Source organism: Panicum virgatum, chromosome 8K (genome assembly GCF_016808335.1).
Source record: "Panicum virgatum strain AP13 chromosome 8K, P.virgatum_v5, whole genome shotgun sequence".
Classification (NCBI taxonomy): Eukaryota; Viridiplantae; Streptophyta; class Magnoliopsida; order Poales; family Poaceae; genus Panicum; species Panicum virgatum.
Genome location: NC_053143.1, coordinates 23,440,197 through 23,512,285, shown reverse-complemented (window position 1 = coordinate 23,512,285; position 72,089 = coordinate 23,440,197). Strand labels below are relative to the sequence as shown.

The following is a 72,089-nucleotide window of genomic DNA, read 5'->3' as shown; positions in this document are numbered from 1 at the left end:
TGATCTTGGATGTGAATCAAGGGGCTATTGTGTGTATGGGATACTAGAGTATGACAATACATCTGTTCTTGTGTCATGACTTGATACTGTTACATCTTTTATACCTAATGCTGGTTTATTATACAACAACAACAACAACAACAACCAAGTATTTTAGTTCCAAGAAAGTTGGGGTGGCCAGAGATAAATCTGAAAGTGAGCCAGCATAAAAAAAGGGAAAGCCTATGCAAAATTTATTAAAGCATTACCAGTAGTGATATTTCTAGGTGTCTAAGGATTAACTCATTATGTTTCTAATTGTTCCTGCTGGTTTTCGTAAAGATTGAGTATTTGACTGGCTGACCATTACCACAAATTTCATGATGAAGTCGATCTTATTCCATTATATCTGTTGTTCATGTGGGGACTTATGCATTTTTACATGTGGTGTTGACTGTTGAGTTGAGTGAATATATTTCTTAATTGCATCCTCGTGAGCACTTGAACTTATTGCTCAGTGTTGCGTGATGTTCCTCAATCTTCTTACATGATAGATTCTCGGAAGCAAGATATTTAGGCTAAGCATCAGGATGCATTTTAGCTACCCAAACGAACATTTAAGGATATTGGACAAGCAGTAGTCACTTGACAACCTCTCATTCATGTTCTAAGGAGCATGCAAGTCATTAGGGTGGCAACGATATGCAATCTCCATGCTATATTTGTTGTCTGTTGTGAATGTTTGGTTTTTTGCACCCCTAATGTTTGTTCCACATCGTAGTAATTCTAAAGGAACAAGCCAGGGGAGAAATCATATGGTGTAGTTCTTAGTTCTAGACTTTGTTACTTATGAACCTGCAATTTTTTACTTATGTTGGCCCACAAAAAGGCGACATGTCCAGCAACTGAGTGTAGCAGAGATGCGGATGTTGCGGTGGTTTTGCGGGCACACAAGAAGGGATAGAGTCCGGAACGAAGTTATTCGAGAAAGGGTAGGGGTGGCACCAATTGAGGAGAAACTTACCCAACATCGGTTGAGATGGTTTGGACATATCAAATGAAGGCCTCCTGAGGCGCCGATGCGTAGTGGGGTTCTAAAGCGTGTCGATAAGGTAAAGAGGGGTAAAGGTAGACCTAAACTGACTTGGGACGAGTCGGTTAAGAGAGACCTTAAGGATTGGAATATCTCTGAAGAGGTAGCTTTGGATAGGAGTGCTTGGAGACTAGCTGGCGCGTGCCTGAACCGTGACCTTTGTGTCTTTTGGGTTTCATCTCTAGCCTACCCCAACTCGCTTGGGACAAAAGGCTATGTTGTTGTGTTTATCTGTGGTGTTATTTCTTCTTATATCTAGAATTTTAAATTCCAAACATCTGTTGGTGTCATTACATCAAACTTAAATCTCCTTTGTAGGTTGCGTATAAAGTGTGGTTGGAGTCTTTTGGCATGTACCCTTTACCTCTGGTAAAGAGAGTGAAAGAATTCTGGAGTTCAATGAAAATATGGTTGTCTGAAAACTTCCCTGACGCAGCCAAAACATTGTGCAAAGGTGTTACCGAAGCTCAACTAAAATCAGCAGAGGATGACCTTGGTTTCAAGCTTCCTATGCCCACAAAGCTGTTGTATCGCTTTTGCAATGCTCAGCTGCCTTTTAGTGAAAACCATGAAGTAAATAAACGCATTGCCACTCATGGAATAATTGGGGGCTATGCGTTTTATGATCATTGGGTAAATGTGCATTTATCACCACTTGAGCAAATAGTTGAAGAGACAACAGAGTTTTATCGTGAGTTCCCGGATGTCTTCAGTGGGCGCAAGCTCATTATAGTGGCGACTTCATGGTTTGATCCAAAAACATTTCTTCTGAATTGCTCAAATGGTGAACTTTATGTTGGCACAAACAACTTACCATTAGGAGAAATGCTGCCTTGTGTGCCTAAAGCATTGATAAAGCTAACTGATAATGATCTGCCCCAAGATGGATTACTTCTGTGGTTAGAAGAGCATCTCAGACGTTTACAGAATGGCATGATCAAAACCCGTATGCTGATGAAGTCAAGGTATATCAGCTTATATCCAGAAGCACCTCCATCATGCACTTCAGCTGTGACAAATGGTGTTAAGGTTGTATTCTTGTCTCCCTGCACAGTTACATAATCATTTAGTTGAACTTGAAGGTGTCATAACTTCCTCTACTTCATGCTTATACTTCAATGGCAACACATTTGGTTCATCTACCAAAATTATCTTTTGCACGTGTAGTGTGTGGACTAATTTTTTCTTCATATGCGCTAATTTTGTAACTGCAGCAGTATTGTATCATGTATACCATTCTCATGGTTTATCTCTTTTCAGCTTTGTTCTGACATATGTGTGATATCGATAGGTACGCGGATCTGCTGTCTTTGTACCAGAACATCCTGGGGACCCTCAGCGAAGTTGTATGTACACTTACTCAATTCGCCTGTCAGTTCCAGAGGCTTGCATGCTAGGTGGCGTGTACTATTCTTCATGCCAGCTTAATTCACGCCACTGGACCATTCGATCAAGGGACAGGGTTGTTTCTGATGTGAGGGGAGAAGGTGTTATTGGACAGGTATGGAGGAATCAGGAAAAACAAATCTACATTATTTATTGTTGAATGCTCAGGTACATTCGAAAGATAAAAATAGCTTATCCATCTAATGGGCTAGTCCTCTGCAGTATCCTGTGCTGTCACCAGGTCAGGATGAGTTTGTCTACGAGAGCTGCACGCCACTGGCCAAAGGGCCTGGATCTGTGGAGGGCTCTTTTTCGTTTGTGCCTGGCAAGTATGTTATGATTCTGCAGTAAGGTTATGTGGTTATATGACCTTACCTTTTTTGACCGGTTGGAGATCTATAATGATTCGTAGGCCTCACAGTGTTCATCATTTGTCCCTCTGTTTTCTTTTGCAAGGTTGAGCTGGCCTGAAGGGAAGCCGTTTGAGGTCATGGTGGCTCCGTTCCCTCTGGAGGTGCCTGAGTACATCTTCTAAAGACCGTCGCGAGAAATAATGTAATCTATGTGGTAGATGGTTCTCCCAGGTACTTAGCTTGGTGGACCAATGTTTGTCTCCTTGTTGGAGTAATGTAAAATATGGAACCGTGTGCTCGTTACTTGATATAGCAGTAGATACTAAACAACTATATGGCACTTTGTTCGGCCGCAATCAGTCACGTTGCCGTTGGGGAGAGAGCATCGAATGACACCTTCCCTTGGCTTGGCTCCACGCTGGAAAAAGGCAATACGGTAGGCGGCTCAGCTTCCAGCTTGTTGCCACGAGCTTCCCAATCGACTTCCAATTTGTTGCTCGCTTGCGTTCCTCATCAGATCATGGCCGCGGACATCGCGCCTCAACATTGGGAGACGAGGCTGAGCGCGGCAGAGGGAGGGGAGGCGGCCGCGGGCATCGTGGTGCAGGTCGGGAAGGAGGCGCGGCGGAGGGAAGACAACCGTGGGCGTCGTGGTGCAGGTCGGGAAGGAGGCGCGGCGGAGGGGAGACGGCCGTGGGCGACGTGGGGCTTGGCGGCCGGGTGGGGAGGCGACCGCAGCGCCGCGGGGCTGGGCCGGGCGGGCGACGGGCGCGCCTGTCCGCTTGCGCAGCAGTGGCCGCGTCTGGCCGTCGGCGGGTGTGGACGCCGATTGTAAATCCTCTGTTCCGTGTTCTTTGCATGAGGGTTGACTTGCACAATCTCATACCTCCTTCCGATCCTCTATTTGGTTAGATATTGAGGCCTAATTTTTTCATAAGTGTTATCATCCAGGGCCCTAATCCAGTGTTTGACACATCCTATTTCATATGTTGTGCAGGGCTGATCACTCCATGATGGTTGAAGCAGGCCAACGATTGCATCAGTGTTGCAGTGGGAAGTCAGACTGAAAAGGAGGCTGCAAAATTAATCTTTTGATGCTGAAATAACTGACAATGTTCAAGCTGAGATGAAAGCATAGTTCCTCTGAGTAAAGACTACTTTGTCAAGCAGATACAGTGACAATGTAGTTCCCTCTTGCTTAGAGCATCTCCAAGAGATCTTATATTTATGAATAGCTAAAATCCTAATTTAGCTATTATGTAAAACAAAATAGCTAGCGAAAAAGTGATGAAATCCAACAGTTTCTCCAAAATCCAAAAAGGGATGGCTAGCGCTCAGCGCTAGGCAAAGATGCCTAGCGGCTCCCTCTGGATAGAAAACGAGGATAGAAGACAAAGTAGATAGAGTTTCTATTGGATAGGGTTTTTTTGTCTTCTTTTTCTTTTTTAGAAAACTCACCCAAGATACAAAGAGCTCTTGGTGATGCTTTTATCACGGTGGCTTTCAGTTGACAGCATTGCAGTATCTTATTGTTTCTGTATGTTTTTTTAAAGTGAACCAAAGCTGTTAGTGTTGTTATTGTAAGATCAAGTTCTCAAATTGTACAATGTATGTATATGTTACAAAAGATAGATTATTCTGAGATTATAGCAAGTTTTGACAAATATGATTGCCTTGAGACATCAGCTCTCATGTTTATTGCTTAAAGATTTAGATAATAGGTTTCCTATACTGCTGTTGTTGGTTCATTGATTCAGATGTTAAATGACTGATGCCTATTGCTGCTGCTGATTTAGACAATAGGTTAAATATGTAGCTTCTCCATTGCAGTTTGAATGCCTATATGTCAGACTTGTTGCAATCCTTTAGATAAATTTGCAGCATTTAACCTGCAGCATGCATTCACACTCTAGCAGTCTTCAAAATGACTTGTCCAACTTTCAGTAGTTCAAAAAGTCTGAACTCAAATTGGTTTATATCCCTTAAGCAATGGATGAACTCAGCCCAATTGATTTAGTCAAGCAATGGATTAAACTCATCCCAAATGAGTTTAGTTAAGCAGAACCAAGTCAAGATGATATGGGTCACCCCTACGGATGATTAAACTAACCATCTTGGAAGTGGATCGGGTGATGAGAATAAACCAATCTAATTGAGTGATGGTTTCAGAAATATTCCAGTAATTAGACCAAAACATGCTTTGATTCCGGGGCCACGATCTGATGGGGAAGCCAATCGTGGCAACGAGCTGGAAGCTGAGCCGCCTACTGAACGAATCGGAGCCGTATTGCCTTTTTTTTCAGCGCGGAGCCAAGCCAAAGGGAAGGTGCCGTTTCATGCTCTCGCTCGTCCACGCAGCAAAGGCCCTGTTTGTTTGTAGTAGTACTAGTAGCACAAAAATTTTGACCAATAATTAGGGGTACTAAATAAAGGTAATTTACAAAACTAACTCCACAGACCTGTCCTACTTCGCGAGACGAACCTATACTGTAGCATCACTGTAGCCAATCATCGATTAATTACTATCATTAGATTCGTCGTGAAAAATTACACCCATCCGTGAAAAGATTTTACAAATAAACTTTGTTTAGTACTCCATGCATACAAGATTCTTTTCTCGAGAATTGTGTGCTATGCTACGCTGGGCAAAACCAAACACGGCCAAAGATCCAGACGGGGCCGCCCCGTGCGGGGTTTGCCCGCCTCCACAGAATTCTTTTTCCGGATAATTGGCCAATGGGTATGAATAATCTAATAGGTAAGCAATAAACCTACAAGTTGGGTGAGTTGAAATGAATCTCACATCAAGAGTCGGACTCTAGAAATAAAATATTACGTTTACACTATAAAATTTTATCAAAATTCACTGAAATTTGTTGAAAATGACTCAGTATTACTGACAGCTACTCTATGGAAAGCAGTATGGCCAGACCTATACATGAGCTCCACATAGAGTCGAACTCTGAAAATAAAACCTCGTGTTCACACTAAAATTTTATCGAAATTGACTGAAATTTAATGGAGATGGCTCAGTATGATTGGCAGCTACTCTGCGTAAAATAGTGTGGCTAGAACTATACGTGGGCCCCATATTTAGAGCCAAACCTGAAAATAAAACTACGTTCACACTATAAAAATTTATCAAAGTTGACTAAAAATTATTGGAGATGACTCAGTATAACCGGCAGCTACTATGTGCAAAACGGTGTAGGTACACAGATACGTGGGCCTCACATCAAGAGCGGAGCTATGGAGCATAGGAGAATATAAAAGAACTAACAAGTACGTGGGTAAAACAGGCATTATCCATATATATCTATCCATATCCAAGTTGAGATGAGTAATCCATACTCTACTCAAGGATGGTTGTATCAGGCGGTGCCCAATAAGAAGACCTTGAGTGTCATGCGGGAAGGCAAGACAGTTATGATTGATGAGAAATCAAGTACACACCAATACAAGATGATGAGAATCGTTGTGGCAGAGTCATGGATGATATTGCAACGGTGGTGGTGTTCTGTTTGAAGGTCGGTGAGGCGGCGGGATTGGCATCGTCGGACTGTTCTAAGTGAGCAGCAAAAGGAGACAACTCTAGTCCGGTAGACGGAGGTTCGAGCATGGATGACTTCAAGGTGGCGTGCATATTCGCCAAGGTGGAGTTTGTTGGATTTTGTGTCGAATATGTGTACAATTTGATTACAATTGGGCTTGAGTTGTAATTTGGTAGATTGGGATATAGTTTGGGGTCATACTTTGTATCCCTAGGGCCCATAAATATGAGGGCATTACTGTGTAACCGTGAGACGACTTGGCGGCTGGTGTGGGCGGCGGCGTGGCCACGGCGGTGCTTAGATGCCAATGTAGCTGCTGATTTTGGGAAGGAGTGTCCGTAGTCATGCCCTGAGGATGTAGACACATCATCGAACCTCGTTAAAAATATTATATGCCTCGGTGTCGATCTCGTTTTGTGTGACCTTGTGATTTGGTTTTGCATTCTTCGATTATCGCTTTTGCGCTATTATTCTAGCAGGAGCCCAATCAAACAGAGCCTAAATTGTTTAAACAATTTTTTTCGAATGTTGTTGTGCTAAGTCATAAGGTGTTTCTAGTGTTTTCTTTTTGGACGTTGCAACAGTTCACTGCAATTGTTGCAGCCGTGATATACAATTGTTTCGTATTTTCTTCTTCGCTATTCATTTTGTGATGATGTGACTAGGTTTGCGATGGTGCATGAAACAAGAGGAGATGTTGCGGTCGGATTTTTTTTCAATTTTTGATTCATACGTGTTTATTTTTATTTGCTATTCATATTTTCAATTTGAATCAAATTTGAATTTGAATCAAATTCAAATTCAAATTCAAATTAAACTAAAAAAAATATTTAAATGACTACCTGAATAGAGGGTTACATCTGGCAGTGCGAGAAAGCTCCCTTAGAATCAAATTCGTAGGGAAATTACTTTTCCATGTAGGATGTTGGCTGCCATGTCAATACTTTTCCCTACGAGTCAAAATCTTAGGGAAAGAGGAATACCCTACGGCTTCACAGTGGGATCTTAGGGCACATCCGCCTTTCCTGTCAAACTCATCCCTAGGAATCGTTCCCTACGGAATACCCCTCGGTAAACTGTTTTCCTACTGTTTTCTTGCCTTTCCCTAGGAATTCAAGCTCTAGGGAAACCGGAGAATTCTAGTAGTGACCCGATGGGAACATGTTCTCTTAGACCTCCGGATGCTAGCAAGCCTGTTTAAAATATCATGTGTTTCAGATGCTTTGTTTATTATTATGAAACTATATATTTTTTATCACCGGTAGCAAAACAGGGGCGCGGATCAATCTGTCTATACTATAATCTATGTATTCTATATCTATATACTATAAAAGTTAAAATAATTGGAGCTATTTTTTTACCAAGATTAGGCCCAACATATAGCCATCGTAGAGGTCACATTTGTCAGGGCTAGAGGTTTGACGAAAGGGAGTGTGGTCCTATTTTTCGATAGAATAAAAATATTTTCATCAAAATTCTAATATTTTTTATACCAGCAATTTTATATACCCAACTCTTGTACCCGTGTATTACTTTTATTTGGCACACACTTTACTTTCCATTGCACATGCATTCGCTTATAATTTGCATTATTATTTTGGAAGGATAATAATTAACATTATTGTTTATGGAAGGAAAAGAAATAAATGATATTGTTGGTTAATGAAAGAAAATTAAATACGTGCCGCACAGTCACGTAGCACTCCATTAGTTAAGTTAAATAATTAAAAAATTCTTGACTCATGTGGCAACGTACTCCGCCCGGGTCACCTACAAAACGTTGACACGTCAGTTTTCAGTTTTTAACTGCGAGCGCTGCCAAAAACCCTACATCGCCAAATAGGAAAACGCAAATCCCACCCGGCAGGTGCAGGTGCATCGATGCCGTCGCCAGCGAAAACGGCGGCCAACGCTGCGCCACGCCCACGCGACGCCGTCGGCGCTGGAGAACCTGCCGCCGGTCGCCTTGGCGACAGTCATTGCGAGGGCCGGTCCTCGCGGCGCCGCTTCGCTAGCCCTGCGCCAGCAAGACTCTCCACGCTGCCGCATCCTCCGAGAAGCGGTGGCGACGGTTCTGTACTGACGACATTGGCATCGATGCTCCAGTGGACCCTGAAGGCCGCGTGCTCCCCTCCTTCAAGGTACTCTCTGATGGCTGCGGCTTCCTCCATCATGCCTAGTTGTGTCATCATCAACCAAAGATATTGAGCCCTTTCAGGTGTTCCCAAAATCAGATTTAAGATTCGATCCAGAAATGAGAATACTAGTTAGTTTTTGCAGTTTCCGTATTTAGATAGAATATATTAGTTAGGTTTTTAGTGTCGGTATTTAGGGACATAGAAAATCAATTGTAGAATAGAAATTTGGTCTGCAAACTTTGTATTGGCTGTAGCCTCTTGCTGAGGTTAAAGCCGGGAACTCTTTTTCCCATTGTCTAAAAAAGAATAGAAATTTGGGACTGAGAATTTTGACACCTATATATTAGCTATACTACGTTAGATACTTAGATCACAAGGACCAATCAATGATTTGGCTTGCTGTATCAGCTTCATGAAGAGTTTAAAGTAATTATAAAAGTAAATAAAAATTCTTGCTACAAAACATAAATGATGGGACAAAGAACTTTCATTATCCACAACATACTAAAAATGTGTGCCTGGTTTTTCTTTTACAATTACGTTCCATGAAAAACTGAACTTACATGATTGCTTCAATTTGGCACCGGAGATAAATATGTCCTAGTGTGCTTGGTGTACATATATTAATTTTGAAGAGTTATGCGCACCACGAATAGGATTCTCATACCAAATGAATGGGATCATGTTTCATAGGATTAAATTTCTGCAGAAGAGAGAATGATTAGGATCAACTTTAACGCCTGAAAATAATCCTTTATTAGTTCTTGGGTACATTGAATTGCAAATTGTCTACTTGCCTAGCATGAAGGCTACTGATCCAGTTCAATACGCTGTGCTATTCAGTTTTTATGAAACAAGCGCTGAATTGAGAAAACCAGCCATGTTTTCAGTATTGTCTTTACCTTTTTTTTCAGTATTGTCTTCGGTTTCCCTTTTTTAATACATGTGCCAAATGTTTGTAAAATTTTTGTCAGGCAACATACGTATCTTGGTTGCGATCATTTCGCATGTATCCCTTGCCACTAGTAAAAAGGGTAAAAATGTTCTGGACACTGTTAAAAAGCTGGCTTTCTGAATTCTTTCCGGACGCACTTGAAACGCTAGCTGAAGGTCTTTCTGATACTGAGATAAGAATATCAGAGTACGATCTTGGTTTTCAGCTCCCTATACCCACAAAGTTATTGTACCGCTTCTGTAATGGTCAGCTTTGGAGAAATGACCTGGAATCGTGTGGCATCATCGGAGGCTATGAGTTCTACCATGATATGGTTAATGTGCACTTGTTACATCTCAAGCAAGCTGTTGAGGGTGCCAAGTTGCTCTGCTCAGACAATGGTGCCATTAGGAGATCTAACTACATCGTAGTTGCTGATTCTTCTTTTGAAGCAAAAACATTTCTCCTTGATTGTCTGAGTGGCCAACTCTACGTTGTCACCAACAATTTTAAATTGAATGGCGAAGTGATGCCATGTGTACCTAACTCACTAATAAGGCTGCACACAGATAATAACGATATGCCACAAGATGGACTCCTTTTGTGGCTGGAGGAGCACCTTAGGAAACTACAGAGTGGCCTGGTCAAGGTGCAGATTTCTAACTTCAGAAGGGACGCAAGACACATCAGTTTGTATCCAGAAACACCACCTACCTGTTCAACCGCAGTTACACATGGTATAAAGGTAATGTTGTTGTGTTCCTCTGTTTCAATGCTCCCGCTTGATTTGACTGATTGAATTATAATTGCCTTTGCCTTTGTGCCAAATCACAACTGAAGCAATTTGTTTTTTTCTATGAATTAACTAGAATAATATGCAGTTGCAGCATATTGTTTCCCTCCCATTCTTAGGAATCAACTAAATTTGACACCACATGGCACATGGTATCCTAATTGATGTATATTAAGAATGATTTGAAGAGATATCAGGAAAAAAAAATTGTCATGTACATCTGTCAGTTTGGTACATTGTAAAGAATATTGATGCGCTTCTCAGCTATAATGCACACCTGTAGAATGTAGATTTGAAAGAAGAGACAAAAGCATAAGTATCCCCTGAAGCGGATACGCAACTTCAACAAGACTAATGCATAAACATTGTTGGAATCTTGGAATGGAAATATTATGGGCAAAGCTGTGTCTCATTGTACCAGTGGACATAATGCTGAAATGCGATGCCTGAAACAAACTAAAAACTGAAATAAAATCTTGCTCACTTGAGTTGAAGGTGGCTGTATTAAGTTTTCACATAAAGCTAGATCATTTCCTTTTAATTAAAAAATGATATAGGTACCTGAAAATGTGTTATAACAGTGCACGTGCTCAGGTGTACAGTATCCACATGAGACTACATCAGGGACCTTCAGATTAGTTTTTTAGTGAGGATGATACATAATTTTTCCAAACAGCAATGGCTGCTACTGATATCTGTGAAAAAATTACAGGTCCGTGCACAGGGTTCACCTTACCGACGGTAAAGCGATTTTCGCCAACTAGCGGTATCGGTAAACCGGCGGTAAATCGCCGGAAACCGCTAGAAACCGCTCGAAATGACAATTCAAATTCAAAAAACCGGTAACCGTTGTTTACCGGTCGGTAATCGATGTTTACCGACCGGTAACCGTCGTTTTTAATCGGTAAACACCGTATGACTTTGGAAAATTAAAAATTTTGGCAACATTTCACCGTAATTTTGTAAATATCATTACTGATGGTATATATCAAACAATTATATAACATTTACACATACATAGACTAGAAGTTCATATCCATAAAAATAGAAATTCACATCCATAGTCCATATAAATCATCACAACAATAGTCCATGCAAATCATCACAACCATAGTCCTCACAAACCATCATCATCAATATATATAATACATAGTAGTGGTTTCCGGTCCAAATGAACAAATGAACAAATGAAAATATATGTACATATTTGAAATATGAACACACATATATACATATAGCTAAAATGAACAAATTAACATCCAACTACCATGAACAAATGGATCCATATAGCTAATATGAACACATGTTTTTGAATATAGCTACACAACAAACATCTAAAAATCAATGTAAAATCAAGAAATACTCACAATGCAGTGGTTTCCGGTCCAAACGCGTCGATTTCCGCTCGGAAAACGCCGAATACCGCTCGGGATTAGAGGATACCGCTTGGGATTACCGGTCCGAAAGTTTTTTTATTTTTTTGAGTGCCCAAACAGTCAAATATTTGAACATGTTCTATATTAGAATGATGTATGTCATCTCTACTTTCTTACCATATTTTTTCCTTTTTTATTTCAAATATTTTTGAAAATTTTAAATTCGGGCGAAATTTTTCGAAATTTACCGCCGGTATGGGTTGCCGCCTAGTAGCGGTATCGGTAAAAATCGGCGGTAACCGGCGGTTACCGATCGGTAAGGAAAACACTGTCCGTGCATCTGCTGTTTTTGTTCCAGAAGATTCTTCTGTCCACGGTGATCCATGCAAATATGTTTACTATTACTTTATTCGCGTATCACTTCCTGATGCATGCATTGTCGATGGCAAGTGCTACTCTTCCTCCCAGTTTCAATTATGTAGCCTAATTATTCGTACAGGAAATGATGTCTTTCATGATGATACAGAGGTAAGCTGAAAGCGACGATACTCAAATATGAAGTCATGCAAGTGCATACAACAGTTCTATTAAATTGTGTATATTACATTTACATCTCTGTTGGCTGTCTTCAGTACAGTGGTCTATTGGTAAAGGATGCTCCAGATGAGTTTAAGTATGGGAATTACATATTAGTGTCAAAGTTACCGGCGACCATGGAGGGATCTCTCATATTCATTCCACTGAGGTAATTTCCGTTGGTGAAGCTTCCATAAGGAAATTTTAAAATAAATAACAATACAAGATTTGAGTTTCAGTCTCTGTTGATTGATGACATATAGAAGCTTGACTATTGTTGTAATCTTTGTATATTGATGTCAATAGATAATAGAATATGCCAAACATAAGCATTTGTTTCTTTCACACCTTTATTGTGACATTTTTCTTTCTGTCTCAAGGCACCACCAACCTGATGATAATCAATTTTCTGTCAAGATTGCTCCATTCCCTCTGCAGCTGCCAGAGTACGTCTTCTGATGATTCAGGCTCCCAAAACTGATTTCTTCTGCCTAGTCCATGTTCTATGTAGAATTCTGTCCAAAGTTGTTGGATAGCATATGTCGTGACTGTGTTTGAAATTCTGGCACATGACATGGACATGTGTACTGTTTTTTGTTCTGATGTTTCTCTCGATGATTTGTGTTCGATGTTTGATGAGTGGAAAAATGCATGTTCCATGAGTGCCCGCAAACTTCGTGATGTTACTAGACTTGCCAAGCACATTTCTATCACACTACTACAAAAATAATTTGTAGTAATATTCTGACTTCTTTCAGTGGCATGTCAAAATGTAACTCGTTGTTAAACATGGAGTGGGGTTACTGTAGCAACCGACCAGCCTCTAGAAAATTATTTTCAGGAGCGGGTCACCACTTCACACTCCCTTGAAAATGATGCCTATTTTTAAGGGTGGGTGAGAGGATGACCCGTCCCTGAAAATGTCATTTGTAGGGGCGCTTCAAGTGACATTTTTAGGAGCGGGTGAGGGGGTGAGACATATATCGAGAAAAAAAAGCTTGTAAGCCCATTCAGATTAGTCATTGTTGACGCTTGCTACCGACTATTTTTAATCATTAATTTGAACAGAAAATCTAGAGAGTTTGCATTTATTACACGCAATTATATCTAAAATAATGCTAAAACCCAATATGCTCTGAAAAATATGCAATGTTGGAAATTAAGCAGAGATACAGGTTACAAGCACCTTATGATCCAAGTTATGTCGACCAATCAGATCACAGAATTTATGCTTACACAAATCAAAGCGACCACCTGCAGGTGCAACCGACCTAGGACAAGATCGGTGCACCCACAAATGACAAGCGCACTCCAATGGCTCCCTACTATAAATATGAAAGGGGGTTCATTTGAAGACACAGCACAAGTTGCACAAGTGCTTATTCCTTTCTTGCTTAGTCCTTTAGGCTAGTGGAGTTTGGCTAAAGTACCTAGTCTTCGATTCCGCGAGGTTGCTCAGGAGTTTCGGTATGAGTTTAGCTTCTACTTTCCTTTGTAATTCTCAGATAATTATAACAGACTTATCTTATAGTTATTTATATTGACATGACTTATATCCTGCGGTGTCAGACATATACTTCATGATTAGTTCGTATTCTTACTTTTATGATTTGCATGACTGATAATTAGCTTTAGTACACCGGTACCCGTTCCATTATTCGAATGTTTGCTCTAGTATGATGTCTCTCCATCCGGATGGTGGGGACTCCGTGCGGGATACTAGAGTATCGCTTATTAATGTAGACAATGTGTCTAGGTTAATCAGGTGTTGCTGGATGTCACCCTTTCGCACGGTTTGTAGAGGTAGCCAGCAAGTGGTGATAGCCTGTTTTGGACAGTGAAATCCTCCAAGTTCGGTTGGGGGGGGGGGGTAGGAAGTCCTTAAAGTACCGTGATGAGCTAGATAGTCTCTTATCTGTCAGTAATGAGCGATCTCATGGTATTTTCTGGTTGTCTAGAGTTAGAATAATCATTTGAATGGTGTATTATGTAATATGAGCTATATAATTAACTAAAAGTACATAAAATTCATACAGCTAACTTCTTCCTTTCTCCCCCCTGCCTTAGGCTTATCTTAACTTTGAGCATGAAACTTGTGTGTCACACTACTTCTTATCCATCATTTATCTTTTTTTTTAGCGAAAAGACTGGGGGGGGGTGTTCCCCACAGTAGGTTTTATAACAAAGAAAGAAAAGTTATACACAGTTCATACTTACAGGGGAGGGTAGGGGGTAGAATGTACAAACAAGAGAGGGTACAAAATTAGGTGATTGACTCTAGGCATCAAATAATATTAGACCGTTTATCCTCCCTAACTCTCACGAGCTGAAGGTAGACTTGCTCTCGAAATTTCTTCATCCATAGTCGAAATGTTGGGACTCCATTGTCAAAGATCTTGGAGTTGCGTAGGTTCCAAATTTCCCAAGCAGCAAAGACAAAAATTTCCATGCAGAAAGGTAACCCAAACCTGCCGAGCTCAAGTAGGACACGAGCACAGAGAGGCTGCGTCATGGCATGGTGAGGTGACCCTGCTGATAAGCATCATTAATTACATATTGAAGTAATTCAGCTGCAAGCACGAAGAGGAGGGGGGAGAGAGGATCTCCTTGTCTCACTCCTCTTTTGCATTTGAACTGTTTCCCAGGAACACCATTAAGTAGGATTGAGGAGAGACCAGAATTGAAGATTAGTTTGATCCAAGCTAACCATTTATCCGGGAAATCCATGTGCTTCATGACTTCTAGAACTGCATTATGTTCCACAGTATCAAAAGTTTTAGCAAAGTCAAGTTTCAACACTAAAATGGCCCTTTTACTTTGCTGACATTGATGTATGTATTCAAAACACCAAGCTATACAATCTTGAATTGTTTTAGACCTGCTAAAACCATATTAGTTTGCTTGCAAAATCTGCAGAATAACCTTTTGCAATCTTTCAGCTAGGATCTTTGTCAAGAGCTTGATACTGCAATTTATCTTACCCCCCCCTATTTATTCAATTAAATATCCAAGCAAGAATTATTCACCAACTTACCTTTATTAACCGTCACCTTCCCTGCAGAAATAAAAATGACAACCTTGGTGTAGTTCTGGGTAAAATACTACAATGGTATTCTATGCTCCTGTGGATTTACTCGTAATCTATAAAATACCCCCACATTGGTATACAAGCGCTGTTGCCTAGGAACACCCACTTGGTGGTGACGCTGGTAAACGCCAACAAGAATTTTTGGTGCCATTGCCGGAAAAGGCATAAGTTAATTAAATAGATAAAGTTATGAATAAACTCTTGACTGGTGTTCATTGTTTAGACGGGCTAACTTGGGTTTGTTTTCTCTTTAATGTGAAAATAGGATAGTGTACGACTGATTTCGATCTGCCGCAAAATTTCACTCAGAATCTGGAGTCATTGTTCAGAAGAGTTCGACCCCGTGTCGTACCCCCTCATATTTCACTCTCGGGGGTCGATCCAGTCACTATTGCGCCATGAACGTCCAACACCATGGCCCATAAGATGCTTCGTTATTTTTCTGCTCCGTCTACTGCCAACGTCTCCATTGGGCCTGATGTCAGCACTGGAGGGGAGAATTTCGAGATCAAGAAAGGTCTTATAACGATGGTGCATGCCAGCTCTTTTTGTGCCAAGGCCAATGAGAATTTCAGTGCTCATCTTCACCAATCCCTGTAGCTTCGCAGTTTCTTTGTTATCAAGGGAGTTTCACAGGACGTGATCTGGCTACGAACATTGTCGTGTTAATATAATCTTGCAAGATCTGAGTATCCATTGATTGAGATCTAGCAAGTGGGCCGAGTTGGAAGATGATATGAGTCACTTTGTCGTGGAGCTAGATTAAGAAATACAGACAAGTAGGTCACTACAACTGCACCAACGCGAAGGAGGAACGATATCAACAAAGTAAATTTGTTTGCGAATAAATCGATGGACCGAAGCTAACTGCTGTCTTGTGCTTCAATTCCAGTTTATTAAACTGATGAGACACGGCGCGTTCAAATCTTCTTGGGTATCCAGCAGCCGTGGAAGCCGTAGGGAAGGCCATAGGGGAACCATGCGCGCGCAATCTCTTCGAAGCTCGCCGCATCGAGTAGCAATGCATAGCCTTCACCTTCTGTGGTGCTTACAATAGATATCACAACGCCTACACAGTACAGACCGTTCCCATGGCAACATTCAGGTACGTATGTCTAATGCATCTCATAGCAGTTTTCTACTGGCTCAAATAGATGACAAAACATCAAAGAAATACATTTCAGTCAGTTCAAACTTACCGTCATCTTCGTCAGTTCCTCCTGGCCTCGCCACAAAGAAGGGTTCCGATGGCACGGACCCTGGCTCGTATCAGTTCTTGGCCTCTTTTTTGACAATGTCGATCTTAGTGAGCGAGTTGAAGAAATTGCAAGGCCGTTGCGCGCCACAGGCGTAAACATAACGGTATTCCTTGCCTTGGTAGGCCGGGTTGATGGAACACAACTCCACTCCCCGGCCATGCACCCAGGGTCCAGCACCGTCTCCAGCTCGCCCAAGGGGGTTCCGTCCAGCGGTATACTGAATCGGGCCACCCTTCACATGCATGCATATGGTCCACAAAAAGACTTCTAAAAAAGAATCGCTTGTACATATAGTGGCATCGATAATCAGAAACTGCAAGCATACGTGTACCTAGCATACGTGTACATATAGTGGCATCGATAATCACATTTTTTTAATTTTTTTTTGCTATATGTAAACAATTAAATGAATTTTCAGATAAAATAGAAAAATATTTTTAGGGGCGGGTGATGGTGTCACCCGTCCCTACAAATCAATTTCCGAGTTAATATAAAAGAATAGCATACCTCATAGAGTCACAAGTGCTTGTGTAGTGTAGTGTGTATATTTCGTCAAAAAATCGTAGCTTGACACAACTGGACTAGTGGTGGTGGCTGGTTGGTTAGGATAATTTTTTTTATTTTGTTGTTTTCAATTTTTTTTATAACCTATTTGATTTTCCGGACAAGAATTTGTAGGGGCTGGCCATGGCATGACCCGCCCCTAGAAATCGATTTTTAGAACGGGTGACGCCATGACTCACCCCTAAAAATGATTTTTAGGGGCAGGTGCATTACTCATCCCTGAAAAATGGCATTTTTAGCTGTGAAAACTAGAGGCGGGTACCGCATCCGCCCCTAAAAATTATTTCTGCAGTAGTGGATCCTTTGGGTGAAAAACATGCTCCGGCTCATCGGAGTGGCGATGCCGACGTCCATGGACACCGAATTTCTTGCTAGAGATATCATCTTGGAGGATCTCTTGTCAACGTCGTTTGGCTGTCCTATGGTTGACGTGCTTGCTTGTTCATTGGGAAGTCGGAGCTTACATCGCTAGAGTGCGATGTAGCTTGGCAACGAGATCCTTTCTCAATTCTTGGGGATCTTTCAGTTTAGTTTTGTTACTTTAGCAGCATCAAATGATTTGAGCATCATGTTTCTAAGAAGATGAGATGTGATGGTTTGGTATTGCATTAAGACTTTGCAAGGATGAATGGAGCGATGAAGAAAACTGAAGCTTAGTCTTTTAATTTTCTTTGTTGTATTTTAAAACCCTCATTTGAGGTTTAGAGTCAAAAAACTCTTGTAACTTTTGGTTGTATACATCCACCAGTGGATATAGAGGTCGGTTATTTGAAAACCCTCATTTGAGGTTTAGAGACTAAGATCTCTTATAACTTTTGATTATTTCTTATCTAAGAAAAGCAAGTATCTAAGACAAGCAAGTATCAATGAAGGATAATCGTTTGGGTGACAGCCACAGCCTGCCACACTGCTGTGGCAGCGCCTAAACTGCGGCGCTGAAAATCGGCGTCACAGTTGTAGCCGGATTTTGTGCTATGAAGGTCTATGGTTGTCGCGGCTTTTGGCTGAACCAAGCAGTAGCTTTTTGTTTTGTGGCTCGTGGCATGTTAGGTAGGGCAAAGTAAGGAAGAGAACCAAACACTCTAATAATATCCTAGTCAGTACTCCCAAGCATCCCGGTGGTGATAAAAAGGCACTTTGCTCTTCTAGTGTTTACAAGGATTGTTGTGGCATTTTACATCCTCGAAGATGACTGGCAATATTGAGGCCGGAGCCATTAATTATTGAGATTGCAAAATATCTCTAGTTGGCGAAAGCCTTGGAGGTGCATCTAGAGATAAGACCGCAAGACACTACTAGCTAGGCGTTGCATTGCTGTCATCCTTGTCATCAAGATAGTAATAACACGCATGTCTCCAGAAAAAAACACGTCACATTGCTTACATCCTCGTCATCAAAATGTTGCAACAAAGTAGCCGAGTCTGGGCAGGTGACGCGCCCTTCAAGGAAGAAGCCACCCACCATTGGTTTTCGGTGGGCCGTGACCCTGACCCCTGCAGCCCGCAGAGTGAAGGACCGGGAGTGCGGCCAGGGGGGAGTGAATGACAGTTCTTAAAAAGAATTTTCTCAATGAAAATAAGGTCCATGTCCTGAATTCAATCCGACACGTCGATCTCTTCTAACCGCTAAGGTGACACAAGCTAACTCGTGACGACCTCACCCTAGAACGGTAAGGAAAAACTTGATGCAAAGCAAAAGCAGCCGAAAAGCAATCTACTCGAACAAGGCACAGCACGAAGCGCGCGGAAGCAATCAATTTACCAAAGTGCCGAAAAACTTTCACTTGACCAAGCATGCAAAGATTCAACAATGATTAGTGCAGCTTAATATCACGGAAGCAAAGCTTATCCATAAAACTAATTTTGAGACACCAAAAAAATTAGAACTGAACGCCAAAAACATCCTCTTAATAAAGCATGCAAAGACTAGCAATTAAAATTACTTAACACAAGTCAATTAGGTATGCAAAGATCTAGAAGCAAAAAGCAAGATCAAGTACTAAATAACTCAAGCTAAGCATGCAGCAAAATATACTATTTGAATCACCACGGTCACAAAGATCCAGATTAGCAATGAAAGAATACACTAGCAGAGGTGATTAGCAGTAGCAATGATTAGAGACTGTAGCAAGAAAACAATGTTTTACTAGTGAGTAAGTGGAGCTCCTACAGTGCTCACCTCAGCTGTGCTCACCTGCCTGCGTGTAGCTTCCGGCCTGCAACACCGACCGGCTTGCTTGCTGCTTGGGCTGCTGCGTTGCTCCGCCTTGGGCCGCAAGTGTGCATGCGCTGCTGGCGTGTTAGCTGAGTTGCCGCGGTTTTTCTTTTTTATATTTAAAAAAAATTAAAATTTCAAAAATATATGTCCGTTTTGGAAAATTTCAAAAATATACCCCGGTCGCCCTATGAGGGGGCGACAGGGCTCAAATGTAATTTTTTTTCTTCAAATTTGCAACGAAGTCCCTGGAGAAAAAAAAAGGGGCCTGTCGCCCACCCCAGGGGCGACCAACCAGTGGGCCTAGCCTACAGGCGCCAGGGGGCCGGTCGCCCCTCTTGAGGGCGACAGGGGGGGCCTGTCGCCCCCCCACGGGCGACCGGGTCAGGCCTAAGGCCTCCCCCTCATTCCCTCCTCTCATTTGACCTCAAAAAATCGAAAAAAATCCAGAAAAAAGAGAGGGGTGAGAAGAAGGGAAGCGGCGAAGCTCTGCCGAATTCCGCACTTGTGATCTACTGGTAACTTCCGTATAAATTCGTTGATATTGTATAACAATTTAATTTAATTAACAGATTAGCTGAATTAGATTTGGTGTTTTAGAACACTGTTTTAGTATTACAATTTGAGTACTATTACAGATTTTTTCAAATAAAATAATTATACATTAGAATAGAATTATGATAGTAACTTATTGATATTGCAGTATAAGACAATAGAATTATAACAGTACCTATATTTTCATGCATCGATTTGGTATACGATATGTGCATTGCTTAAATCATTATTTGTTATTTGGCGCACCACACTATAGCGCCAATGTCTTCGTCAGGATCAACCTACATTCTGTGGAGCAAGTGTAAAGCCACCGTACCCAAAGGAATTAATGTGCCAATGTGCTTCTGCGGTTCGTTATGCAAATTCATGCAATCTGAGGTTTTAGGAGATGACTACAGCATGAGGTTCTTTATGTGTGAGAACTACGAATATGATCCACCTAAGCGATATGGCAAAGACCGGGCCAAGGTAGTAGGACAACATACGCTATTTTTCTCTATGACCTAACATTGAGTTATGATTCTAACTTGTGTTGGACAAAGTCTCCTCCGCCTCTTTGTGATTTTATGCAGTGGTTCGACACCGTGCAGTCGCAGCAGGCAAAGGACATTGTGGAACAAAAAGCAAGATGGGCTGCAGAACGTTGGCGCTATAGTAAGCGAGGAACAGCAAGAGGAGAAGCACAACAAAGAGCAAGAAGAGATCCGCAAGAGGATGGAGGAGGTGGATCGTAAGGCGGCGGCCGAACGTGAAGCTGACAGGGAGAGAAAGCGAGAGAGGGCACGCCGTGCGAAGGAAGCCGGGCCCGAAGCAATTAGGAAGGGCAAATATCCTAGGTGCACTCAGTAGAGTAGTACCATGTAATCCCGGTATTTTACATTCCATAAGGCATGGTAGGTTTAGATGCAACAAGAAATTATCTTATCGCGTGCACATGTCACTGCAATTAGTTGTTTATGTTTTAAGTTGAGAGCTTAACTCTGTGTGTTGTAGCCTTTACCATTAATTTGCAGTTGTAGCCGGGAGTCTATGAAATCTTTGAACTTTTCCTTAATATTTTCGGAGCTTTTCATGTCACTAGAATACTAAAAAGCACACATTTTATTAATATAACGATAAGAATTAAGAACTAAGAAATACATCAGGGTCTGCTGCTAAAAAGCTCGAATAGCTCAAAATAGGAACCATAGTGTATCTAGCTGCGAGTACAAGATCACAGGTTGCCACTGCTCAGCACGGCGATCACGGGTTTCCCAAATGTCGCATTCTTTGCCCAGACATACGTGACAAAAGAGGACAACCCAATAGCAGTGCTCTTCCAACATTTCAAAAAGATGTGACAACACGGCAACCACACCAGCTCACCTTCAAAGCAGTCTCTCTGGTGAGGACGACGGACCTGTCATTCTACAGCGAAGATCTGTGGCGTGTAGTGGGGAAGGCGGCATCTAGGCGCGATCGACCGAGCGGCAGTAATGTAGTGCTGTGAGTCTGCATGCACAGAGATGCATCGAGTAGTCATTTCGAGAATTGAATCTAGCCTTTTCAGTGTTAGGTCAGCTAGCCTCTTCACTGTGTTGTCATGTAGATTTTTTAGGTGTATTTACACTCCACAGTCCGGGTATCAGACCTTTGTGCGCCTATAAATACTCCCAAGTTTGTGAACTCCCAGCACAACTCAAACATCAAACCTCATTGTATACCCAATGTCTGGAGGTGGGTCTAGCGGGAAGAATTACTATGGTTTTGGGAAAGGAAAAGGGGGAAGAAAGGGAGACCCCATAATATGGGAGGGGCCTCTTGGACCTGATTCCTTTCCGGAACTAGTGTTCGAGTTTCCGCCACATCACAAGAGTGAATTTACCAATGAAACTCCTCTTCGACAATACGATAACCGTAGAGAACCGTGGCCAAAATGCAGACATGGTGAGGACTGCTTAGTGCAGATGTGCACCGACAGGATGGATGGCGGTCGGCGTTTCTTTAAATGTCCACACGCATGGGTAATACTCGGTTGTTTCATTTCTTTATCTTTAATGAGACACCTTACATGAAATTTGTTTTGCAGTCTTCCGATGCTCCAGAAAACTGTGGTTTTACTAGGTGGGTAGATCCTGCACCAATTGATTCTGTTCAGGAGTTCATCGAGTATCTCCAGATAAAGATCTATGATCTGGAATGCAAGGTGAACCATTATGAGGAAGTGAGCGAGGGTAACAAAGACGACGAAGTGGATGATACCAGCAATGCAGCCGGTTCACAGGATGAACCATGCACTATTCCTTACTGCAACTGCCCTTGTCACAAGAAGAAGGGCCATGCGCCTCCGGCACCACCGCCTGCACCACCTGCAATGGGTGGATACTGCGGAGAAGGCTCAACGCAGTTTGCTACGTGGGGGTACGGCTACTAGGACTAGCCTAGTGCTAGTGACATGCTGCATCATTGTGTTTGTTCTGTTTTTTTTTAAATTACCTAAGGCATGTTAGGTTAGTCCAGAATCTGTTTTACCGTAGTTTGCAACGGGTTCTGACATGCCACTGCATGTGTGATGTGTGTTTCATTATCGTTGTATTATGATGTAAAATTTGGTGGTTCACATTACGTAATGCATTTCTTAGTTCTTATGTTTATTTCGTGCCATGTCCGTGCCCAGCAGAGGGCTAAGAGGGTCCGATGCCATAGGGGTGGTTACATATCTCTGATGTTTATTTGTAATGAGATAGCTATGGACCGCTTATTTATACACTTCAACGTTCGCCTCTGATCACTCTCATATTTTCCATTACAATCAATAGATGATATGTTTATACTTCGATGCTCCATTACGACTAAGTACGATTCAAACTCGACATTATGTACATGTCCAGTGAATGCAAGTTTGGTACGAGACATACATACAAGCATAATACAACATTAACAATACTAAATGCGAATACATCTTAAACCGATGAACATCATATGTTATAGATCATGGTATGAAATCATCTAGGTCGTCATCCCAGTTGACAGATGGTGGTGCTGCAGATGGTGTAGTATGGCTCGACGAACCTCTTGGCTTTCCCTTTCTCTCTTTTCTGATTCTAGGTTCATGTACAGGGGGATGAACATCATGTGTTGGAGGCCATGGTTTGGGGGGCATGAAGTCATCCATGACATCATCCCAGTTAACACAAGTTTGTGCTACAGGTGGTGCAACATGACTTGACGAACCTCTTGCCTTTCCCTTTGTCTCCTTTCTGATTCTAGGTTCATGTACAGGGGGAGTAACATCATGTGTTGGAGGCCAGGGTTTGGGGGGCATGAAGTCATCCATGTCATCATCCCAGTTAACACAAGTTTGTGCTGCAGGTGGTGCAACATGACTTGACGAACTTCCGGGCATCTGTTCTTGCGCAGGCCAAGTACTATCACTCGAAGATCTTATCCGCCTCCTTCGTCTAGTTTGCGGCATAAGTCCACCACCGAAGATACATACCAATTTACGGAAATTTGGTATCGTTTTGTTAATCAACTCCGTGTCCTCGGGGTAATCCTAGCATATAATTAAAAAACAATGTTACTGTTTCATAAATATGGATTCGAAATGACGGACGGGATTACAACTGAATGAGAGTTACCTTAATGTGCATCTCATACACCTCTGGCCGCATCCATATCTTAGAAGAACTTTGTAAGAATCCAATGATATTAGGATGATTCGCTAGTTCACATACTCTCATGTATATCTTCCGACGTTCTATCAGGTGTCCCTTTACATCTTGCGTCGTAATACCTCGAAATAATGTGAAATCTTTAAACTCTACTACATTGGACAACACCATCTCTATCGTACCATCCGCTAACGGATCCAACTTCTTACTGATAACAAGATGGGTCATGATATCAAGTATTATACTAGATTTTTCTTCGGTCCATGAAAATCCTCCACAATTTGAGGCAGCCATTGCCTTATGCTGCAATATCAATAAGGCACTTTCATAATTCTATTCTAATTCATAATTAATTTTTTAAAAAAGTTGTAATAGTACTGAAATTGTAATACTAAACGAGTGTTCTAAAACACCAAATCTAATACAGCTAATCCACTAATTAAATTAAATTGTTATACAATATCAATGGATTCATACGGAAGTTACCTGTAGATCAGGAGTACGCAATTCGGCAGAGCTTCGCTGCTTTTCTTCTCCTCACCCCTCTCTTTTATCCTGAATTTTTAGGCTCAAATGACAAAGAGAATGGCGGCGAATGGTGGCCAGGGTTTAAAATAGGGGGAAGGGACCCTATCGCCCCCCCAACGGGCGACAGGACCCTGTCGCCCGTTGGGGGGGCGACAGGCCCCCTTTTTTTTTCTCCAGGGACTTCGTTGCAAATTTGAAGAAAAAAAAATTACATTTGAGCCCTGTCGCCCCCCATAGGGCGACCGGGGTATATTTTTGAAATTTTCCAAAACGGACATATATTTTTGAAATTTTAATTTTTTTTAATTATAAAAAAGAAAAAACCGCTGAGTTGCCTGTGCGTGGCCTGCAAGGCCTTGGGCCGCGTGTTGGGCTAGCCACCAGCTCATGGGCCGCACGCCCAGCAGCAAGCTGCTCGCCCCCACGTGGCCGCGTGCGTGTAATACAAAAAAAAACAAAGAGAAAAAGAGCCCAATCCAATTTGGGCCCGATCCTAACAAACCAGCCCACACACTTGGCTTAAGTCGAAACTCTTTTCCCATAACCTATGGGGGACCAAGGGGTGCTGCTGGGGGTCACACAGGTGACCCCCAGCAGACCTGTCACCCACTATAAATTTTATGTTGCTGGGTCTAAATTGACCCAACAAACTGGCCCATAGTCAAATTCGTTCTAGAATAAATTTATTTTGTTTCGAAATAATTTTTAATTATTCTAGCAATACAAAAAATTTGTTCGGGAACAAATTTTTTTTTGTTCCGGAACAAAAAAAAAAAGTTGTTGGGCCTTGTGCGATGGTTTGACTGCCAGTAGCACAAGCGACTCCTAACATTTGCCGAGCCCCTTCTCAGCGCTGTCCCCTCCCCCTTCTATTCGTTCTTCCTCGAGGAACGCCTGTCACCCTCTCCTCAGCATCTCCCTCCTCTCTAGAACCTCCACCACAGCAGCAATAAGTAAGAGAAAAGGAGAAAAATGAATTGAGGAGGAGGGAAGGATCAAGATGTGGTGCATCTTTGGAATAGACTTGCTCTTCCCCACCCCAATCCCGCAGCCCTAGGTTTGAGGAACGACCAAGGTGAGGCGAATCTAGTTTTATCCCTGCTAATTGATGTTTTTAGATGGTTCTTGGTCATGGGGATTAGTGGATTAGTGGGGGAAAACACAATTTGAAGGCCGATCTGAGGTCTGCTGTTCTGTAGCTCGGGCAGTGCTGCTGTCCTTATAGTTTTGGCAACCTAAACGATTTTTCCTCCAAATGTGGGTTATACAAAATTTGTAGAGGTTTATGGGATCTAGCTGCTGTCAAAATTTCACATTATTTGGTGGAGTATATAATCAGTTATTGACTTTTGTTTGGGCGCTGTCCCTGATTGTCCAGATTTGGACAGTAGATGTTCAGAGGTGTGTTAGCCGACCTTAACCATGGAATTAGAGGAAACCCATAATAACAAAGTTGTAGTTCTTCCAAAGATGTACATGTTGTCAAAATTTGAGAATATTCGGACAACAGGTTTGGGAGATATGGATTTTTATATGCTGCTGCCCAGAATTTCAGACAGATTCTCTACTTCACATTCAATGCTGTTTTATCCCTCTTGGTGTCATGTTAAAAATAAAGGACCTTTGCATGGTTGTAGATCCTTCCTTAGGCTTTCTAAAGTGTGCTCGTTTTCAGTCATACCATGTGTAGATTATAAGATACAAAAAAATGAAACAGCAGTGCTGCAATTGCCTTGTGGACTTTTTGATGTTTGGGTTGGATGATGGTTTTGGAGGGGGCGTAGGAGCTCTTTACTTACCGAAAATCTCTTTGGCATGTGTTGTTATCTAATCTTGAATTGTCTAAAACAGGTGGTAGTGCCTCAGATCGTGTCTAAAGTGGTCATCCCTTCTATCATTTGAGGCAATTAAATGTGGCGATGGTGGCTACACGCTTTAAATTGTTATTTATTCTACCTCCACATTAAAAATTCAGAACCACAATTTATATAATACCATCTATTTGAACTTATTTGATTAGTATGTTATATCATCTCTATGGATTCGATGGAAAATCTATAATTCTTTATCTATGGCTTGATGATGCTTTTGGTGGTGGAATAAAATAATGTTTACTCTCTGCCATGGGGGTTGCTTAAGGATATATATATATATATATATATATATATATATATATATATATGGCTTACCTTTTTCTTTATATGGCATTTGCATTGCATCTCATTCATTGCATTGGCATATGGAGTTATGTCGCGAACCTATGGTTCCGACCGTACCGGTACAACATCGTTTATTGGGCATAACGATGCAGCTTCATACCTTGTTGGGTACAAAGGCAGGAGACATGGCATTGCATTGCATGGCATTGCATTTGCATTGTGAATTTGGGATGTGAGTTGTATGTCATGGAGTATGGCTTTGGGAGATATTGGTAAGAAGTGATCCTTAACTAAGGATTGGTGACGGTTAATCTCATCCTTTACGTGGAAATTTAAATCAATATATTTTATTGCTCCTCTTTGGTTCACTTGTACTGGAAATTTAAATCGATGCATAATGAACTTGTAGATTAAATAGCTTGTTAAAGCAGTTTACTTGCTGAGATCTTGCATCTCACACCCCTTTTTATCTTTCTAGGTACTCGAGTGGCTTTTGCGTGAAGGGGTGGGAAATAGTAGCTCATGTCACTCTTTCACACCTTTGTCGAGTTTAACTTATGTTGTAATATAAGAAGTGCTAGAATTTGATTAGACTAAAACTCTAGACTTGTGGATCATGTTAGATGTTCCTAGACCCTGGTGGTGTTATCTACTCTCTAGAATGTTTTATCCCGCTAGTGTGCTTATTTAATCATATATCATGTTATGGTGTTGCTTCCGCTTGAACTCAAACAAGGGAGATGCTGCCAAAAATTCTTCTTGGCTTGATATACGTTGTTTTTGGTGGCATCCTTGTTAGGGCATGTTTAGGGGTGTTACAGTGCGCTTGAGGGCTGGCACAGCAGAGCAGTCCGTCGAGCGCGGCCACCGCTGCCGCCGGCCAGGTCGTCCTCCGCGCGATGCCCCAAGCTAGCAAACGCCTGCTGTCGCATGCGCACCACCTCCACATTCGTGTCCCATTCGATGCCTGGACAAGAACAGAAAAGGAACAGACAAGAACAGTGAAGGAACGCCCAAACTTAAAACTCAAAATACTCCTTCAAAACTTCACGAATTCGAACGAAAATCGAACCGTAGAAGCATAACCACAGGGACTAACATATCTGGTCATGCTGCTCTTGATGTTTTAGCTTTCAATTCCCCAGGTTCAATAGGCAGTCAAGTCGTCCCACGATCAATGGCATCTTCCCCACTGGTATGCAGTCCCTAGCCCTTCTCAATTGGATGTGATCAGTTCAAGGCCCTGGCCGGGTTAGTGTTCCAAATTATAGATGATCAGATTATGGTCTTCTTGTTGCCTAGGTGGCCGGGTCAGTGTTGTTCCAAAAAGTATAGATGATCTTTTGGTCTTCTAGTTGCCTAGGCTGATAAGCAAGTGTGTGTCATATTATATTATACAAGCAAGGAAGAAACTATATATACCCATGCTAAATTATTTTCCATCAATGGGAACTTAGAATTCATATTATGAAGGAATTTGGAGATCAAATATCTTTGCACAACATCTGTTTATCAAGAATTTTTTTCTTGTCGTGCATAAGTGTTGTAGATAAAGGATGCAAATCTGAACTAAGTATCTCATTTTTTTGATAGTTAATCTTCAGTTTACACCCAAATCTGAAAAAAAGAATTATCAATTTTAGTTATTCAGATTTCACTAACCATATTATCTGATCTTCGGGTTCAATTTTAATTAGATTGTGCTACCATGGCTTCAGATGTTTGGACTCTCCATCTTGAATGTGAGGGTGCAACTCCAGGACAGGAACATGTGTGCAAAGGGAAATGGACAAGGATATGATATGTTTCTTCAACTTGGAATTTGTCCAGGAATATGGGTACACATCAAACGATTATTTGTATTACAAGAGGAGATAGTTTGGTTGCTATAGAATGGGATTCCGATGTCATGGAAATGCTTAAAGACAATGAAACCACAAAGGATGTTAACTTGTTTGTGACAAAGCAGATAATGGCCATTATGGCATCTAAGTCGAAGAAACCACCAACCAAGTCTGCACCAACTAAAACTAAAAGGAGTATGGTACAACTCACATTTACTCATTTCGATTTGTATGACCATCCAAGTATAACTTACCAAGTGATGTTATGTTTTTTTAACGCTTGATAATTGTTTGGCCCCACATTTATTCACAGAAAAAAGTGGTGCAAAGAGCAAGGAGTGTCTGCTGGTTATTCAAACTAAATCAAAATATGCCAATGATATTGACCAACAGCATGATGATGACATCCAAGAACCATCAGGTATAGATGTAGTTGCATTACATTCTAATATAAATAATGTGGACTGCATTGCTATTGTATGTTTATTTTTTTGTAGCTGATGGTGATGAATTACATATGCGAAAGGGGACTATTTTGACATATGTTTGGAATTGTATGAGGGAAAACAAATAGTAGTAAAATGCAATAATCTTGGTCAACCGATTGGAAAAGAAGGTGGTCTGCTAGGACAATTTTTAGGCACTGTAGCATGAAATGGTGGTTATTGCCCTGTAGATATCAAAGATTGGAGAAAGGTCAAAAAGGATAATGCTAGTCATTCAAGTTTGCAAGATTGTTTTTTTTAAAAGAAACAGCAAGGGAAACCCACACTGTAGGTTTGCAAGATTTCACAAGATATTCTTATATGAATATAAGTACTTAATGATGCAGATAGTTATATTAAGTCATTTTCGTAATCTCATTGTAGACAAAGTTCTTGTATCCTCTACATGTGAGAATTGGATTTTGAAATCGATCGGAAGAGATTGGAGAAAATATAAGGCAACATTAAAAAAGAAACTATTTAACCCAAAGAAGAAAAAAATCTTATTTGTACAAGCTCTGTCCACATGATGTTGATCAAGACCAATGGGATAATCTAATAAGATATTGGAAGTCTGCAGAAGGAAAGGAAGGAATATTGCATGAATGTTTATTCTAATATCTTTTTAATAGACAATTCTCATATATAACTAATTTACTGGTGCTACAGGCCCTTAGTGAGAAGAACAAAATAAGCTGTGAAATGAAAAACATACCACATACAGCGGGTACAAAGAGTTATGCTCGTTGGTCTGAAGACTTGGTGAGTCCTTTTAGTAGATCAATAGATTTCAGTAGTATATCTTTCTTATCATTGTTGTATTATCATTATTGTTTAGAGACAGGCAGATCCCGCAAAAAAAAAACTACATAGAGCTCAGGTTTACTTAGCAACTCACAGGAAAAGGGTCCTGGGGACAAATGAGGATACTGCTGCGGTATGCGATTTATACACAATGATATGAGCATCATGTTTGCAATTTTCAGATTGTTTCAATTTATATAAGAACAATTTTATCTGTTCTCATTTGTTATATGTAGGTTCAGTTAGAAATCATAGATAAACAACCAGAGTTGGCTCAAAATATTGAAGGGAGAGTTGCATAGGAAGGCGATGCATTGCATCAGGTGTTGGGAGAAGAGAAACCTGGGCAAGTGCATGTCATGGGATTGCTTCCAGTTCCTAAACAAGTCTATGGCCGAAAAACATGACATTTTAGGGACATTAATGTAATTATAGTAGATGGATCATCATCATATGTAGAGAATCATATGCTAGAAGAAATAAAGCAAACAATGATGATGATGACTTATTCCTGTCCAATGAAAAGGTAATCATGATTTTTTCTTGTCTTTTTAACAGCACTATACTCTAACTTGCTTATATACTTTTTATATGGGTCTCATGTTTTAAATTACCTAGATTTATTTTTGAAGCATTGTCAAGAAGATCCTATTTACAAGGAAGTATCATATCAAGGAGCAAAACCGTCATCCCCACAATGCTCTACTAATCAATCTACTCGACAAAAGATATGTTATTTCAGTCATGGCAAGCAAGTTACATTCTGTATCAGCATGTAAATATAAATATTTTTGCTTCTTTTCAGCTTGATGCACGTAAAAGGAATCCAACTGATGGTAGAATAATAAAGAAACAGAAGGTACTTAAGAATCAGGCTTCCACATCTATTGCAGCAATATATTTTCCAATACTCAGCATGGTGTTGTGACTATTTTATGTCTCATTTCAGCTGACTAAGAATCAACAAGGATTTCTCCGAGATACTACAGCCACGACATGACGAGTGCTCACACCAGATAAGGGTGCAGGCTATAAGGTGAACAAGCAACCTCCAATCAAGGTGGACAAGCATAATGACAAGTATTTTGATTTTGTTACCTCTATGCAACTAACTCTCGTTACTTCGATAGCGGTCTCCCTGTTGTGTAGTTTAATCTCTGTCGATCTAACCATAAGATAGCATAGATATAGCTAGCCTAGCACAGTTGACTCGAGCTTTAACTTCTGCCTTGCTCCCGGCCTATAGCATCTTTATTTATTTATTTATTTATTTATCTTGAGGGTAGTTGTGTGTGTGTCACACTATCTCCTATCACGTTATATATCTTATCCCTGTTTATGCAAGAGAATACCCAATCTAGATAAAGTTCATCAACTAGTCTATATCTCTTCATTCACCGCTTTCCCTGCGGAAATATAAATGACACCCCAGTATACTCCCAGGTAAAATGCTACAGCGGTATTTCGTGCGCTTGCGGATTTATTTGTGGTTCATGAAATACCTGCCACCCCAATTGACGTCTGCGGGCGTCATCGCTGTTTCCCGATGGTGACGCTGGTAGGCGCCAACAAGCATTTTTGGTGCCGTTGCCGGAAAAGGCAAAGATTGAAGTATATGGACAAAGTTATGAATAAAAATCGAAATCGGTATTCGCTTGCTAAACAGGCCAACTTGGCTTTGTTTTTTTGTCTTTGTTGATATGAAAACAGGGTAGTGTATGACCGGTTTTGACTTGTCGCAAAACTTTCATTCCAATCCAGAGTCACTTTTGAGAAGAGTTCGTCCTCGTGTCGTACCTCCTCAAATCTCACTCTCGGCAGCCGAATCAGTCACTGCATCGTCATCAGCTTCTCAAGCTATGGCCCAAAAGACACTCTGTGATTACTCTGCTCTATCTGCTAACCAGGTCCCCACCAGGCCCGAGGTTAACACCGGAGGGGGAAATTTCGAGATCAAGACGGGTCTTATTACAATGGTGCAGGCCAGCCCTTTCTGTGGCAAAGCCAATGAGGATGCCAGCGCTCATCTCCAGCAGTTCCTAGAGCTCTGCAGTACTTTTGTTATTAAGGGTGTATCACAAAATGCAATCCAGCTCTGTTTGTTCCCATTCTCTCTCTTGGAGATAGCGAAGCAATGGTTTTATGCTAACAAGGCTACTGTGGACACTTGAGCGTTCAGCAATCAAGAAGATGGTGTCCAACTAAGGTTGGAGTGATGATCGCCTCCAACCACCACAGCGAGGCATGCACTCCATCAAGGAGGCCGACATGCTCGCTATAGTAAGTATTCGTGGTTCCTATCTCTAATTTTATACTTGGTATAGTATATGCTAGTAGTGCTTGTAGTTGAGTGAGATCAGTTCTCTTACTCGTGGGTTCATCGCTCTGTATTCATACAAAGTGCTGTAGTTTGCTACGAGATATCATACGTAGTTAGACTGCAGTAGTAATCAATAGCGTAGGCGTGATGTCTAGGCTAAGGGTTATCCTTCGTTTGCCTTATATCCCACGGTTTGTAAAGGTAGGCCGTAGGTGGTGACAGCCCTATTGGTCCTCTGTAATCCTCCACGTTCGGATATAGCGTAGAGCTGTTGGCCGGAGTCGACAGGAAGACCAGTTGTAAACCGGTGCCCAAAGCGAGTATTGTGCCTAAGAGATCGACGTTTAACTCAGCTATAGTGCTATCTTACGAATCCTCTCTTCCCTTCAACCTATCTTGGTGTGTCCTTGGACCGACTAGAATAGAAGAGAGTGCACACACGTTCCTGTGGATTCGATAGCCCTTGGAATACTCTGAGGTGAAAGCTACAACAATATCCGTGCGCTTGCGGATTTATTCGTGACGCTAAAATACCCAACAAGATTTCTGGCGCCATTGTCGGGGAACGGTTATTGTATCTTTCTTTGTACCTAGTAGTCCTCATATGTTTTGCTTTTATTTTCTTCTACCTTGGCCCCCGCTACCCATAGAGGAGCTATTCTTTAAAAGCTTCTCTGCCCTACGGGATTCATCCCGTATCATCTTTAGTTTCTTCCTGCTATCTTTACCCCCGTTACCCATGGAGAAGCCATCCTTCCACAGCCTCTCTGCCTCAAAGGGGGAGTTCAATGAGTCACCATCCTCTTCCACATCTGGCTATGAACCTCGTCCTGATCTTATCTCTATGGTTCGGGAGCTTTCCTTCTCTGGGGTAACTAGCGAGAACCCAGACCACCATCTGCGAGAGTTCGAGCAGCTTTGTTCACGCTTTGCCTCTGCAAGCATGAAACAAGATGTCCTCCGGTGGAAGTTGTTTAAATAAGCTTTGAAGGTCAATATTCTGTTTTCATGAAAAAAAGATCCATATTGTTTCACAAATGAAGTTTTATATTGTCCTTTCTTATGATCTTTTATCGAGTATTTATCATGTACTCATGTAGACTCTGTTCTCATAGCTTATTTCTTTTGCAGGAGAGAAACAATTATCCTGCACAATGGGCAATATTTGTAGTATAATATGGCTTTGCCATTTAAATAAATGTGGACATGGACGTGTTTACTTATATGGTATTTTGTAATGAGGGCTTATGTCGTTGGTCAACTTTCGTTATCTTTGAGTTACTTATGTGTGTGGAAGGCATTTAACGCTTTTCCATTATTGAAAAAACACATTTTTGTTTAATTACTGGCTGGAAAATTGTTGTGGCCATGCAAGTGGTCAGTTGACGGTCTCTTCCCCTTTGATGTCCAATGTTTACTGTGCCAGGTAGCATACTAGGCATTTTTAGAATCATTCCAATTGCTCATTAATTATACCGTTTCTTCTTTCTAAAGGCATTTATTTTCATCTTGTATTTTCTATCCTTTTTATTATGTTAATTTTTTATTTTCTAAAAGATATTCTGGTTAAACCATGTAAAGAATACATATTTATTAACATGCATGAGTGCAAACGCTTGGATTGAATGATGGCAATGTTGGAAGGAAAGTTACTACCTCCGTTCATAAATATATGAAACCATTGAATTCATTTCTCAAATTTTGACCAACAAAGTTTACTTACTCAATTAGTTAAGTAAATACTATATCTACCACTAAATGTACTTAAAATTTGATTTACAATTTATCTAGTTACATAAATATTAATAGAAAAGATGAAAATTCGAATGCACAAAAAAAAGTCAATTGGAACATATATTTGAGGACGGAGGTAATACTTCGTGAGATGGGAAGCCTGTTACATTGACCTAGGTTTCCATTCTCTGTATCAGCTTGATGAGACTTAAAAAACTCCATACGAAATGGTATTGTTCCATGTGCTGGGGTTTGTTGTTCTTACGCACCGGATAGCATTGTATTTGCTTCTTTTCGGAGTAAAAATGGAACAGGTCCTTATAAAAAACTAATGATGTTGTGTTCTTATTTAGTTCGGTATTCCTGAAAATGATTAAATGAATGATATAGAGATCAAGATCACTCTGCTGCTCTGTTTCTGTGGGTTACATTTTTTGGCTAATTAAACCGGTGCACAAAAGGTCTCTTAGAGTTTGTTATCATCGCAGATGATTATTCCAGTTGCAAGGTCCTTTTGTGTTATTTCTTCCACGGAAAATGTTGAAACGAGGATAACAAAGTATATTAGGAGGTTGAGATGTACACGGTTTCAAGACAAACTACATCACTTTCAGTGCATTGCCATCTCTTCTCAACTACCATTTAGCTCCCTTGCGAAATACATACCCGTCACTCTCAAGATTTAAACAAATATATAGCGTGTCTATTGGTATTTGATTAAAAATTAAAGCATGGAGGCATAGATCTCGACGACCACATTATTGCTTTTTTTTTCTTTTGCTCAGTAAACTTTGGGCAGTTCGTGGACGGAATTATTTACTAGAATACAAACAGAGGCACGCATACAGTAGTGCTAGTTCTTGTGCTGTGTACTACTCCCACTGGATTTAGAGACAGACACTCCAATCATGATGGTTTGTAGGGACCGTTCAGCCCGCGGTCCACCCCTAGAAACCAATTCCCAGGGGGCAGGGCGGATACTATAGTGTCCGTCATCAATATAGTGCAAAAAGGCTCTAACAAATCGTTTTTGTAGTGGTGCTCAGAAACCAATTCCCAGGGGGCAGGGCGGATACTATAGTGTCCGTCATCAATATAGTGCAAAAAGGCTCTAACAAATCGTTTTTGTAGTGGTGCTCATCCCTTTGAGATATTTCTTCCACACAAAATGTTAAATTGTGAATGATACAAACTACTATAGGAGGTTGAGATGTACACGGATTCAAACTATGTCACTTTCAGTGCACTGTCATCTCTTTTCCAGCCAATTAGCTCTTTTGTGAAATACATACCCGTCACTCTCCGGACAAACAAATACATAGCGTACGTGTTTGTCGGTATTTGATTAAAGTAAACCCTAGATGGAGGCATAGATCTCGACGACCACTTGTTTTTGTTTACTTTGCTCAGTAACCTTTGGGCAGTTCATGGGATAAATTGTTCACTAAACTGGCTGTGTACTACTCCCATTGGTTTTAGAGACAAAGGCACTCCAATCACTAAGTTATACTTTGTACAAATGCATCTCTTCTCCATATTTATACTCAGTCGTATCTCATTCTCTATACAACATTACCAATCTCACTACTAGCAAACTAGAGCAAGTCATTCATGGAGCTTGCAGCAGCAGCCCTAGGCAGCCTTCTCCGTAAACTGGGCTCCCTTCTCACAAATGAATACAGGTTGCAGAAAGCGGTGAGGGGGGAGATCAGGTTCCTACAAGCCGAGATGGAAAGCATGCAGGCTGCCCTCGAGTGTGTGTCAAAGCTGCCAGCAGATAAGACTGATGGTATTCACAAGATTTGGGCGAGGGACTTGAAGGAGCTAGTCTATGATATTGAAGATAGCGTTGATGCTTTCATGGTGCGCATCGATACTCCTGTGGATGGTAAGACACATGGCTTCAGAAGATATTTTGACAGGATCATTGGCCTATTGACAAAAGCCAAGCATCGCCATCAAATTTCCAATGAGATTCAAGAGATCAAGAACCGCATCCAAGAGGTTTCTGGTAGGAGAGAAAGGTACAAGTTTGAAAATATTGTAGTGCATCCTGACAATAAAAAAAATGGATCCTCGGTTGCCGTCTCTCTATGTTGATGTAAAGAAGCTCGTTGGTACTGAAACCCCTGCAAAGAAGCTCATTGCGTTGCTAATGCGTGGGGAGGGTGGGAAAAAGCAGCTGCTATTGGTTGTGTCCATTGTTGGAGTCGGTGGCCTTGGAAAAACAAGCCTTGCCCATTTAGTGTACCAAAGAATCAGAGGACAGTTTCAGTCTCAAGCTTTTGTTTCAGTCTCCTTGAAGCCAGAAATAAATAAAAATTTCAGCAGTATATTACGGCAGGTTAGTGGAATGGAATACCCCAATGATGAAGCATGGGATCAAACTGAGCTTATAGCAAAAATCAGACAAATTCTTGAGAAAAATAGGTATGACCTATATGAATTCCTGTCAACGTTATAATACCAAACAGAGTTACTCATTGTTTGTTAACCAAAACAGAGTTGGTAAGCATTCATTTACCAGAATAAAGTTGCCCATCATTCACTAACCAATAAGAGTTGTTAATACTTCGTTAATGCAAGGACACATTTATATAGCTTAAATAATCCCACGTTAACTGGTCAATAATCCGTGTACATAGTGTTGCTTTTAATCTAAGCTGTAATTACGAAATCCAAGGGTATTCAATGGATGCTTTTATTTAAAACACTGCAGGTACATCATTGTGTTTGATGATATATGGAGTGATTCAGCTTGGATACAGATCAAATGTGCTCTTATTGAAAACAACCTTGGTAGCAAAGTCATTGTGACGACCCGGAATGTTGATGTGGCTAAAATTTCTTGCTCACCCATTGATGCAACTCTGTATGAAATAGATCCTCTCTCTTATGAAGACTCTAAAAGGCTGCTTTATAGTAGGGTATATAATGAAGGTGAGGAAATTCATCCCGAATTGGAGGAGGTATCACGAAATTTTTTGAAGAAATGTGGTGGCGTACCATTAGCTATCATTACAATAGCTGGTTTATTGGCTAGTATACACAAAGCAAAGTATGAATGGTATAGCGTATACAAATCAATGGGTTCAGGACTTGAAAAGGACAAGACAATGGAAAATATGAGAGAGATATTACATCTTAGTTATTGTGATCTACCTTCCTATCTAAAGCCATGTTTATTGTATTTAAGCATGTTTCCGGAGGATCATATGATTCCAAGATACGATCTTGTATTAACTTGGGTAGCAGAAGGTTTCGTTGATGAAAAACAGGGGAGTAATTTGCATGACATTGCAAAGTGGTATTTCAATGAGCTTGTTAATAGAAGTATGATTCAGCCAGTAAACAAGGATGAAAATGGCAATGCAAAATATTGCCGTGTACATGATATGATACTTGATCTCATCATCTCCCTTTCCGTACAAGAAAATTTTGTCACCATATCTGAAGGTTCACACCTCATAGCTCCAGCATGCAAGATCCGACGACTGTCACTGCAAGGTACCAAGGTATATTGCAACAAGGAAGCTACCACGGAAGAGCAGGCCATACTGCCATCAACTGTGAATGTGTCCCAAGTCAGGTCTCTCATTGCATCAGGTGATACATGTAAATGTCTGCCACCTCTGTCAAGGTTTGCAATTCTACGTGTTTTGTCCTTGACATGTTTTCCCGGCAAGAGAAATCATGTGAAGGATCTTGGGAGCTTGCTTCATTTGAGATATCTGAAACTCGGTGGAAAGCTTGAAGTAGAGCTTCTAAAAGAACTTGGAAACCTACAACATCTCAAGGCATTGGATTTGTTTTCGGCAGACATAGAAGAACTGCCAGCGAGTATCATTAGGTTAAGGCAACTTGAATGTCTGATAATTCCTCGCACCATGAAAGTTCCGAATGGGATTGAGAATTTAATGTCCCTGGAGCTGCTTAGATGGTTGAATGTGGAAAAATCCCTAGGCACTCTAGTTGGCTTAGGTAATCTCATCAAACTGCAGGGGCTTGGCATTTCTGGATTGCATTCTAGTGAGAGTTGCGCGGAAACATTTCTCCAGGGCCTATCCAATCTAGGCAACCTTCGCCGTCTATCTTTTCGAGGCCACGGGATATGCTCTCTTAATTGCATGCCGGATCAATGGCAAGGCCCTTCACATCTCCAACGCTTTCGTAGTAATGATTTAACCTTCTGTCAGGTGCCCCGCTGGTTTTCCTCACTCTCTGAACTCTCGAACGTGTCCATCCGTGTCAATCTTCTAAGACAGGGGGATCTAGAACTGCTTGGAGCTTTACCCGTGCTATGTTTTCTTAAACTACAAGTAGATCCTAATGGTACCACTGATAAACAGTTGGTAGTTGGTGCTAATCAGCCCTTTCGCTGTCTAACAGAATTTGTGTTTTATCACTATTCAAGATGCTGGCTGGTGTTTGCTCAAGGAGTGATGCCAAAACTTCAGAGGCTTGAGTTATCCTTTGAAGTACGGAAAAGAGAAGATGGTGGTTTTGATACCGGCCTGGAGAATCTTTTGTCTCTTAAACATGTTGCTTTCAAAGTTGACTGTACAGGCGCCCGGATCAGGGCGGTGCAGGATGCAGAGACCAAGATCAGGAATGTAGTTGGCATCCATCCGAGCCATCCAGTTCTTAAGCTGTCAAGAAAGCATGAAAATTTAAAAAGGAAGGAATGAGGACAAAGATGATTGTGGAAACATATTATTGTTTGAAAACTGTACAGCGGGGCAAGCCCCCGCTGTGACAACCTACCTTATCGATCATTTTAAAATATGTTGACATATTATTGTAGTGACTCAAATAGGTTTGAACCCATATTATGTGGTTCTACATAACAATGTACGCATTTGAAAATACTAATTGTTCAAATATGAATATGACGAACTGGATGGTGATTCTACTCGTATTATTGCATCACATCACTATTTTTAATTGCATTTGAACATCATTATTGTTGGGGATCGCTACCTCCGCTGTAAGGGCACAGCCGAAGGTTACGAGAGGACCAATGTTGCACAGGTCAGGACGGTAACCTCCGATAGCTGCTTTAGCCTTCTCAGGTCTTTGTGCCTGCCCTCATTTCTTGTCTCAGGATGGAGCACTGCACGATCGGAGGTTAATGGTAAGCCTCGAAACAAAAATATATATGGCTCCTCCATAAGCTCCAATCTCGTTGATAAGGATCTGGCGTCGCTCGGTGTAAGGAACATGGCCCCATCTAGGCCATTATTTGTGATTTTGGTGATTGAGTGACAACATAATCAATGGGACTAATAAGTTTGTGAGATCACACTTGTAGGATTTTTAGGTCTCATGGATATGATTCAACACGTCTAATTCATCGTCGAGACGCAATGTCCAATCCATCGTCGAGACGTCAAGTCCAATCCACCATCAAGATGACAAGTCCAATCAATCGTAGAGATGCCAAAATATAGTGGAAATCCGGAGATATAATATATTTCAAGGATCCAAATGATCGTAGCGACGAATTGGATGAAAAGATGCCGAGTCAGCTGCACCAGTTAAACCGACGCCTATAGCATCGGTGCATCCGATGGTTATCGGATAGACCGACGCCCATGCATCGGTGCAACTTTTGGTGCCAGAAGAGATCAAGACAAGAAGGCTCTTAGGCACCGGTTTAACCGACGGGTCACTCAGAGGCATCGGTGCAATCAACGTACTATTGTCCAGAGACGATGTCAAGTGCGCAACAGCCAAGCCTTTAGCATCGGAAGAACCGATGCCACATCGAAGCAAGCGTCGGTGCAATGACGTCAGCAGGTGCAACGGCTATATGAAGATCCAGTGTCATCGGTTTAACCGACGCTCGAAGCATCGGTTTAACCGATGGTCCCAGAAGCTGCTGCAGAAATGTCAGAGATGCCAACGGCTACTTCAGAGCGCAGAGTGACCGGAAGAACCGATGCCCTATGCACCGAAAGTTCCGATGCCTACGCAGAAAACTAGCTAACGGCTAGTAACGGCTTTCTTGAGTTGGTGGCCTATATATATGCCTCACCCCGGCCATTGTGGTTTTGCTGGAGTCTCAAGACATCACACACATATCCAAGAACAACTCCAAGCCATCCAAGAGCATAGAGATCAAATTCTTAGTCCTTAGCACAAGCTTTGTAAGTGTTAGTGCTAGGTTAGCTCTAAAGTGAGTGAGCAAGCAAGGTTGAGATCATTGTGGCTGGTTCTAGAGTGAACCAAACTTGTACTTCAGTGCGCCGGCCTCCTTGGAGCATTGGTGGCGCGCCAGCACGTCAACGACCCTCCGGCTTGGTGTGGAGCGGCGTCGACAACATTGTATGGGGGAAGGAGACCCCTCCTTCATGGGCAATCTCCTTTGGTGGAAATCGGGATCAAGGCGAACGTGATTGTGTTCACGGAAGAGACTTGATTGCCGGGAAGCGATACTCTTCGTGAGTGCTTCAACAACGTGGATGTAGGGGTGCCTTTGTGGCAATCCGAACCACGGGATAAATTTTCGTGTCGAGAGTTTGCTTCCTCTCATCCCTCCTCTTTAAGCTTCCACATTTCATATTGCAATTTGTGTGCATTTACTTTCTTAGTGTAGTATCTTGCTAGGATTGGCTATAGATTGCAAAACTCTTTTCGGGATGAGGTTTTTACACTAGAAGAACCATAGTTGCACATCTAGATAGATTATTTTAGTTTAAGTTTTGTGCAAACTAGTTGGAGCCATATGTTAAGGTTTTAAGAGTGCATAATTCACCCCGTCCCCCTCTTAGGCTAGAGCACCCGATCACTTTCACCCGGAGGCCTCGGTTTGCATTGGTTGAAGGTCCCCCGTGGATAACTAGATGGAGAAGGAGACGTGCTACAACCTCCAAAAAAACAAAAGGCTCCTCAGTGCTGTTTCATGATAATGACACCTGAAGACCGCAACCCGAAGGAGGTGTCAACCTCCTGTATCACATGAGATGCCTGGTTGTGTAACCATAATAAATTTGTAGAGTCCAACCCCTGAAATTGATCATGGGACTCGAATATCCTCCGGATAATGTGAGCAGATGGGAGTATTTCTGGGATCATGTAACGAAGGTCAGAGGTGAGTACCGCAATGCAAGCACGAATTCGAGGGAACTCCCATTTAAATATTTGGCTAGGGGTGTAACACGCAACAAGATCCTGCCCGTGAGATGTCCAGGGAACACAGTGATTTAGACAGGTTCAGACCACTCAAAAGCATAACACCCTATATCCTGTGTGTTTCTATTTAGTGTTTAGTGATGGTCTCCCCCTCCGAGTGATTTGGGTCTAAAAGGAGTCGATCCCTTTACATGTCACCTTTCTATCCTATTTATATCCTTCTCCTTGGGCGTTAGGGAGAGGCTTGCCAGACTATGGTGTGAATGCCCAACAAGTGGCGCCTACCCACAAGGCAGGGCCGAGGCATGCAGGACAGACCTGACTCTGCCCGGGGCCGCTTCCTGAGGGACCTCGGGGTGCCTCCTGTGGCCATCTCGGGATCCTCGCACCTAACATGGTCTTTCTCCGCATGTAGCCGGGGGTTGTGGTCTCCCAATTTCGGGGCTAGCATGACGTGATGTGTTGCAACAGTGGCATGGTCCACCCCACCGTCCATCGCAGAGATGATGCAACATGACCCAGGAAGAGTGTTCCCCTTAGCTGCTCACAGCGCCGTTTGCAAGCACGCCTCCCCCGTAATCATGCTATTTTTATGGGGAAGCTGCCTTCTCCTCGAGCCCCGTCCTGCAATGACAGGATGGCACAGTAAATGCGCAGCTGGGCGGTTCCTTTACCACGAAGGGATCACCCTGGCATAGGGGGAGTGCTCAACCTCTACAGTACTGGGCTCTTTAGGAGGGGCCCCGCACTAGTGCCTTGGCTTGGGCACATCATCTGTTGATGGGCTGGATGGTCGTTTAGGCCCGCTTAACCCTGTTTTGTCCAGAGCTAAGGAAACCCCCATTCTCGTGGTGCCGACGGTAGGCCTCAAGAGCTTGGTGCCTATCGTCTGGCACATCATCTTGCTCGATGTCAATAATGTTCTTGAGGTCGACCTTCATCTTATCTTGGTCTTCACAGCCCATAGCCATTAATGGTGCTTCCTTCTTCCCTAGTGGAGTCACCAAAAAGTATATTGACGCCAATCTGATCAACACACAAATGCGCTAGAATGTGCAAATCACAAACTATTACTCCTGCAGTGTTCCTGCGTAAGCTGGTCAGACCGGTTCTTCCAGGGGCAAAACAAAAACCTAGATCCACAAACCTAGGAGGGATCCTGTTGGGGCTAGCGGAGCTAGGGTTATTCTGAGGTCGGTAGGCCACTCAGAACACACTCAGACATAGAGATGCAAGAAAATAGAATTAGCGTTTGGAAAAGAGATGAGTCTGGAGAATAAAAAGTAAATGCAATAATGAATGAACTGTTTAGGATCACCGTCAATCGCCCGGAGAAATCGTACCCCTTTCAAGAGTCGGTTTCTAAATATCCCCCATTACAAATCTACATGGATTAAAGCGGGCTCGACCAATTTGACCGGTCGGCAGACCGGTTTGACCGGTTAGCCTTGGCCTTCACTAGTTTTTGCTGTCAACACTTACAACTCTAGAAAACATTGGATATAGGGAGGGCATCCAGAAAGGAGCTGCCAGCAAATATTTCTCAGCTCAGAAAACTTGAAGATCTGAGAGTCGATAATGGAGTAAAATTTCCCGATGGGATTGGTAACTAATGTCCCTGCAAATACTGGGATGGCTTGATGTGAAAGAAGCACCAAGCTCTTTACACGTGCTAGGCAATCTCACCAAACCGAGATCTCTCAGCAAACGTGCTTTATCTGATAATGGGAGTTACGGGGAGAAAGTTCTCGAGAGCCTATGCAATTTAAGCAAGCTTCGCACTATAGCTTTTCTTGGCAACGGGATATGCTGTCCACATTGCATGTCATATCAATGGAGGTGCCCTGCACATCTCCAGCTGACACGGTTTAACCTTCTCTCAGGTGCCACGGTGGTTTTCCACCCTTTCTGAACTCTCCAACTTGACCATCAAGGTCAACCCTATTTGGAGCTTTACCCGTTCTACGTTTTCTTGAACTGGGCCTGTATCCTTGCATGCACATGTTTAGCAAGGTTGGAGCCAACTTACAAGCTTTTGTCCTCCAGCCATACTACATTTAGGTTGAAAGGTGGTGTGTGTATGCGAGCCCGTCCCTCGGAAGGGGAGCTCGTAGTCGTACACCAAGACCAACCACCTCATCGATGAAAGAATGAAGTCGTCGTCTTCAAATGTTTCAAGGGTTATGGTGGCGTTTTATAATCCTCGCGAGGAAATTGCACCAGTCAGTGTCACATGGAATGGCTCCTGACTTCCTGGACTCTGCCTTTTAAATTGTTATCACTGAAAGAAAGAAAGCACACGGTGACAAATGGTATACCTCCTCAGTAATGAAAGACATACTGTGCATTTCCGATGCTACTAGATTGAGATATTTCTCCAATTGGTATATATTTTCGGAAATGATATAGCTACTAGATTGAGATAATGATCCGAATGAAACTCAGTTTATTTGCTGCATGATAGATTTTAGGCGAGTTATGATTTCCTCTCTAATTTGCCCATTCACAATTGACGCATGAGTTCATTACCATCTATGTTTACGGCCAGTATCCTTGCATTGGTCAAGCTGACCCTTTATCAAGGACTCAAAGTAGGTGGCGCAGCGCAGCAAGTGTATCAAAGAAGGCCTTCACCAGCAATGCCCAACCACCGCGTTGACGAAAGAAGGCGTCTATGCGAGGATTATTGTGGCATCAATTTATAATCTTCGATGGAGACCGGGTGGCATTGTTAGGCGCTGAAAAATATCAGTAGTTGGCCAACGCCCTGCTGTCATGAAAAGTACTAGGCGTAGTAAGATAATACTAGGCCTTGCTGTCATCCTTGTCAGCAAAATGTTTAACAAATGTAGGTGCCACTTGTCATCCATCAGCCATGTCACCTAGCTAGACTGAGGGACGCAATAGTGTGTTACACTTTCGGGATGGATCAATCGGCAGAGAGACATGGATTTAAACCGCAAGATGATACAGGCAATCAAAAGTTTGCAACTCTGCCTCAGCCCTCTGCTTTCTCAATTATCTTTAATTTACACATCTTGAGATCCGTATAGAATTTATTTTATTATGGTAACGATCAAATCAGACAGAAGTGAAAATTGAAGTTCGATCTCGCTAGCAGCGTGAAGCTTCATGAATTGTGTGTACGAAAAATGATCTCTATATTATACAAGTGCAGCTTGGATTCAAACCGCAAGATGATATCTACTATCGTGAAATACAGGCGCACATGCCATCCAATTGTCAACTTCGTGTGATAACATTATACTAGCCGCCTGGTATTTCACCAGCTCTCGCGTTTCCCTGTTATTTTCAGAGACCAGTAAGACCTTGAACTCCGTGATTTGGTTATAGTAGTCTCCTTAATTTTCAAGGTCCTCGGACGCCCTTCTCTTCTACATAGGCACCAGCAATACCGCTCCCACTCGCCACACTGAAAGAAACTAGTAAGGTAGCCACCAAAGAGAGCAAGGCATGCATGGAGCTCGCAACGGCGGCTCTGGGAAGCCTCCTCCCCAAGCTTGGCACCCTTCTCAGCGATGAATACAAGCTGCAGAAGGGGGTCAGGGGGGAGATCAGGTTCCTTCAAACTGAAATGGAGAGCATGCAGGCTGCCCTCGAAAGGGTGTCCAGGCTCCCTGCTCATCAAATCGATGATCTTAATAAGCTCTGGGTGAGGGATTTGAAGGAGCTGGTCTATGATATTAAGGACAGTGTTGATACTTTCAAGGTCCGTGTCCATAATGATCCTGAACATGCCAAGCCGCATAGCTTCAGAAGATTTTTCGACAAGACCATTGGCTTGCTGACCAAGGCCAAGAGTCGGCATCATATCGCTGATGACATCCAAGACATCAAGAAACGCATCGATGATGTTTCCAAAAGGAAAGAAAGGTACAACTTTTTGGATGCTGGAGTGCAGCCTAACACAGTCGAAATTGATCCACGCATGCCGTCTCTCTACCAAGATGCAGCAAAGCTCGTTGGCATCGATGGCCCTACACAGAAGGTTATCGACTTGCTAAAAGGAGGAGAAGGTGTGAAAAAAAAAAGAATCTAAGGGTTGTCTCTATTGTTGAGGTGGGAGGCCTTGGCAAAACAACCATTGCCAATTCCGTGTATGAGAGATTACAGGGAAAATTTGAGAGTCATGCTTGTGTCAGTTTCACTTAAACCTGACATGAAGCAGATTCTCAGCAGCATACTCCGGCAAGTTAGTAAAGACAAGTGTACTAATGCTGGAGAAAAGGATCGGGATGAACTTCTAAGGAGCATCCGGGATTTCCTCGTCAATAAGAAGTACATATCCTAACCCAAGTATAATTCCTTTATTTTCTGAAACAACTTATCACCTCAGTACTACTTCACAGTCGATAGCGTCCTGAGTATACTAAGGTCATTCCACAGTATAGTGTTTCATTAAGAAGCTTCAACAATGCAACATCATATCACCTTTACTGGCTTAGGTTGATTAATGAAACAACCTATCCAAGTATAGAGTTTCACTTTACATTTTCATTGGTGAGCCATAATATTAAATCAATCCATGCATAGTCTTATTATGTAGCCACAAAAAGTTGTATCTAAATTGAGTACTAGTATAGCAGGCACAGCAACACGGGATAGATCAAACGTCTAGCGATTAATTTAATGATCTGCTCCAAGTGGTTTCATTCGAGTTCAAATGCCCTTGGTAACTGTATAGAAAGGTTCTCATCCAGATCGAACCCAACTACTCTCCCACCTCATAAATCTCATGCTATGTTACTATTTTTTTCACATGCATGTCGTTCAGTGAGATTGATACCCTCATAAAACATGCACTAACAAACTCTAGCGACGCTCATTTCCAATAAAATTACTTTTATGCACTAGAATTTACCATCTCTCATGTTCATGAGGGAGGGGCTAGCTCTCTCCTGCGTCCACGTCACTGCCCCTCCCCTGTTATCTCTTACCGTTTGATTGGTTGGAGGAAGTGATCTAGACGAATGAGTATCCAAGTTTTGAGAATATTTGGTTCGGGGACCGTTGAAACATGACCATTTAGAAATACTCCATTATTGGGGAGGACTCCCACCTGTGGACAGCCGCATTATGTGTGGCCGACGCGAGAGCGCACACAACAGATGGCGACATGGACGCTGGCAAGCGTGGCTGGGGTCTGGGGAGGCAAAGCGACCGCGGACAAGCATGACGGCTGGTAGCAGGCAAGCTCGAGCGCCAATAATGGCGGAGATAATGCAATTGATTTCTTCGAAATGGAATAAGCTAGGGAAAACAGAGCCAGAACAGAGTGGTGAGCAGCAACTACCTTGTGGAGCCGGTTAGGGGCATCGGAGTGACGCCGGCTGTAGGCAGATTAACTGATGATGATGTGACACACTGGCACAGTAGAGGGTAGTTAAACTAAGGCAAATGTGTGACATGACATGTTTTTCAACGTTAGCGTAGCATGCCATAAATTTGATCCCATTGCAGTACTTCATATCAATGACGTCATATTATAAATCATAGTCTTTTAGTGTATATTATTTTTCATCCCAGGCAACCTTTTGACTATTTTTTTATTGTAGCCGTAATTCTGTTATAATTTTATGCCTGGGCTACCTCTAAAAAAATAAGCATCTGACGCTTCACAGGTACCTTATTGTAATTGATGATGTATGTAATGTAGATGCATGGGAGATCATCAAGTGTGCTCTTATTGACAAGAATGTTGGCAGCAGAGTTATTGTGACAACTCGTAACATGGATGTGGCCAAATTCTCTTCAAAGGATGGTGACGTGTATGAATTGGATCCTCTCTCTAACAAGGACTCTAGAAGACTTCTTTGTAAAAGGATATTTAATGAAGATGTTGGAATTCATTCTGATCTGGAAGAGGTAACAATGAGAATTTTGAACAAGTGTGGAGGGATACCATTAGCTATTATTACTATTGCAAGTATGTTGGCTTGTATGTCCAATAGAACAAAGTATGAATGGTATGGAGTGTACAATTCCATGGGCTCTGGACCTGAAAAAGACAGAACAATGGATAATATGAGAAATATATTACATCTTAATTATAGTGACATGCCTTCCTATCTAAAGCCTTGTCTACTGTATCTAAGCTTGTTTCCAGAGGACTTCAATATTCCAGTAGATGACTTGGTGCGGCTTTGGGTAGCAGAGGGTTTTGTTGAAGGAAAAAAGGACAGCAATTTATATGATACTGGAGAGAGGTACTTCAATGAGCTTGTTAATAGAAGCATGATTCAGCTAATACACATCAATAAAGTGGGTGTTGCAGAAGTTTGTAGAGTACACGATATGATACTTGATCTCTTAATTTCTCTTTCGGCACAAGAAAATTTTACCATCACAGCCAAAGGTCTGCGCCTGAAATCAACAGTCTGCAAGATTCGAAGAATGTCGCTGCAGGGTAAAGTAGATGGAAACATAGAAAATAATAGGAAAGAAGAAATGCTACTGCCAACAACAGTAGACATACTCCATGCCAGGTCACTGATTGTTTTTGGCAATGCGGTTAAATTGATGCCAGCTCTGTCAAGGTTTTCAGTTCTTCGTGTTTTACGTTTGAAAGATGTTCCCGGAAAGAATATTCATCCCAAGGATCTAGGGAGTTTGCACCACTTGAGATATCTGAAATTAAGTGGTCATGTTGAACTAGGGCTTCTAGAAGGAATTGGAAACCTAAAGCTTTTGAAGACATTGGATTTACGGGGCCTGTTCATAAAAAAACTGCCAACAAGCATTGTTCACCTACAAGGACTTGAACATCTTTTAATAGATCTAAGTAAGCTTCCACATGGGTTTGGGAATCTAACTTCCCTTCAAGAGCTATCGAGGCTCAATGTGGACAAATCACCAACTGCTCTGGCTGAGCTAGGTAAGCTTGCAGAACTACGGACGCTGAAAATATCAGGATTAGATAAAAATGAGAGTTGCATGAAGACTTTCCTGCAGAGTCTATCTAATCTAGGTAACCTTCGCACTCTTGAATGTTCTGATGACATTGGACCCATTTCCCTAGATAACATGTCAGATCAATGGAGGGGGCCTGTACATCTGCACATATTTAATGGGACCCTTTTAACCCTCTCTGCATTGCCACGGTGGTTTTCGTCCCTCTCTGAGCTCTCCTACTTGTCCATCGGGGTCAATGGGCTAAGACAGGTTGATCTCCAACTGCTTGGAGCTTTACCCGTGCTACGTTATCTACATTTATGCGCACATTTAGATCAAAAAGAATTACGTGGTGGGGTCACTGAAGAACGGCTGGCCATTGGTGGTAATCAGACCTTCCGCTCTCTAGCAGTGTTTGAGTTTACAAACTATTCAAGATTGTGGCTGGTGTTTGAACAAGGAGCGACGCCCAGGCTTCAAAGGCTTGATTTGATCTTTAAATCATCTATATGTGGTTTTGATGTTAGCTTCGAGAACCTCACGTCCCTTAAACATGTCACCGTCGAAATTGACTGTCAAGAATCTCGGAATACATCCGATAAGGTGATGAATGACGCGTTTGACATGAAGACCAGAATCAGGGATGCAGTGGGGAGCCACCCGAACCATCCAACTCTCGAGCTGTCAATTCGCTTCCCGGAATGGTACTTTCATTTGCTAACCGTTGCGTTGCCACGCATATTTGCTCGTCTCTTTCGTTTGCTGACGTATGTCCGCCATCCGTTTCTCTATTGTTGTTACAAGCTCAAATGACTGGCTGTCAGTTCGGACTTGCTGACTGCCGAAGACGGAAGTGAAGGTAAGAAATTCGTTTCCCATAAATTCCACGCATATATACTTCGTTTATTAACTTTCTTTGGTGTCTTCCCCTGTTTTTATTTGGTCTCCTCCCCTGTTTCTATTTGTGTTGCCCCCTGCTTCTATTATTGTCCTTCCCAATTCTGCTTGGCACCCCCAATCTAGCATCTCTTTGCCGCATCCCCCCATTGTTTACGGAGATCATTTGCAGCACGCAGGTTTCTGAGCCATTCCACAAGTTCACAACATTTCAATTTTACTAGCATTTCCCCATAGTTTATTTGTCTCGCACCAAATTATGCTTCTATAAACCAAAAAAAAAATCTCTATTATGAAAGACAAACAATATCATCCATTGTTATAAAAAAAAACTCCATTCTATGCTTGAAAAATAGATCCACTCCTTATCAAAAAAAAAACAAAAAAAAGTCTGTTATTATGCTTTTCGGTGTCATGCACCCTTTAAACAAAAAAATCACCTCTATTTCAGCTTGTTGTTTTGAGTCTTCCAATCAGTCAGTGCCATTCTGTTACTGCACACATTTCACTTCTATATGGATTTCTCCGTACTCTATTTCCTGTTCTTGCTTAGTTCTCTGCTTTAACAAAAAAAAAAGTCCATCTCTATTATGCATAAAAAATAAATCAACCCTTGTTATCATTAATAATCCTATTTTGGTATTCTTGAAAAATAACCCCCCTTGCTATCTTAAACAAAAAACTCTTTGTTGTCCTTAAAGACTAAATCTGTCCCTGCTGTCTTCCCTCCTTTAATAAATTAAAAAAACACCTTGTGTTCTTGAAAACTGAGCACTACCCCACACCCGACCCCCACTGTAAACATCCATGAAAAAAACAAAAAAATATTGTTCACATGCTTGATAATTTGGTTCCATCCTTTTTGTCCTTTGAATGTATTGAAAAAGCCTTTGTCATGCTGCTCCAACGTATTCAGCTAATTGCTCTTCAGACCTGGCCTTCATAGTGGATGCATTTTCCACTGATTTGACTTTTCTTGGTAAGTTCCCCCAATATTTGCCTATCACATTTGTTTCTCAATACCTCAGTGATCACATTTGCTTTGATTATATTGTGTGTAAAAGACTGAAATATTTGATACAATATTCAACAAGTACCAGTAGTATATGGATTCACTATGCTCAAGTTTTAAATATGTTAGATGTGAATTCAGCCTCTTATTTATGGAAAAGCTGATGTTTATTTGTGTTATTTGGGGTAGTGTGGTTTGTTTTGATTATTCTCCTTCTCGATACAAAGATACGCAGCTATCTTGCTTGTTCAAGAAAAAAATAGTGTTATCATTACTTCGAGCTTGAGTTAAACTATTGTTTCACGTTCAGTACTGTTTTACTTTCTTAGAGCTAGAAAAATGGAGTAACAAACTATACAAGAAGTTAAATTGAACAATAATTTGATATAAAATATTCACCTAACTCAACTTGCTTTGGACTAAAGTCTTTGTTCTTGTAGTTGTGTATCGTAATTTCATAATTATGTACAAGTGCAGAAGCAAACTACTTTCAAATTTAGCATTGTAAATATACACTATACTTTATTCATGTATATTTGTTATTATATTGAAAATATATACCACCTCCATTCTCAAGCATATGACACCATTTGCTTTTTTTCATTTGTTTGACTTTGCAGCTTCTCTATAAATATTTATATATATTGAGAAATATTTAAGTCAAATAAAAATATATTGATGATAAATTAATGGTACTTATTTTATGTTCCTTAACTAATTGAACAAGTGTAGGTCAAAATTTAAGAAAAAAGTCAATTGTGTCATATAATAAAGAATGGAGTTAGTATATCGGAGATACTATTTGAAATTTCAAAGCTCCAGCATTTTTATCTATTGCAGAGAATATGAAAACTTTATACAACCCAACCCATCATATGCATATATTGTTGTTGTTATTATGTGGTTTCAATTCCATGGTTTATTGTTTTACATATTTTCAAAGACTAACTGTTTGAACACGGTGAATTGGAGAAATGGTGATCCTTACTTAGACTTTTAGTGATATTGGCTCTTTAAATAAACTTTGAAGGTCAATATTCTGTTTTCATTAAAAAAAGACCCATATTGTTTCACAAATGAAGTTTTATATTGTCCTTTCTTATGATCTTTTATTTAGTATCTATCTTGTACTCATGTAGACTCTATTCTCATTGCTTATTTCTTTTGCAGGATAGAAACAATTATACTGCACAATGGGCAACATTTGTAGTATAAAATGGGTTTGCCATTTAAATAAATGTGGACACGGACGTGTTTACTTATATGGACTTCTATAATGAGGGTTTTTGTCGTTGGTCAACTTTTGTTATCTTTACTCATGTGTATGGAACGCATTTAACATTTTAAGTATGCTTTTCCGTTATTTAAAAATACATTGTTGTTTAATTACTGGCTGCCAGATTATTGTGGCCAGGCAAGCGGACGGTTAACTGTCTCTGCCCCTTTGATGTTCAATGTTTACTGATCTGTCAGGCAGCTTACTAGGCATTTTCGGAATCATTCCAATTGCACATTAATTATACCGTTTCTTCTTTCTAAAGGCATTTATTTTCATTTTGACTTTTTTGTCCTTTTTATTATGTTAATTTATTTTCTAAAAGATATTCTGGTTAAACCAAGTAAAGAATACATATTTATTAACATGAGTGCAAACACTTGGATTGAATGATGGCAGTGTTGGAAGGAAAGATAGCCAGGCTCAAGACATCCAACCCCTTTGCTGTTAAATTTTCTTTCTATTTGATGGCAGCAATCCATATATCTGCTGGTGTTCCCATACCGTACCGTTCATTTAAACAATCTTGATAGCCTTTGCATACGTGGTTATAGGAAACAACATTATAAAGAACTTTGGTTCGCTTCACGAGACATTCTGGAATCGTGCGGTTCAAAATCAAAGCAATCCCCACCATTGGTTTGCAGCAAGGGGGCCACCAGTCTATCATTATTGAGACATCGTTTGCCAACTTAAAGATTTGACGACTCCCTTATTAGTCTTCATGCAATTACTGTAGCAATTCTTCCTTATTTTTCTTTGTATGTTTCGGGCCAGAATTTTTGTGATTGATGTCTGAAGCACTTCAGAGTTCAGAGAGGTTCAGGAAGAGTGTGTGTGCAAGTTCAGAACAGCAGCAAAAATCCAGATCTCTAGATCGGTTTGGCAATTGAATTTGCTGTTGTGACGCGATTGATGGCTAAAACTCATTGCAACTTTGATGATTTCTGGACAGCTTGTTATAGATCCGGGCTATATGTTTGAAAAGGCCAGTTTATTTTGCATATATCCAATTCATATATGAAAACTGTTGACACGACTACACATTCCTCAAACCAAACAAAGTTCAATGTTAGTCCATTCCTCAAACTGAAGTCTCAGATGACAGGTTGGCCTGCTCCCATACTCCCAAACTGCTAAAGAACCCTAAACATAAATAAAAAGTATAGCGAGCCGCTAAGTACCGCTATAGCAACCAATAGCGCTGCTCATCAGTTTAGTGAAAATTTTAGAAAAGCATGCGTCGTGCACATGCAGCTGGCCTGGATCACATGCATCTACGCGGACCATTTGTACCTGCGCACCTAGCCCAAGGCACCAGGCGGAAAGCTCTGATTTTGCTTCCCCAGGCTAGTGCCATATGTGGACGCAATACACTACCAGAAAACGGCTCATTCGTTCGTGACCGTTGGTACCGGGCACACTTTGGTCCGGTACTAACGTGCCATTTTAGTACCGGGCCAAAGCTACAGTACCCCCAGAAACCTTTTAGTACCGGCTGGAGCCACCAGCCGGTACTAACGTGCGCCACCGACAGCCGAGCGCAACGGCTAGGTGATAACTTAGTACCGGCTAGAGCCACTAGCTGATATTAAATGGAGCCGCGCACATTTAGTACCGGTTGGTGGCTTTAGCCGGTACTAAATGGGGTACTAATTCAGCCACTATAAATCAGCTCGCCTTCTTCCTACCCGAGCCCGAGCCAACCATTTGACCGAGCTCGGGCTTTCTTCCCATGGCGAGTTAGAGAGGAGTTACTGCCCCATTTTCTCAAGTGTTGTGGGGATTTCACTCATCCAAGTACACTAAAGGTTTGCAACTTCATCCTCTTTTGTTTTATGGTATTCATTATTTGTTTCATGCTCTGTAGTTTGAGAAATTTGTGATTTTTAGAAATATATAGAATGAGCACGATTTCTTTGATTTATGGATGGATTTGAGATGTATAGAACCCATTACTTGATTTGGAGAAGGTCTATTGGATAGTTTCAATGTGGATAATTTATAGTGATTTTTTTTCATTTTTTTCAAGTGGCATGATTAATTAGTTTGGTATTTGTTATGCATTTAGTTATATTATTTTGTCACTCTAATGATGTATTTATTCGGGCTCATATAAAAACCATTGAGAACATTAAAAAATCTTTGTTTCGGATCATGAATATGTCGTTAACCTTGATCCTGCGATAAAAACACTGCTATTCGGGGCTAGCATCGATATCCACAATGCGGTGTGGTATATATGAGGACGTGATGAAGGAGTACGGTCTTGGTCCCAACAATGAAATCCTCACATTTGAGGAGTTGAGAATGAAATTATCCGGACCAAAGCCGTACTCCTTCATCGGGTCCTATTGTACCGCATTGTGTCGTGGATATCAATGCTAGCCCCGAATACCAGTGTCATCACCGTTGGGTCATGGTTAACGACATAGACATGTTTCGAAACAAATATTTTTTTTCTTCTTGATGGTTTTAGAGAAAGTGGGCTTGAAACAAAGCCACGAATATTGATTGCGCATCCCTTATGGTGTGGAACGACGTGTTCGCGTTGAACTGAAGAGTGTCAAAATAATTATGGTTTAAGATTTTTGTTTTCATTTTTATTATAATAATTTGTTCAGTTCTTTATATTTATTTGATTAGTGTACTGGAATTAGTTTTGTTTCTTAATGAGATATATAATTGACCTATTATTAATATTACTTCTTAGAAATGCCTTTGCAACATGATGCCTTTGAGCGTCGAGCTGCAGCTCGGACGACGGTACGCAATCAATTGGAACGCACCGGTCATTCGCTTGAGTTCCACCGTGCAAGGCGTGTTGGTCTTGTTAGCGGTCGTATTCGTCGTTTGATTAAGAAAGCTTTTCATATATTCTCCCTTGGCAAAGAAAGCCGTAAATTTCATCGTGAATTTAACGTCAAGTTGCATGGTACTGATGTTGATCGTGAGTTGATGGCTCGATATAATGCAAGACATGAAGCGTCGGGGCTGGCGGAATATGATCGTTCCGTATCAAGACTTCGCGAGGCAGTTCACGAGGAATTGTTCAAAAGATCTCATGATGAGTAGTTTGTATTTGGTAGCTAGCATTTAGTTTAATCTATATTTTGTTTTGGACCTTCTAATTTATTATGTTGTGTAATTTAATGTAACACCCTAATTTAAATTTCAGTATTTAATAATAAATTTAATTGGCTTTATTTAATTTTCTAAGGTTTTATATGCTTAGACTTGCATTTAATCTAATTTTTGTTCCACAAGTAATTAAAATTTGTCTAAGTTTAAAATTCTGTTGTTGCATTCATGCTGGTGCATGGTTTTGTTTTGTTTGATTTCATAGGAGTTTGAATTCAAATTCATTTGAATTCAAATAGATTTGAGTTGTTTAGAAATAGAAATAGAAAAGGGGAAAGAAACTAGACAAACCCAAATCCAATCCAGCGCAACCCAGCAGGCCCAGCCGCGTCACCCCCTACTCACCTCCTGGCCCAACCCATCTGCAGCCCAGCTCCTCTTTCCCTGGGCCCTCTCCCTGCGTCCGGCCCGCGGCCCCACTTCCCTCTTCCTCCACGCACCGGCCCACCCACTCTCTCCCGCAGCGCCACTCCTCCCGCTTCGGCCCGCGAGCGCGTCGCTCCCCCGCCACTGATAGCCTTGTCCCACACGCCAGCCCCTTCTTCCCCGCTCGCGCAGCGCCCGCAACCATCATGCCGAGATCTCCAGCGAACTCTCCGTCCCTGGTCCGCACGCCGAGACCCTGGCTTTCCCTTTAAACCTCCACACCGCGGCCCCTGCGACCCATCCCCACCTCTGCAGCCGCCTCAAACCCTAGCCGCCGCTGCCCTCCGAGCTCAGAGCAGAGCAGAGCGCTGCGCCACCGCAGACTCACCGCACCAGCACATCCCAGCCACCGCAAACCTCCGCGGCAGCTACTCCAGAGCCCAGGATCACCCCCGGGCCCAGCCTTTCTCGACCTCGACCCCCGCTCGCGCCGGAATTGCCCTGGAGCACCGCTGCAGGTAAACGGCCCGCCGCCCCAATTCCACCCTGCCGACGTGTTACGGTCCTCCATGACCACGTTCCACCTCTGCAGCACCACTGCGCGTCGATTCGAGGGGATCCGAAGCTCAGAGGAGCACCCCCGCACCCGGACCGCGAAGCTCCGCCCAGCGCCTCCGCACGACCTCGCCGCCGACGTCACTCCGTTGCAACTCCGACCACCCTGCGGCCTTGGTAAGCTTTGGCCCGCCTCCCTAATTCTTTTTCACAATATCTCGTGCCCCGTAGGGCACTCCAGTAGCGGGAACACCTCTGCCGGCGAAGCACCACCGCGCAGAGCCGCCGCCGTCCTTGTCGGCGCCGCCTAGAGCCCTACTGAGCGTCGCAAACGCCTCAGGAGGTTTACGCATGGTGCGTAGACCCTCCTAGGCCCAAGCGCCGGTCCGTTTAGCCCCCAGAACGCCGGATTTGAGGAAGTCCGACGAAGTTCGGCCGCGCGCCGCTATGGGAAGTCGTCGCCGGTGTCGAGCACCGCCGCCCCTGCGCTAGTAGGGTCCGAGCCGTTAGATCTGCGACCGATGCTCAAGATTAGATCCCGATCCAATTAAACCTGAGCCCTCAGATCTCGATCCAACGGATCAGATCTGAAGATACCGGTTCGGCTTGGTAATCTTACTAAAGAGCCCCCCATCTTCCTTGATATCAACCCGCGGTCCAGAAGCTTTCAAAAATAATTCCAGATCGGCCCAAAACTTTGCACGGACCCCCCTGAGTTTTCTAGAATTTGAACCCGCCATCCAGCCCCTGTACTTTTTGGCATTAGACCCCAGATCTAATGTTTAATTATGTTTAGGTCCTCGGTTTTTGCCCAGAAAGCCCTGTAGCCCAGTTTTTCTCGCAGATAGGTCCCTGGATCTTGTTTTAAGCGTAGTTTTCACGTTCTAGCTCCGTTTTAGGCGTTCTTTATGTCCACGCGATCGTTGTAATGTGTAGAATAGTTTTAGCTTAGTTTTGTTAGCTATTTTTATGTATTGTTGTACTATTTCTTAGTGTTTGCTCTTGTTTTCTTGTATGTTTATGTTGTGCATTGTTTTTGGCCATGTGTTCGTGAGTAGATGTTGAGATACCGGAGGAGACCCAGTACCAGTACCAGGAGCCATCTTCAGAGCAGTTTGAGCAGCAGGAGAACTTTGAGGAAGGCAAGTATAACATGAACAACACCTATCACTTTAAATATATTTTCATACTGCATTATAATACTGTATGCCTATAAGGACTCTCCTAGCCACTTTATATCCTTTATATATCCCTTGGGTTGCATTCTGGTTAGTTGTGCTAGGTTGCTGCACTCTCACACATAATGGTCCTTTTTAATTAATTTGATTAATGGTATATGCAACTTAATTCTGGGAGTGGCTCGTTTGAAGGGCTCAAGTCTCGTTAAAAAATGGTTTTGTTAGAAACATGGATTAGGGGGCCAGCACGGTGCATACTGCTGGGTTGGCCACTCTCCATAAGGACCGGTTCATAGAGCGACAACCTGGGACAACAGCGCTACCACAAGACTGGAATGGGACGGTCTTGGCGTAATAATTAGGTCTTTTTGGTTTGGAGTAACTTACCTGCGGGGCAAGGGTGGTAAGCTTCTATGGCCCTCGTTCTGAGTGGCCTCGTCTGTGGTATTCTTGACGCCCACTAGACCTGCTCCATAGTCGCCGATCCAACCCTCGCGGTTACTCCTTACCAACGAGATTCTTTGTAAAGGCCTCGTAGTGAGTTTGCTAGCCATCTCACCTAAGGAAGTGTGATGAACAACTAGCGTAGCTCACGACTTGTGGGTAAAGATGTACAACCTCTGCAGAGTGTAAAACTGGTATACTAGCCATGCTCACAGTCATGAGCGGCCCAGATCCTCCTTTTGATTAGTGGGGTTATCTTCCTTTGGTTAGGAGGGTTTCTCCAGGTGGTTGGTTTGGTTTGGTTTTCAGTAGCATCATAATTAATTCTGATTAATTTCTATGTAACTGGGTTTATGGTAATTCATCAAGTTGTAGTAAATAGCTTTAATAAAACTTTGCCAAGATTAAAAGCTAATGCAGTTGAGTCAGCCAACCTTAGAGCCTCATAGTTTGTGTTATACTTGTTGAGTACAAGTTGTGTACTCACTCTTGCATGCTCTACTCTTTTTCCTCTTGGGGATACTCTACTGCTGCTCAGTTCCTGCCGACGCGAGGGAGTTCATCCGGAGCTACCAGGAGTACGATGACTTATAGGCGTTCGTCTCCCAGTTGACGTCCCTGTGGCGCCCTGCTTCCGAGAGTTTCTCGTATATTTTTTTACGCTTCCGCTGTATCAGACATTTTATCATTATTGTAATAAATAACATTCGTACTCGCTTTATTATATCTTTTACGTGATATGTGCTGTGATATATTGTTCATTCTGTTGTATATACGTGTGACTTGATCCTGGCACGTATATGATTGCTCGGTTTATGTCCTTTTATAAACCGGGTGTTACATTTAAGCATGTTATGTAATGGATGTACGAACCTTTTACATTTGAATGTCTAATTTATTGTAATGCCTTTGCAACTTTATGAATGCTTCATTATGTAAATTTTATAGTGTGAAATTTGCCAATTTATTGCAGAACGATGGACTGACAATGGATGTACGGCGACAGGTGCACCATGGCGCGGATTAATGGTCTAAAGTCTTTTCTTGATACGGCGGAGGCCCACAAGTCATCAAAAGGTTTCATGTGTTGTCCATGCCGCACCAAAATAAGAAGGAATACTCTAACAAGCACACACTACATGCCCATATTTATCAAAAGGGTTTCATGCATAACTATACACTTTGGACCAAGCACGGTCAACCTGGAGTTCTAATGCAAGAAGGTGAAGGAGATGATGATGACAACAACATTACAGACTTGGCTCACTTATATGAAGCAGGTGCCTTTGAAGATGAACCAATGGACGAGACTGAAGCAAATTCTGCAGAAGATCAACCACCTGACGAACTAGGTCAGGTTTTAGTCGATGTATAGAGAGACAGTGAAACTTTGAAAGAGTCAAAGAAGTTTGAGATGATGTTAGAGGGTCACAAAAAATTATTATACCCAAATTGCAAGTAGGGGCTTAAAAAGTTGGGTACCACACTAGAAATGATGCAATGGAAGGCTGCCAATGGTGTTAGTGATAAGGGATTTGATTATCTATTAGGTATTGTAAAGAACATGCTTACAGAGGGGAATGATCTGCCCTCTTGTAGCTAAAATGGCATCTCATGCCATATTTCAATATATTGTTTTGGCGATTGATGACACACACAACACTTGGACTAATATGATTGTTAAGATGATCATTCTCAGGCTTTTAGGTTCAAGTGATGACAAAGAGAAGGTAGGCAAAGTTAGGCCCGAAGGGCCACCCCTACAGGGGTTAAGCCAAGTCAGCTTATAGGCATCGGATGAATCGACGGTTCAAAAAGGGGCATCGGTGCATTAGGTATACTGTGTACCAGAGACGATGTCAAGTGCCCAGGAGAAGATTCTTCAGCACTGGTTCAACCGACGGGGCATCGGTGCATTGGGCATACTATGTACCAGAGACGATGTCAAGTGCCCAGGAGAAGATTCTTCAGCACCGGTTCAACCGACGGGGCATCAGAGTATTGCGTCGGAGCATTGACGTCAGCTGTCAGGAGTTCAATGGCTACTTCGTGTTATGAGTGACCGGATGAACCGACGCTACCCCAGCCAGAGGCATCGGTTCATCCGATGATACGCAGATTTTCTGCTGACCATTGGAGCAACGGCTACAAGACTTGGTGGCCTATATATACGCCTCACCCCGGCCATTTGAAGATTGCTGGAGTTGCTGAACATCCCACACACACCCAAGAACATCTCCAAGCCATACAAGAGCATCAAGATCATATCCTTAGCTTTTAGCACTAGCTTGTAAAGTGTGAGTGCTAGAATAGCTCTTAGTGAGTGAGATTGCAAGGCCTTGAGCCTTTGTGCTGTGGTTCTCTAGTGAACCAAACAAGAGCTTGGTGCGCCGGCCTCCTTGGAGCTGCGAAGCTCGCCGGCAACGTCATCGACCCTCCGACTTGGTGTGGAGCAGCGACGACATCTTTGTGCGGGGGACATGGAGACCCCCATCCTTTGTGGAGAAGCTCCTTAGTGGAACCCGGGGCCAAGGTGACCGTGATTGTGTTCACGAAAAAGACTTGGTGGCCGAGTAGCAATACTCTTTGTGAGTGCTACAACAACGTGGATGTAGGTGTGCCTTTGTGGCTAACCGAACCACAGGATAAACACCCGCGTCAAGAGTTTGCTATCTCCTATCCCGCTCTTTAAGCTTCCGCATTTAATTCTTGCAACCTTTGTGCCTTTACTTTCATAGAATAGTTTCTTGTTAGGAAAGGCTATAGGGTGCATAACTCTTTTGGGATAGGGGTTTCACACTAGAACAACCTAGTTGCACATCTAGATAGCTTGTTTTAGTTTAAGTTTTGTGCAAACTAGTTGGAGCCATAGGTCAAGTTTTTATTAGAACCTAATTCATCCCCTCCCCCTCTTAGGTTAGAGCACCCGATCACTTTCACCTCTACAACATACGAAGCAGAAAAGGTTGTTTGCCCTCTTGGATTGGAGGTACAGAAAATTCACTCATGTCCTAACGATTGTATTCTCTATCGAGGCGAAGAATATGAGAAACTGGATGCTTGTCCTATCTGTGATGCAAAACAGTACAAGATTAGGCAAAATGATCCTGGTGAGGTCGATGGGGAGCCCGTCAAGAAAAAAGTTCCCGCTAAGGTGATGTGGTATTTCCCAGTAATACCACATTTGAAGAACTTTTTCAGAAACAAATCCAATACTAAATTGAGGCGGTGGCTTAAAGAAGAGCATAAGCAAGATCAGATGCTGAGACACCCTGCGGATGGGTCCCAGTGGAAAAATGTGTACAGAGAATTCCCAGATTTTGATAACGACCCAAGGAACATAAGGTTCGGTTTAAGTACGGACGGGATGAATCCATTCGGCGAGTGGGGCAGCAATCACAGTACATGACCTGTGACCCTCTGTATGTTCAACCTTTCTTCTTGGCTATGCATGAAACGGAAGTACATGATGATGCCGGTGATTATCCATGGCCCAAAACAACCTGGCAATGATATTGATGTGTACCTAAGACCGTTGGTTGATGAACTTTTGCTGCTGTGGAAGGAGGAAGGTGTATGTGTTTGGGACGAGTAAAAACAGGAGGATTTTGACCTGCGAGCATTGCTTTTCATTATCATCAACGATTGGCCTGCACTTAGCAATCTATCCAGACAGTCGAATAAGGGATACCAGGCATACACTCATTGTCTAGAAGAAACTGACAGGTTGTATCTAAAAAATTGTAGGAAGGTCGTGTACATGGGTGTTGATGCTCCTTAGCGCCCCAATTTATATACAGCAAGTGCACGGGATCGTGTAGCTTTTCCCTTAGAGGATTCCCCCAAGGTTTATCAATCCACGGAACCAAAGATATAAGAAACAATCTACTAACATAGAGAATCCTTTGTGTTGAGGTGGCGTAAAACGAATCTAATCTACTAAAAACAGCAAACACCGAAGGTAGCAAGAGAAAGTTAGAGATAACCAATCTAGATCATATAGATCATGCATATGTTGTAGTTCAAGCCAGATGTAGTGAAGCAAGACATATGTGAATCTCAATGAAAAGCATCTTTAAACCCAAAATCTCCAATCCGAACCTTCGATACCCCATCTACTAAAGCAATGCCCTGTCACGACGCCCCCCTTGGGACGAAAGCACCCAGAAGCAAGTCGAACCCCCTTTGGTAGGTCCGCCATGAACCTCTAGCCACCATGACTACAAGATCATGCTAAGTGATCTATCTCGATAATAGATCTAGGATGAAGCAAACCCAAAGAAAAGAACGAAATCGAAAGAGAGAACATGGTCGCTAAAGATTTGGAATCACAAGTAACTTCACCATGAATGATTATACATCACAAGATCACAACTGGGGCCCTACCTTGATCTTGATGATCCTAGCTCCAGAACTCCGATGTGGTCTTCCTTGCAAGGTTTCCACGTCTGCTAGGGAAGCCTCTAGACAACTAGCACGACCCTCGGCTCTCCGAGAGGTGTCCCTCTATCTTCTATGCTCCTTGGCATCGTCTCCCGAATGATCTTCTGCGTGAGCCTGGGGGAGGGGTCTTTAAATAGCCTCAGGAAACCCTAGGTCGAAGGGGAGGCCGAGACTCCCCGAAAATGGCTTGGGCCGGCTGGCTCAATGGGCCCAGGCTGGCCGGCCTGGCCCATTTTCTCGCCGCCTCGCGTCCTCCTTTCTCCCAAAGTCTTCTGGAGTTTATACCTTTCACGATTGCACCCCGTTGGACGTCGTTATCTTCGAGATTTCTTCGAGGGAAAGGATAGGATAGAGAATCCTTCCTTAAATCTCTATTTGCTTTGCTTAGCCCCGAAGTATCTCGATCTCATCTTGTGGGCTTTGTCCTTTGGGCTTCATTGGAGGGTGGATGTGCATGAACAGGCTTCTAGTCGTCATGGCCTTTGGTCCTTTGTTTGGGCTTTGGCCTTCGTCTTTCCTCGTGTTATTGCGTGATCATGGGCCTCATCATTTCATGCTCCAAAATTGGTCAAAAACCTGCAAAAACGGAGTACCTCCAAAATATACGTGCAAATGCAAAAATGACCAATAATCGGGCCGAGGTTAGGATGGTTAGTGATTTTGATAACAAATTCATGCCATTATCAAAGTTAAACAGGGGATAAAATGGATACTTAAGGAGCGCCAACATTCCCCCCATGCTTAACCCTTGCTCGTCCTCGAGTAAGTCTTTGATAAAAATCAGTATTGCCTTTCGGTGTCCAATCCCTGCACTTGATCCTACACGAGAAAACATAATGCTCCCAAAAATATTTTGCAGTTAATAGTTCAAGTTGTAAACAACTTTTTCAATGTGGAAGGTAGATACAAGTTAAATGCTTCCCCACAATTATTAAGCACATGCTCTCAAAATTAAACAAGTCTCAGAATTAAGAAAGTAAGTTCCATAAATAATGCTAAACCAAGATCAATAATTTAAACCTCATTGCAATTTGCTCATGGAAACTCTCAGCTCATCTTGTCTCTCAAACTTGCTAGAACTTTCTCCTTTCTTTCTCTCATATATATGTGTGAGGCTTTATCTGGAGCTCTGGAAAGGTTAGTCCTAACAAAAGATATTATAATCAAGATATTATCAAACACAAGAAATACTTCTTATGGATTTACCGAGACTCGTCAAAAAGACCATTAGAAAATAATTTCTTTGTGGAGAGGGAGAGAATGGAACACACACTTTAGATGGTGGACATGTGCAAATGGCAACGGTTGATCCCAAGGCACAACTGAAGTCCTTGTTATCGGATTGCACGTGGTTGGAATAATTGAGTATAGAATAATCTTCAAAGTACTTGGAGTTTAATGAAGCAAACGGAACCGAGGAGCTTTTCATCATCACTTTTTTTCTTTCTTTCTTTTTGCTCCTCAGAACCATTGGCAACAAAATGCACTTACTCCACCTCCCCCGCATGCTTGAACGTTTGCTTGTCCCCAAGCAATGAAGTGATGATAATTTGATGGAGTGAGTGCATAAAACTCGTATCAATTCTCTGGACTCAACTTTGGAATTCAATGGGGCATCTCCTCGTAAAAGATTGAAGCCAACAGAGGTGGAAAAGGCCCAGGCTGGCCGGACTAGGGGTGTTGGGGTGGCCGGCCTACTGCCTGTAGGCCGCCACTTCTTCAGATTTTTCTGCTGCGAACTCTTTGATGCTTCCCAAGCTTATGTTTTACTGAATTTTGCTCTTGATTTCATTGTTTTTCCATCGAAATAATAATACATACTCAATATATAGGTTGTGGTCGAGGAGGTGTTTCACAAAGAGATGTTTTTGGTTAAGGGTGGATATCCAGCGAGGCTTGTGATGTTCCCGGTATAGAAACTCACAATGCATGGATAGAATGGCTAGCAAAAGAGAGGTACAGAAAAATGCAGAATGGTCAGCTTCTTAGTCCCGTACCAAAGAAGATAAATCTTGAATTAATTCACCTGAAAATAAATCTTGCTCTATGGTTTGTCCTGATATAACTTTTAGGCTTTTAGAAGGGTAGAGCAATTGCAAAAGGTATCATTGACAAGATTAGCTCAAAATTAAATCCGAATTAAATTTTCCTTGACAAGCTTAAGTAAGAGAGCAAGAATAGAAAGATATGGATCTTAATTTATCATAACCTCCACAATTGAATTAGCCGGCATTTTATTAATTTTTGATATCATGTTAGGGAGAGCATTAGTTTAAACTTGCACAAACCAAGCACAAGAAAGTAGACAAGGCGGCAACGATCATCATATTTTAACATGGCACGAACTTTCTATCATCATTACTAACCATAACATTAAAGCGTGGGTGATGCATTTATTTATCATGGTGATGAAAGCAAAAGAAAGCAAATTGCACACATGCTGAAAAAAATAAAACAGAAAATTGCTACGCACACACATACTAAAAATAATTGAAAAGAAATAGAAAAATCCAAACCACACGTGCGAGCATTTTATTCATGGTCTTATCGTCGATCACTCTCCTTGATTGCCTCTTGCATTGTATCCTTGGTCATAATATTATTGAAATGATCCTCCATTAAATTGTTCCGGTGGCGCTAGGCCTAGAAGTCCCATTTGATATGCAATTCCCGCGGTTCCATATTCTAGCTAGCTTGTGTGCCTCCGGATGGCGTCTATGTCTTTCATATTTCTTCTTGCATAGGCACCCATGATTCTCATTTCTTGTTCCGGTTGAGGGAGGTCAAAAAATTGTGCTCCAAATGACGGATCGGGCATCTCTCCTTGGTATGATGGGGGTGGGTAGCCATAGTTGCTAAATGGTGGGGGCGCCGGGTACACCGGTGGAGGCGCCGCCATACCATGCCCCCATGCTTGATCTTGGTTTCCTTCCCATTGACTCATCCATCCTTGCGGGTGTCCTTGTCCACTTGATGCACCTTGAAATTCATTCCTCCAATAAGCGGAACTTGGTGGTGGAAGCTTTACTTCTAAATTTTCTTATTGTGCCGACTCCGATGTTCCTTCAATCAATCTTCCTCTTTTTGTTTTCTTCACTTTTGCTCCAATGTTTTCAACTCGCCAATCGGTCCTTCCTCTTGCGAATAATTTAAGCCTTTGATCGGGGAGGGAAATATCCATCTCGGAAATAGTGAATCCCTTCTTTTCATCCCCTCCGATATAATGGCCTTGCCTCAAATATTCAATCCCTATATCTCTTCCCGGGACATAATATTTTTGGATCACCACCAACCACGGATTCATGGCTCGGGCTATTAGTGTAAGATAACACCCCGAACCAACTTCTCCCGTGCCGGATGATGCTTCACAAATCTATCTTTCAACCACGATGTAGGTGGGATCATTCACTTGCTTCTTCACCAATGCTGCATACATCCAATTCAATTCTTGGTCGGTGACCTTTGATTCTCTCATCCTCCCGAGAATTCTTTTGCTCACCCAAGAGTGGAATATTTGGAGAATCACATTACTTATATTCCTCCTTTGGCGATTGACATCTTTTGCTATCTTCGTCCAAAACTCATCGAGCTCTCCATCTTCGACTTCCACCATTTCATTTGCATTGCTTTTGAATCCGAGCAAACTCCCTATTTCTCCATAGGTGATGACTTTTTCTTCATTCTTGAGCCGAAATTTCAGACATGGCACTTCTTCATCATCCACCACCTCTGTTATTTTCTCTAGTGTCATGAACATCTCCAAAGCCACTTCTTCTTGCATGTCTACCGTAACACCGTCGGAAAATAACTTCCAACCGATGTTCTCCAAGAGCTGGTAGATGTCATGATGGAATCCCAACTTCTCCAATACTTCATCATCAAAATCATAGTTTGCTCGCAGCCTTCCCTTCATGAACTTGAGCCTTTCTTCTTCTTCCATTGACAAGATGGTAAACCCATATTCGGAATGCTTGGGCTTGTATGGCGGTGGTGCGGATGACCTTGTCGAACGCCGTGGAGGAGGTGGCATCCCTTTGGTGAATCTCATGGAGGAGCTTCTTGGGTCTCTCATCCCACCAAGGAGCAACATGTCGCTCCTCGGTGCGGGGTTGTCTTCCTCCAGGAGACCGAGTGCCTCCGCGAAGAACTTGCCGATGCTTCAGGTGTTGATGAACGCATCCTTCTCCTCCCGGTGACGAACTTCATGAAGCCACTCATGGTGACTCTTTGCTGCACACACTAAAAAACAAACACACCGGGGGTTTCTTGCGGGTGGGAGAACAATATATCGAATAGTGGGGCAAACTAGGATTTGTGGTGAATTTTCTGAAATTTTTGGAGTTGATTTTGGTGGACGAATTTTTCAGAGCTCTAGCTTATGTTTCTGGGTGAAGAATTTGAAGAACACGAACAAGGAATTGAGTGAGGAGCATACCTGTGAAAGGGAAGCACCAGGGGACTTAAAAAGAGGCCAGGCCAGCCGGCCTAGGGCCATGGGGCCAGCCGGCCTAGGGTGTTCCTGGCCCTCCTCCACTTCGTCTTTCTCTGGTGACTTCCTGGCGCAATTTCTTGCCTCTGTCCAGTACATCTTTTATGCTTTGCACCATCCAAAATCCGTGCACCACTCCTTCCTTGTCCTTGTTGTCCACTTGCAACATTATTTCTTCACTTTGTGTTATTCACTTTGTCCCATGCTTCATCATTCTTCACATGGTGCCATCTTTGCTGAAAATTTCTTGTCCTTCCCATGCATGGCTGCTCCCTTCTTTGGATCATTTGCATGTGGTGGTAGGTAGAGAGCACAATTCCTTCCCGTGAACTCACTTTGATCAATAGATGTTAATCAAGCACATAAACCCTCTCCAAATCATGCTTAGATGTTGAATCCTCCTCTAACTTCGAAATTTCAGAATTAACTCAAAGCATGCAATGAGCTTAAATGAATAATCAGAGGGGAATCAAAACATCTTTACATTTGTAAGTCAAAAAATATTTTCTGACTACATTAATTTTGGTTGCACCAGAACCATTCACTTTCATGAATTGATAGCGAACAATCTCGAATTCAACTGTGGGTCGTGGGTTTAGGTTCTAATTTTTGCCAAAATGAGAGAAATTTTTGAAAAAGGGAACAATTAAAGTCAGGAAAATTCTAGTCCTATGATAATGAAACTGAAAATTCTCTCTATGTTTGAGCGAACCTACGCATCAAGAATTTAAATAATATAAACATAGCGCGGCTTTACTCGTGTCTTTTATCTCAACATCGCCGTACCATCTAGTCTACGGCCAGGATGCTGTGTTACCATGGGAGATCACGGCCAGATCAAGGCGTGTTGAGTTTGAGAATGATCTATCTGCTGAATAGTATGCAGCCTTGATGAACGATAATGTGGAGGACCTGACAGAGCTAAGGCTTTGGTCGCTGGAGAAGATCAAGGAAAATAAGGCTAAAGTTGATCGTGCATACAACAAGAAGGTCAAGCCTAAGGATTTCCAGGTTGGAGACTTGGTTTGGGAGGCAGTATTGCCATTGGGAACTAAAGATAAAAAGTTTGGTAAATGGTCTCCAACTTGGCATGGGCCGTACAAGGTTGATCAGGTTTTGCCTGGGAATGCATACATGCTCGAAGAATTGGACATCATCAAGTTTCCTGTTGCTGTCAATGGCCAACATCTCAAGAAGTATTTCCCGAGCATGTGGGAGAGCGAGTAACACGAGCCGATGAGACCCATCTGGCTATACTGAGAAAGGCCAACATGTTGAGTTGGCTGGTAAAAAAAATGAATGAGAGGCCAACACGTTGTGTTGGCTAGAAAAATACATATGAGAAGTAAGATAGCCGATGTGTAACCATCGACTTAAGAAGTTTTTAAACAAGTACAAGTTTCAGGTTTCATAGGCAATGTCAAATGTTCTGAATAGTTCTACTAGTTCAGGAAATCTTCTAGGGCATGGATGGCTTCTGCGCGTATGGCGTCAGCTCTTGCAATTATCGCTTCGTCATCCTTGTCATCGCCTATAACTATCTGCCGACTCAAGGTGCTGATCTCTTCAAACTCTACTTGTATCTGCTCGGTTATTTCCTGAGTTTCTTGTTTGGAGTTTGCGATGGAAGTTTCCTCGGCCTGGATGAGTTTCTTGGTGGTATGAACCTTTTCTTCGAGTTCTACTAGTTCTTTCTTCAGGAGGTCGAGTCGGTTCATGTTGGCAGACACGTCAGCTTTGATATCTAGAGTTGCCTTCTTCTGGTTGAGGGCCTTGCACTTTTGAGCAATGTCAGCTTTCAGAGAAGCTTGAGAGCGACGTGCTTCTATTCTTTGTCATGCTTTATTCACTTCTACCCGGAAGAATGGAAGATTGCTGGCTGGCCAAAGCTTGATTTGCAATGGCTCCGGGAGTTGGGATTCTATTTGCTCGAAGATGTTCTTTATATTGCTGGAATCATCAACCAGAGCAGTAATCGGAGCAGATAGTAGATCCTTGATGAAACGAAGCTGATGTGCCAAATTAGCCGATTGCTGCAAAGATGGTGCTTTTGCTCCAGGGACAGTCAGACCCATTGATGCTAGGTCAAAGGAAAGCAAACCTAAAATGTCAAAGCCCTATGGACATATCTGGAGTTAGATCAAGATGCATTTATGGAGCTATCGGCTGGTTCAGAATTGGTTTTGTAATATTACCTGTTCTGAAGAAGAAGCATTGGGCGGTTCAAGAGCAACTGTCCTGTTAGAGCTGGTGTTGACGTCAAGAACGTCGACTGTATCGGCTTGTTCCTCGTTTGCCTCTGTCAGAGTTGCAGTCATCTCATGTTGTACTGGGCTTTCTGCATTGGAGATGTCTTCAGCTGCGTCCTGGGAATAGAATTACAGTCAACCAGAGTACATGTGTACGAAATAAAGAAGAGGTTTTAGAAAGATGAGTTACCTGGTTGGTGTTGGACTCTGATGGACTTGGGGAAGCTGGTACTGGTTTCTTGATGACACGCCTTGTGATCATCTTCCTTTTCTTGGTCAAGACACGGGGGGCAACTACTGCAGAAGCTTATCTTCGCCTGGAAGCCGACTGAAGTAAGTCTGGCTGAACAGTCATTATCACTTTCTTCATTGGTGGTGATCCTTTGCAGAAGAGTACATCAGGAGCAGTTGGAAGAAAGTGGAATGGCTCCCTAGTGCTGGTCGTAGGTTCTGGACCATCTTGTTGCTGCTAACAGGGTGAGCAGGGTTAGCCAAGAGAAAGGAATAGAGGATTTGGAAGGAATAAAGTGCATAAATTCAGTACCTCTTCCTCGGGGATTACATATTCAGGATTGATTTGCTGCAGTCGAAGACCTAGAGCTTTCCTGAATACATGTGTTTTCGACATTCCCCACCATGTGCTGAAGCCGATTGATGAGGAGGTGAAGGACAGGTCGGCTGGTATTGGAATGTGGAGGTCGTCAAACATGCTGTAGCATCTTGAGCTGGTGAGACCATCAGGCAGATCGGCTCTGCTCTCCACCAAGTGGTGAATATGGAAGTGGGAAGGGACCTGTCCTAGGCCAAATTGCCGAGCAGCTATGACTGGCTGGTAAGATTCATAACCTGGCTTGATAATTCTATTGGAGGTGCTGATGCCAACAGGAAGGAAGCTAGGTCGAATCATCAAAGAATACAGATGCCGAGTGCTGTCGTCATCGGCAAAATTATCTAATTTGAAGGCAGTTGGGTTTTCAAAGGATTCAGATTCAGTAAATGGGAAATAGAGGGGATTTTCTAAGCCTTTGTAGAAGACTCTAAACCAGTTTGCTGCATCTGCTGAACTCAGTTTACTACAGGGAGACTAAATAAAGCTTGGCCATAACTAGTACATCTAATTGGTTTGCCACTCTCATCAGGGAAAAAGTTCTTGGTCAGGCCTTGGAAGTTGGGAATATGGTGCTTGTGACACCCTAGGTGTCTGCGCAATAGTTGTGTATCCATTTTATGCATCATGTGCTTGAATTGCTTGAAAAAAGATCTTTTTGTAAATATAAAAGGTTCTATGTGTAATTATGATTTTATGCAAGGTCCTTTCTGTAGTTTATTTGAATAGGATGTGCAAATATAGCTTTTGTGGAGGGTGCTTTTGCAAATTTCAGTGCATTTATTGCTTGGCAGGAAACTTTTCAAATCAGCCCAAGTTTGAAGTGAAATTTCATTGAAAAAGACAAGTTTCCTTTAAATTCAAATTTCCTTCTATGTTTTCAAATTTAGCTCTCTATTCTTTGATCAAATAAATTTTTGCACAACATCAAAGTTGTAGATCTTGAAAAACTGAACAACTTTCATGTTGGGCACTTTTTCAGTTGAGCCCTAGATTAATAGTTATCAATGTTTTACAGATAGGTCCCTGAAATTTTGGAAATTTCATTTAGGTCCCTGTCTTCTTCCTCAGCCTGCCTCTCTCCTCTTTTTCCCGCCGCCGGTGCCGTGCGCCGCCCGCCCGCCGCTCTGGGTCGCCCCCGGGCCCCCTCTTGCGTTGCGCTGGCCTCCACACGTCGCCTGGAAGGTCCCCGCCGCCACCCAAGCTGCTCCGCTGGCCTGGTGCATGCACGCCACGCCGCCTAGAACCGCCCCCACAGCCGCCACCGAAATGCCGCCGTGGAGCGCCCGCTGCAGAGCTCGCCGCCCTTCCCTATCGCACGCACGGGCACTACAAAAACCCCAGCATCCTATTCCTCTCCTCCTTTTGCTCTCTCCTCGCCCCCATGCCCCAGAACAGCGCCGCCGCCCCCCTTGAACTCCGACGAGCTCACCTCCGCCACGGAGCCGCCACCACAGACCCGCTCCACCCCAATAGCCCCCACCATCAGCCGCGCCTCGTCCTAGCGCAGCTTCCCAGCCGCTTCTCGTCACCCAAAATCCACCAGAGTTACCCCGCCGCCGTGCTCCGAGCCCGCAAGCCGCCGCTCGCCGTCGACATCCGCTTTCCCGACCACCCCAGCTTCGATTCCAAGCACCAGGAGAACCGCCTCGACCTGCTCGTCCTTTTCCCCAACCTTACCCTCGCCGCCGGCGCTTGCCGTCGCCGGTAAAGGCCGGTCAACACCCGTGCCCTCTCTCTGACCGAGGCCAAGGACCGCGTGCTTGAATTTGAAAAAGCCCAGGGGGCTGTCTGCGATGTCAGTGACTCAGGGGAATAGTGCTATAGGGGCTTGTTTGTAATAGTTTGCTGTGATCTTTGAAATTCAATATCAATTCGTGGAAAATTCGTAAAATAGCAAATCTGGATGTTTTGGAATCCTCTTGAAGAGATCTATGCAGTAGAACCATAATATGGTAGGTGTTAGTTGCAAGTTTTTGCTGTAGAATTTGATTTGTGTTATTAGTGCATAAATATTAGTTGATATTATCTTTTTCTTAACTACTGATTGAAGCCATGTCTTGCAGTGAAACTTTTATGGAAGTTTGTTCTTGTAACACTAGTTTTGCTATAAAAATTTCGTGGTCACTTCTCATGTGTAGCTATTTATTTGATTTAATCCTTGTTTAGTAAACTTTATTTATGATAAATAGTTTATGCTGATGATAAATCATGAAAATATTTCAGAATGATCTATTTTGATAGTTTAGCTTGTACATGAAGTTTAAGCCCTAGTTCATGACTAGAACAGGAGCTAAAAATGAATCTTGCTAATCTGTTGTTCTGTTTTGTTTATTTTCTCATAATTATTTATTTATTGATAAAATCATGAAAAATTCACAGTAGTTAAACATTCCCTGTGTAGGCCTGTTGTTAAATTTTTAGCTTCGTTTTTGCTCTGGTCTGACCTGTATAATTCAAGCTTGTTCTAGGTGTTGTCTGAATGAATGAATTGTTGTGATTAAATGGCTACATGTCTTGGCATGATTTTTACAGGATAGCTTAACTATTTATGTTCTATTTAGGGTAATTTTTGCTAAATTTATTTTTGTTTGTGCTTTGAGTTGTTTATTTATTAGAAAACCATGACTTACTTGTTATAGAAAATCACCCCCACTTGTTTATGAAGTTAGTAAACTTCATTTGTGCTGTTGATCATGATGCCTTGTGTAGTTAGATTTGTTGAGTTACTACTCTATAAACGATTGACCATGTGTGTTTATAATATTGTTCTTGCATTACATATAGATACGACTGCTTTATCGGACGGGACGTACGAGCTGATCCCGGATTCCGAAGAAGGTGATCTCGAAGCTCAAGTGAACACTGCTATACTAACTGAAGCCCCGGACCAAAGTTCGGAAGAGCCTAGAGCTGAAATAGTTACTGACTACCAAGAAGGCAAGCCCCGGACATAACTTATATTTCAATTTAATACCTTTTACTGTTATTATTTATTTGTGGATTTACAGTTCTTAGGATTTGAATTGAAACCCTAGATGCATGATTCTAGGAACCTATGTACTGAATACTAGACCTGAGTTCGACTACTTGCTAAGCTTATAGGACCGGTAAAAGTCGAGTGATTGCCTGTCACTCGCGAGCTTTATAGGAATTGCTTGTTTACTTTCTGTTATCAATATAAGGACGACGGATGGGGTCGTGTTCAATATCATGACCTTTGGTGAGACCCCGTCTGCGTTAATGAACTTGCTAAGGTCGCAGTGTGTGGTAGCGGTGGTTAAGTTTTTGAAAGTACTAGCCACATGCCGTAAATATGGTACGTGGCAAGCCTAGTAGCTGATTGGACCGGGGAGTGGATATACCTAACACTCTCTCTTAGGGATAGGTTTTATTTTATGTCGTGCAACACTACGACTATGAGGGACGAGGTATAGAGTGCCCTATGGGACGAGAGAATGTGCCCTGTGGGACGAGGGGGAGCCCTATAGTCGGGGAGAGTGTTCCTATCCACAAGCCGGAAAGAAAGGTCAATGGTTGTTTGGGAACGACCCGACGGTGTTTCCAAACGTGTGTGTTAGGTCTTCCTGGCCAGGTAAAGAAATTCGATTCGAATCGTCTGCTTCTCACAGTTTGGGACTGCTTGACCCCTTTGCCACACAGAGTAATAAGAGCAACAATATTATTTATCAATCTTGATGTTTGCTTAGTTTTCTACCATGATTGGATAGTAGTTGCTTACATAGAATGGTTAATCAATTAGAATGTTGAAAGCTAAAACTTAAAAGTAAGGACCTACTCTTTATTGTTTTTCAGCAAAAAGGAAAACCAGAGCCTCACAAACCTTGCATAGTCTAGCTAAAGAGGTCTACTTAGACCCGTTGACGGTTAAGTCTTGCTGTGTATTAGAATACTTAGCCTTGCTGTTGAAAACCTTTTCAGTTATGAGTTTTGAGGAGCAAATCGCTAGCTTGACCTATCCTTGCTCGTTGCCTCCTGG

The 72,089-nt window shown here is 42.3% G+C and overlaps 2 protein-coding genes and 1 pseudogene across 5 annotated transcripts in view; all 3 read left to right on the top strand.

The window, feature by feature from the left end:
- LOC120644244 (F-box protein SKIP16-like) overlaps positions 1-3,201 on the top strand; it is a 5,030-nt gene extending 1,829 nt beyond the window's left edge. Inside the window, exons 2-5 of one of the 4 annotated variants that reach the window (XR_005663537.1) lie at positions 1,391-2,101; positions 2,364-2,573; positions 2,671-2,787; positions 2,915-3,201. Coding sequence is in view for 2 of the 4 variants with exons in the window: in XM_039920823.1 (XP_039776757.1) it covers positions 1,391-2,101; positions 2,364-2,573; positions 2,681-2,787; positions 2,915-2,993 (1,107 nt within the window). In the remaining 2 variants the exon portion in view is untranslated. Of the gene's footprint in view, positions 1-1,390; positions 2,102-2,363; positions 2,574-2,670; positions 2,811-2,914 lie in introns of all 4 variants that reach the window. The other 3 variants (XR_005663538.1, XM_039920824.1, XM_039920823.1) reach the window with 3 other exon arrangements.
- A 24,680-nt stretch (positions 3,202-27,881) lies between these two features.
- On the top strand, positions 27,882-30,049 carry LOC120646228 (annotated as a pseudogene).
- A 13,834-nt stretch (positions 30,050-43,883) lies between these two features.
- Positions 43,884-46,301, top strand: LOC120644243 (disease resistance protein PIK6-NP-like). The gene is made up of 2 exons (XM_039920822.1): positions 43,884-44,819; positions 46,163-46,301. The coding sequence occupies exon 1, from the start codon at positions 43,999-44,001 to the stop codon at positions 44,578-44,580; it is 582 nt and encodes a 193-aa protein (XP_039776756.1). The 5' UTR covers positions 43,884-43,998; the 3' UTR covers positions 44,581-44,819; positions 46,163-46,301.
- Positions 46,302-72,089: the final 25,788 nt, after the last annotated feature.

Bases quoted from the DNA above. Each gene is read 5' to 3' on its own strand.
- LOC120644243 (XM_039920822.1), top strand. From the start codon at position 43,999: ATGGAGCTCGCAACGGCGGCTCTGGGAAGCCTCCTCCCCAAGCTTGGC.